General features: G+C 32.0%; 1 pseudogene; it reads left to right on the top strand.

The window, feature by feature from the left end:
• Positions 1–20,839: 20,839 nt before the first annotated feature.
• On the top strand, positions 20,840–27,557 carry LOC149558089 (disease resistance protein Roq1-like; annotated as a pseudogene).
• The last annotated feature ends 44,532 nt before the right edge of the window (positions 27,558–72,089 follow it).

The following is a 72,089-nucleotide window of genomic DNA, read 5'->3' as shown; positions in this document are numbered from 1 at the left end:
AAAATTCTCACTCTTATGCCATTGATCAATTTAAAAGATTCTTTCTCCTCAAGAGATGTATTGACTTAGTCCTCAAGGACACAATAATGATGTCTTATAGTGAGGATTATCTCAACAACTATTAATAGGACCTTCTTCCATGCTCTTTTCTTCATCAAATTTCTCCCACTCCTTTGTTGAAGGTTGATTTAAGTGTGAGATCTCCCTCTTAATATCAATCTCCCTTTTCCTCCATTTTAGCGATAACCATGTGTAGTGTCTTATAAGGGAAATTAGATACATTTAATAATTATTTGCCATTCACAATGACAATTCAAATTTGTCACCCCCCTGGTCAAGTTGGACCTTGATCATACTTGGCACTAGTGATGTTTTTGAATTGAAGGTAGTAAATTGAGAGTGGTACAGTGGGTTGAGTCTGATTTGGACAAAGTACACGCACCAGTATTTCCATACACATGGTTGGAGAGTGAGCAACACATTGAATGAAAACTTCTGTATATACACAACCTTCAATAATTTAATCGCAACATGGCAGATGAATCATTGTGACACTAATCCATATCAATATAATCATTTTCTTATAAAGAGCATCTTATTTCATTATAGGCACGAACACATGGCCTTCTAATTAGAAGTCCAAACAGACTTTGGCCCCTGCCTAATCTTCGCTGTAAGAGTTGATTCATCAGATGTAATATGCTATATCTGCAGTGTTCCTTATCGTGCTTTCCATCTTGACATTTGGGAAGCTGGTGCCACGCCCTTCCTTTAAGTTGTATGCAACTCGTAGAAAGTCATCATATGGGCGGATGAAACACAAACAATCTCCCACAGCAAGGGAGACCAGATAACCTATGTCAAGGCAGCGAGGCATAGAGTTTCATGGCATCCTTGAAAACTCTCTACAATTCCAAAGCAACTCATCATTCTCATCCTGCAACAGCTCCAAGATAACCACATCTTCCCGCAGATTTTTCTTCATTACAATTAGAAGAACGAATAACCCATATGTAGTGATTGAGAATCTATTCACTCTATCGGCTTCAAGAATGTGGCCGCATAATGCAGCTATTTTCAGAGGCCTAAAGGAAGAAGCATCTCGAATGTTGTAGCCCACAATAGTCACCGGTAGTTCTGCCTCAAAGAAAAGAGCGCCATTGCATGCAACCATATTATCAAAATATGTTCAGAACTCTAATCGCTGTGAAAACTGGAACTTAATCTTCCACGAATCTTTAAAATAATGGTAGACTCCAAAGCAAGACTCATAGAAATCACAGGGTTTCAAATTGACTACAACATAGGGCTCATCATCGCTTTCTCCTTGTACCATTTTGATTGGCCACACATTCCAATCGATTTGTATCTTTCCATAAACATTGGTCAGCGGGTTGCAAACACACACTTCTTCTTCATCTTGGTAAAAAGCTACTAACCCTAGCTCCGCACTTGAAAATGCATAAGTACCAAATGCGATTTGAGTTGGAAGAAATGAAAGAGAGATCTTTTTTAATTGTTCCTTAAGAAAACAGTAAGCCATGCAATACCCTTTACAGCACATAAGTAACCACGGATTGTATTTGGGCAACATGGAGATAAAATTATCGGAAGACAAAATGGAGTTCCATTCTTTGTAGACAAGACGAGACACACAGATGGATTGTAGTGGAAGCTTTGCAAAGATGCATTCCTTGAGCTGCCTCTTTAGCTGTAGAGGCAGCTCAGATAGTCGATCCTCTCCTTTTTCTTCTGTGTATGCTCCGCTGATTAATTTTGCCTCCATTATCTTCATATCCAATGTTCGCACCATGACCATAAATAAGAAGGAAGGCTCTCATCGGTTTGTTTATTTCCTCCCTATGACCGAGGTAGAAATGTCTTCCTTCTGTGACTTCCCAACATGATGAAGATCATCATTTCCATTCTCAATGTGACTCGATCACATATCAGTATTTAACATTTTTGTTATCTTTGAAGTATGTTGTGAGACTATATTCAACATAAAATCACCATCACAGTATTCTTCTATTCACCATATAGATATCAAAAGATTCCTAAGATCAAACATGCTCTGATACCATGTTAATGCTCTGATACCATGTTAATGATAGGATCAATTAATCTGTTCTATAACTTGTAGAATTTTTATTTATTTTTTAAGTTATTCTTTGAATGATAAACAAATACCTCTTGAAAAGACACGTCTCTTTAATATATTAACTTACATTAGTTATAGTTATAACACAATTAATATATTCTTAACATATTATAATGGTTATCTATATATATATATATATATATATATATATATATATATCACTCTTAATATAAGTTAATTATAATATTTGTCATCTATTATATCTCATATATAATATAATTTATCTGACAAAATTATGATATTAACATCCATGCATGTGACATTATGTTAGATGTGGGGTCCTAACCATCAAGAGCATTCTCTCAATTCAAACTATTTACTTTCCCACAATCAAAAATTCTTTTAAAGTCTTAAATGGAAAGTTGAAATCCCCAATAATCATGCGCAGGTATGTCAATGAAGAAAAATATAGTAGAAAATAATAGAATAGTAGTGTATGAAAATAGAGTGATAGGACTGGACATAATTTCTAAATAACATTCAAACCACAATCTATATGTATTTTTTGGATATTTTTTTATTTCTTCCCAGATTTTATTTCCCTCTTCTCTAGCATGTTTGTCACACTAGGTGTATGAGGTGTTTGAGGAAAATGCATATGCCAATGCATCACATAGAAACTCAAAAACTAGATAGAAATGTTGTACATTGGACCACTGAGTCCAAAACAATCAAGAAACTTGACAACACATCACTATGTCCAAACTCTTTGAGAGTTTTGATTTCATCAAGTGTTGTCTTTGTGTAATTTTCTTCATTCTCTCTTGCACCTTAATTGCAACATATCTCTACATGTTGAGAACCAATCAAATGAAAGTTGTTAAAGAAAATGGACATTGTAAACATTACTAATGCTAGAAAGACATCAAAATATTTAGAGCATACCACTCACATTATTGAAAAAAACTAAATTTGAAATAATTCCCTTCATATAATTCCAAGAATACTACCTTATTTAATTTAAAGATTGATGTGACAAATAGAGACATCAAAATACATTTTGAAACTAATTTGATTGAGAAGAAACTAGTTGAATTAAAGAAACAAACACTACATTGCAATCGACCCTTCTTTAAAATTCTTGTCTTCAATAATTTGAAAAATAAGATGCTACATAACTTCCCCACTTTACCATTTACTTTCTTTGAAAGAAATTTGCATTGAACAAGATAGTGAGTCATTTTTACTTTTAGTTTTCTTTCTTTAAATTTATAGCTAGATAAAGAAGTATGACCAACTTCTCATAATGTCCTTCCCCAATAACATTCACATCTTTAAATAATTCTGGTAATCTCAAAGTCTCTGAGGTTGTGCCAACAACCCCATACAAGATGTAATAATTCTAGATATAACTAGAAGTAACAGGTGATTTAGTTGATCTAGAAATTTGCCCACTAGCATTAGAACACTAGTCAGATAACATCAACCTATGTCTATCTTCTTTATTATGAATACTACTAAATGGTTTATGCTCAATGCATTGATGGTGATGTTCATGGTCCCTCTCCCCAGTAATCCCTTTTTCATTCATTTCTCCTTCAATTTCCCTCTATATTGGCATTTGTTTGATCTAATAGGGAATTTTTTCAATGGTTCTTCTAAAAGTAGCTATAGTGTATCCCCAAGTCTAACAGGCGATTTTTTCATTGCTTCTTCTGAAAGTAGCTATAGTATATCTCCAAGTCTGTCTATACTTTTGGGTTTGAAGTGTTTACACTTTGTTTGTGTAAAGTGCTTTGTTTTGGTTTCATAATTTATAGGACACAATATGTGGAAACAAATATTTAGTTCATAATTATTTTAAGTATACTCATTGCATAGCATTCTCATACACAAAATGGTGAGTAGAAATATAAAAGAATCAATTCTTTATGTTCATCTTTAAATAGTAGTTCCTCCTGCTTTCCTTAGTGATCATTTACTCCTGATATAAAATTGTGGAATAGAGTGGTGCTATATGTGTGGTTTATTATTGTTATGTTTATTCAAATAGCTAAATTGATATATTTATGCTTGTCTTATTCATGCACTCTTATATCTATAGCTACTCTATTACTGGTTGCGGACATATTTGTTAGAAGGTCATCATGTTGTCAACAAATCAGAATTGGTAAGAGGAGCTGCAATCACTCAGTAGAAAATTCAACAAATAAGTACATCTGATGCTAGTTTAGCTTCAATAAATTCAGTGGAAAGTAATCCTATAACTTCAAACCTGAATGCAAGTATCCTCACTTCAGATGTTGCAATTAGTCAAGTTTTGTAGGGGGCTATTTTGACTGTGCCTCATGATAATACAAATACATAAGCACAAGAATTAGATAAAGCACCAATAATTGATGAGAATTTTACCGTAGGGTCTGAATCTTCATAGTCAAATTTTGCAAATGTGAATAATTCTCAAGCTAGGATAAGGCATAATGCTGGGCTTTTCTAGGAATCTTCAGTAGTTACAACATTTTGATGTTGCAAAGGATGTTATGGAGGCTTTGAGGAGAAAACATACAAATTTAGCGAGTGAGCTTGAGGTGTTTTTCTTACTGAAGAATACCACCATCTTCAATTTATATTTATGTCTCTTTCTATTCAGTTTGCAAACATTTGTTTTGAAGAATAGAAGCATTCTGTTAGTGTCCTTGGTTATCTTTCTAGATTTGGTATAGATGTCTGAAATGATTTGTAATTTTTTGGATTTTTTAACCTATCTTTAACAAATACAAGGAAATTTTTAATGATTTTTTTTTTTTTTTTAAAGAGGTTTTGACTATCTTTTACAAGTACAGAGTTCTTCATGACTGATACCATCTCTTCATATATCCCATCAAACTGACATTATCTGCCATTGAAAATTATTCAGGCACATGATATAAACTTTATTAGTTTTTATTATTTATTTAATTTCTGCACCTTTGCCAAATATCTCTTAGTGTCCTTACAATGTATTTTCAGCCAAAATTGGAATACGTATTCTTATTCACAATTCTGATTTGGTGCACCCAAACAGAAAATTTGAAATTTTAAAAATTTACATATGCCTACTCCACTGATATTCCCGCTGCCTGATCCAACTAAAAACCAGAGGATTTGAAAAAAAGAAAAGAGAATGAGGAATAAACAAATAATAAATAACGAGAAGCGGTGAGAGACCCGCCCCAATATATATGTTTTCGAGCTTATAAATTTTTGATAGCAAAGATGTACTTTCATGAAATCATTTTTGTTTCGCATCTTTATCCGGTGGAACGGCTAATACAGTCCGTTAATTCTGGCCAATTGTATTTATTGGAGATTTACGTCAATTATTATTTTTCAGTTTTATGGCCGCCCCGATCTCACCGACTTCAAACTATGTTGATACGATTGTTCCTGTCCGCATTATTTCCAAAGAAAATTCGGTTCTGTCGATTATTGAACTGGATTTTGTATATAAAACATTGTTTACCATGGCCTTTGCTTATCCATCCTTTCTCCCCTGTACCCCAGTTAAAATTGTATCTTAGAGCTCTTCACACTTGTGTAGACCAAGTCATTGAGATTTTTGTTCGTGATCTTAGAGAGCAGTTTCATCAGTATCAATCTCCCGCCATTAAAATCCCCTTTGATGCCAAGAACAAATCCAATGTGTTTCTCAACTTTCGCGGGAAAGATGTGGGGACAACTTTTGTGGACCATCTGTACGAATCTCTCTCTTAGGAGCAGGGCTCGGGGTTTTTCTGGACAGCGAAGAGCTCGACAAGGGCAATGGAATCGATTCTGGCTTGCAACCAGCTATTCATGAAAGTGACTTATTCATCCCAGTACTGTGAGGAATCAATTTGGTGTCCGAAAGTGTAAACATCACACACTAAGTTTCATTTTAACACTAAAAGTGTTAAATTGTCAAAGTTGACTTGTTTTTTTCAAGCTTAATTTTCTCCTTTAGATGGCCTTCTAAAGAAACCGACCCAAATGTGCAGATGCGGTTTCATCATTATACTGTTTTATGATGTAGAGTCTTATGATGTTCTCTACCCTGAGAGAAAGCGGGGACCATTTGCCGAAGCATTCGAAAAGCATTGGAACCATTTAGAGAGGTAGAATAAAGATACTATTTGTCACAGCCCATTCTTTTCCTCACCACTAATAAAGTGGAAAATTTAGTGACACGTAGATAAACTAATTAAAATGATAGCCTTAATCTTTTATTAATGAAACAATTAGTTAAGATATGAATTGTTATTCATCCTGATCAGACAAGAAAGGCGAAATATAAAAGTATTGTATTTTGAAAATATACAATGCTGTTAGGAACATGGAGTTTGGACTGGAATGGGGAAAGGGTTGCGAAGGGAGGAATGGAGAAGAAGGCAACGCCTGTCACATCCTCCCTTCTTAAATAACTGCTTCTTGAATACTGTGGAAATATTGACCAGTTAAGTCTGAAATTGGTTATGTTGTGTTCTTTTCTTTTCTAGACAAAAGTCTTCCTTCTCAATGCTATAATCACTTGTACATCTGAAGGCAGATTTGATAGTAGTTTTTAAGGCATTATCATCAGAAGTAAATTATCCAGAAAAGATTCAAATATTAAAAAAACTATATATGGCAATCACCTATAGTATTATCACACTTGAGCACGTGGAAATCAAATTGGTGGTCACATTGTTGGTATCGTACCTAAGAAGTTTGAATGCATGAGGGTTGAGTCCAACAAGAATTTCTCCATGAGTTTGGCTTACAAGCTTCCATTCTTGATTGGGTGTCGATGTGAGATTAATTATGACTGGTTTTTTTGCATGGACTTGTGATATGTGTTTGACTACGAATGAATGAACAGTCCTCGATAATTCCCTCAAAATTCTTCCAATATTTTAATTGCTCCATATTTGCAACTGGTAATATTTCCATACTTGGGAAGCCTGTCAGGATACGCGTGCAGAGGTGGTATGGACAATGTCTCCTCAGTTGTGTGGCTATACAGAGAATGCTAGGTTCTAGGACATGTCAAGGGATTCTTCAGTTTAGAGCTAATGAACTAAAAGGTAGATGTATGTGTTGTGTGCAAAATTAAAACCAAAACCTATCGTGATGAACATAAATCATGATTTCAACGCTACGTTGAACTGAATGTTCCTTTTGTAAGGTACGGATGCAGTTACAGAACGGTTTCAAGTTATCCATAAATTTTGTGGCAACAATAGAGATGGAATACGTTATTAAGTCCTCTATTACTAGAATTAATTGGTGTCTAGAGTTACTGTGTGGAGAATAAAAGAGATGAAAATATGAATAGTCCCTTAAAATTGTATATGATGTATTACAGAACTCCTCAATGCTAAGAATTGTAACAACTGTCCCTGCAAAACAAATGCCACATCAGTAGTCTCCGTAATATGCGGAAAAATCAACGAGAGTCAAAGTCTTTTGAATATTGACTAGTCAACATTAGTCGATTCATTATCATTATCTTTACATATATGATCAAATTTAAAAGAAACTGTAAATTCGTTACCAGATTACTAATACCAAATACCAGATACCAAGAAGTATAACCATGGCGACCAAGTTGAAAAGAGCTCCAAAACTTGTCTAAGAACACAAGGGCGAGAATATTGTAGGAGTGCTTTACCACCCTACCATGAAGCTGTTAAACTTCCCCAGAATATTTCCTGAAATGAAAGATACCCAGCCTGGCAACGAGGAAGACTAACCCAGTAAAACCAAGGGAAGTAATGGAATTGTGCAATACATTATTTACAACATTTTCATAAAATCTCCATTCATTCTGCAAGGTAACATAATGCACTCGTGCATCAGAAAAGCAACGAACACATTCTTAGTATGCACTCTCTACACATAGGTATTTCCATAAGTTTCTTTTCAATAAAATATGCATTTTGTAAGAGTTATCATAATACAACATTCATAGAATGTGAAATATTTGAGTTGCACGACAATTTCTAGGTATTATCCCACTATAAATCTCAAGCTTCTCATAAAATTCTAGGACAATAATAAGAAAGATCCATATCACTTTTCCTAGTTTATCAGATGGAATCATACTTTAAATTTCCTAATCACTAGGAACTTTCATCCATTTTGAACAACATTATTCCAAATAAGAACATATGCAACATTTAAGCATAAACCAAAAATATAGTCATAGACAATTACTGTTCATCAACTTAAACTAATTACAATAGGATACAATATGCCCAAAATTAAATTATTAGATAATGCGTCTTTATTCTAATGACACCTCACTAATTTGGTATAGTACATGTCTGAACATTCACAAATAAACAAGTACAGTATTGGTTCAAGAGTACACCACAACAGGTTAACCACTCAAGAAAAACAAAATTTGGAAGAATGATTATTACATTTCAAGACAAAACTAAATTCAGTCCAATCAAGCAGTCAAGAACATCACATGTCCAATAATGTTCATATTTTTATGATAAATCATAGTAATTTTGTCTTGACTCTGTTAATGAGTAAGGAGCAATTTTTAAATAAACAAAAGCTTGACACTCAAAGTTACCAAGGAAATGGTGAAATAACTCCCTATGTTTGCAGTTAAAGGGAGTCAATGATTTCAATGAAATCTAAGTTTCAAGTATTTCCCATCAAGATCTAAGTAATTATGGTAAATGTAAGTTAGTGACTAATACATGGAATAAGACTATTGCTAAAATGTCACCTATAGCATTCACTCACCAATGGAACCATCTTTATCTAGCATAATTGAGACTACAACTGCTCGATGGTCCAATTCTTACATTGTGACAGGTTTTTGCACAAAAGTGTGTTTAAATATCAGAACACATCATCCATCGTAGAGTGGTACCTCTAGTTCGTACGGATCTAAGATACCGCCCTTTCATATCTACTTGCACTTTGTGTAATATGAAATTTAAACCCATGACCTCTTTCCATTACTTAGAAGTGTATAATTACCAGCCTTTTAACCCAAAATGATAATGCTTATCCTGAATATTACCTAAATTCAAAAGTCTAGTGGGCTTTCCAGTGGGGGATTTTATGTTAATACAGATGGATTTGAAATAATATGATGAATCATAGAATGTGATCTAAAATGTTGATGAAAAATTATTACACAATCTACTCGAAAAATTGTCAAACACAAATGGATTCACCTTTTATTAACTCTCCAATCGAGTTCTGTACTGCAACACAGCCTCTACAATAAAATGGGCGCTTAAAGAAATGTGATCCAGATTCAAAACTCTCTCAGTGCAATAAGGTGACTCAAAGCTCCAGAAACAACAATACGGGACTAAAATATAATAATGAATAGGGTAAATGCATAAGGATGACCCTTTACCAACAAACCTTGTATTGGGCCACCTATCACCCCCCCCCCCCCCAAAATAAGTTGAGAAACAGTGCAAGCAGTCACAAAACCCTCTGTACCTAAATGTAAATTCACCATCGTTCACAGGCACAAACAAGTATGTTTTCAATAAAACTCTGCCCCAGTTTTTTTACCATTTTTGCCTTTACTTGTGGATCTATTTTGCCCAGAGCATAATAACAGAAAATTTAATCACTTAAAAGATTTCCATATCAAACCATTGTCACTTGCTCATCAAACTAATCGAGAATTCAGTAAGAATTTGTGGAAAGGAAGTGTTAAAACTCAGAAGTGATCTTGAAAAATGTGGATACTTACCCAAATGCCAGGTGAGCTCATGTGCTCCGTCCACCATTATCGTGTGTAACTGCCCCCCTCTCCCCCATTATATATCGTTTTGTATATCTAGAACTCCTGAGAGGCGCTACCAATCACTGCCCCCTTTTCCTTCCCAGGTTTTTTCAGTAATAAAATGCCTTGAATATTGGGCAATACGCCCCCATTGGCGATTGTTACAGAACCCAACAACTTACTCAACTCTTCATCATTTCTAACTGCCAACTCCATGTGTCTGGGAACGATCCTACTCTTCTTATTCTCCCGTGCAGATTATAACAGTTTCTTTATATAACTTCCATTCGAAAATGCACCCATAATTAATATAATAATTTTATTTTAATTAAGGAATGATTCATTTGTTTTGATCCACGTGGCAGTCTAATAACGAATTTATCGGTATGTGAAGAAGTGGTTGTGACATCCTCCTCCCCTAAGAAAAGGCATCGTCTCGATGCAAATGTTAAAGATTACCAACGTATCCATATAAATTCAAGAATTTCATTCACTAATCTAATTTCTATTAGTCACAATAACACTTGCATCTACAATCAATTCTATCAATAATATAGACATGCATCTACTCAAATAAAGCCAAAATTTTGTTTCCTTAAATGAAACCCACATTGCATTAACATATAGTTCAAGTAATAAATAAAGAGAAAATAACACACATTTGTAGAAGCACATGTATAAGTAATCATTTCAAGAACATTTTTATATGTGAGTGTGTGAATTCCATTACCATTCTATAGTTTTACAAGGTTAGACTACCTCTCTCCGACAATATTCCCCTTTTCTAATGATGTGTCATTCCCTCTGTTTCATTACAAGAACAACACCAATGTCAGTCCATCATATATTATAAATCAAATTGACTTTCCAATGAAATATAAAATCATATTCTTCTTATCTCAGGAAGTCTCAAAATTTGTAACATTTTAACTTAAAATCATATGATATCACACACATACCTATACACTTACCATACCCTAGCATCACTTGTGGATTTTTCCTTGCTAGTAGATACTTCTTATCCACATCCTGCCATACTGATTAGTATCTCACAGAGATCAACTTAAATATTAGTAGTCAAAAATTTTGTTCAACTTTATGATTTCTTAACTCATCTTTTAATCACATTTTGATCGTGAGTAAGATGTGTACCATATGTACTATACATACCATCTAACATGTGCTCGCTAAGTGAGTAATTGTCCATATCAATAGACCAATGTCCACAAAACATAATCAAGTAATGCATCATCATTAGATCATCATGAAACATAATGACATCCACATATAACATCATTAATCTAATCATCAACATTTAATCATCATTATGCATCTAAATGCGTGCATAGTTGACATCCATTTGTATTTATATCTTAATGCGTCATATAGCTCCAATTAACAACATACATTTAACCAATATCATCGATAGTTCAGGGATAGAAAGTCGCACAATTAAATGTGTCAACTAACATCAACCCAAGTTTTATACTAATAGAATAATTAACCAAATCCCAAACACAAAGTCAACCAAAGGGTCTAAGTCTATGTTGAACACCATATTGACTAGGAGTCAAATAGATAACTCAAGTTGACTACATTGTTGATCATTATTCATTGACCAAATTGACTAAATAAAAGGTGTTAACAACTTTCTATAAAGTAAAAGTCACATGCATGGTGGATCATCACATATACATAACACCAATGCAAAAATATTTATTAAATAGATAAAAGAGGAATCTATACATACCCTTCTGCATCCTCATGGGAAGACCATAATTTCATACACTTGCCTCATAGGCCAAAAAGTCAGATCAGGTTAGTCAAAAGTCATCTAAAATTAGTTGAGTCAACAAGTAGATACAATGTCTTCCAATTAAGTTTGCAACTTCATTCTATTTTCCAACATACATGTCGAAATGATAGGTGTAAATAAAGTTACATTTCATAACCAATTATCGACCAAACCAAATTGTCGAACACATCATATCATCACATGCCATAAATGAAAATATCTGAAGAAGTTGACCTACATGTCCAACTTTATTCTATCGTATGTAAAACCATGTCCTGTTAATTATTTACCACATTATTATTTGCAAGAATCACATAAATAAGAAAACTATAGCTTGATGAGTTAACACTTGTTTCACTGCCATAATCAAGGATTGACAATAATTATCCATTTACAAATGTAACACATGACATTATCCAAGGAATCCATCCATCAAAAGCATGATTTACCAAATATATGAAGTATAATGTAAGCATCATACCTCAATGGGCATCATGGAAAATGTTGACCTACACGTCGAACATGGAACAATAAGCACATCATGAAGGTGCAATGTCATCTATCATATGTTCAGCACCATTAAGTATATCATCTAGGTATACTCACCAATCACCTGCAAGGACTAGTAATCCAATTTTTATCAAGTGAGTGACCTTAGGCCCTCACGACCATTTTGTCACCATAGCAAAGAACCAGCTAGACTAACTTTGCCACATAAACTTGAACTGGAAATTGCGAAAGAAACTATTCACAAAAGTGGAAAAGACTCACTATTCATTACAGAAGATAAATAATGCATCATTAAAATTGATCATCATAAATCCTTTACATACATTCATGTCGTGACATACATCATTTCTGTTTAGATCTTCCAGCTTACAACTTTACAACAGTTACATAAAAACTTCAATTTGTTGATCAACATCTCTATTGTTGTTCCTTGACACAGGAAGTGTATGTCTTTCTTGTTTATCTTAGCTTCAAATTATAGCTGAATTTTAATGAGTTACAATGTTATAAATAAGTACATCTCAAATGATGAGCTGGGCAATCAAACTATGATGACTTTCCAAAAAAATAAGTACATCTCAAATGACGAGCTAGGCAATCAAACTGAGATGACTTCCCAAATAAATAAGTACATCTCAAATGACGAGCTGGGCAATCAAACTGAGATGACTTCCCAAATAAATAAGAACATCTCAAATGACGAGCTGGGCAATCAAACTGAGATGACTGTTCAATGAGCTCTCTAGTGGTTCCAGTCTCCAAAAGCTGTAGAACATCTCCCACCTGCTTCCCGAGATAGAAGTGTGGCCCAGGCGCTTTAACCTTGCCAACCACGGAGTGAAGTACTTTCCTTGAAATTCTTCCTAACTCAAAGAATTCCCTGACCCTGACACGAGAAGCCTAGCTTCCCTGAACAAGATGGATCGGATGGATCTGGTGCGATCGTGTAACATTTCTACATTGCAACCATGTGCCTAGTAGTCTAAACACGGAATGTAGCTGGGAAATAAATAACTACATATCTACACATATGTAGTAAAAGAAAAAGAATTCCAAATAGGTATAACCATGTGTCACATATACAGTATTTGGAAAAATTAAAATGGCTTGGCCAAGCACTTTCAAAATCCAGAATTACCTGTAAAAGAAACAAGAACAGACATGTATCCATTCTACAGAACTGGCAGATAGGGAAACTAAACATGAAGATATCCACCTATCTATCCCATAATTTCTACATTACACCCTTCCATGGAGAAAAGTACACAGCATCTAACCTTCCTTATTTGTCCACATTTGGCACCCATAGTGGAAGGTAAGCTTTCCAAAATAATAAAATAGCATAAGATAAATGCAAAAGGAAGAATGGCATGTTCTTCACAATCTACTCCCTTGTACATCCTATCAATGCTCCACAATGAACATCATAGATGAAATCACTTCCAAATTATAGGACTAACAACATCAAAAAAAAAAAAACGCGCTCACACCCTAGCCACCTCAAGATCAAAGAAATCTTAAAAACAAGATTCATAATTCTTAAGTAAAAGTCCAAAAAGGAGATACAACCAAAATAAAAGTGAACAAGAGTCAAGTAAATAGCTCACATAAGAAATTGGTGGCTTGGTGGTCACAAAGAATATAAAATCTCAAGCTAGTCCTTCATCACATCCAAGTACATGAAACCAAACATAATAAAAGGGAAATGACTCTCACTAGTCACCAAAAGAGAGTAGATGTTTAACGAAACCTTGCGTCCAAGGATCGCTAAGAACATAACTAGACCTTTCATGCATCACATGCAATTTATCTTGATAATCACACATTTCTAAATGCATAATGCAACATACCTTACTTTTGCAAATGAAATCCATCTTCTTCCTACTTAGCATTTTAAGTTACTCAATGAATCTCATGAGCCTGGCATAAAATAAAAAATAAATTCTTGCACCGCATGTGCATTGCATGTCATTTACATAATAAAAAGATATTTTGCATTGCTATCACAAGTTGAATCTTTGTTTGGTAGGCTCTCATAGCCTAGTGCAAAAGTCAACCATCCTTTGACTATCTCAATAGTTCAATTTTAATACTCCAATGTGCATATTATACCATCACATGGTTTAAAGTAAATATAATCATAAACATATGAGGTATGCAATTTACCAGTCATTCCATAAACTTTCCATTTTTAACAATCTTTTCAGGAATGCAATTTTAACTCAAAATCATGACATGCATAAGGAAAATCATATCCTTCTATGTCAAAATTAATCATAACTAAGAGACACAACATGCAACTTATGTCATCAACTCATACAACATAAAGTAAACAAGTTGACTTACAGTTGTATGTCTAGCATAGTGAACTGAAGGCCCAAGTGTGGAACCTGGCTCTAGTACCATATTTAACGACTGCCCCTGCAAAACAAATGCCACATCAGTAGTCTCCATAATATGCGGAAAAATCAACGAGAGTCAAAGTCTTTTAAATATTGACAAGTCAACATTAGTCGATTCACTATCATTATCTTTACATAGATGCTCAAATTTAAAAGAAACTGTAAATTTGTTACCAGATTACTAATACCAGATACTAGATACCAGGAAGTATAACCATGGCAACCAAGTTGAAAAGAGCTCCAGAACCTATCTAAGAACACAAGGGTGAGAATATTGTAGGAGTGCTTTACCACCCTACCATGAAGCTGTTAAACTTCCCCAAAATCTTTCCTGAAATGAAAGATACCTAGCCTGGCAACGAGGAAGACTAACTCGGTAAAACCAAGGGAAGTAATGGAATTGTACAATACATTATTTACAAAATTTTCATAAAATCTCCATTCATTCCGCAAGGTAACATAATGCACTCGTGCATCAGAAAAGTAACAAACACATTCTTAATATGCACTATCTACACATAGGTATTTCCATAAGTTTCTTTTCAATAAAATATGCATTTTGTAAGAGTTATCATAATACAACATTCATAGAATGTGAAATATTTGAGTTGCATGACAATTTCTAGGTATTATCCCACTATAAATCTCAAGCTTCTCATAAAATTCTAGGACAATAATAAGAAAGATTCATATCACTTTTCCTAGTTTATCAGATGGAATCATACTTTAAATCTCCTAATCACTAGGAACTTTCATCCATTTTGAACAACATTATTCCAAATAAGAACATATGCAACATTTAAGCATAAACCAAAAATATAGTCATAGACAATTACTGTTCATCAACTTAAACTGATTACAATAGGATACAATATGCCCAAAATTAAGTTATTAGATAATGTGTCTTTATTCTAATGACACCTCACTAATTTGGTATAGTACATGTCTGAACATTCACAAATAAACAAGTACAGTATTGGTTCAAGAGTACACCACAACAGGTTAACCACTCAAGAAAAAAAAATTTGGAAGAATGATTATTACATTTCAAGACAAAATTGAATTCAGTCCAATCAAGGAGTCAAGAACATCACATGTCAATTAATGTTCATATTTTTATGATAAATCATAGTAATTTTGTCTTGACTCTGTTAATGAGTAAGGAGCAATTTTTAAATAAACAAAAGCTTGACACTCAAAGCTACCAAGGAAATGGTGAAATAAATCCCTATGTTTGCAGTTAAAGGGAGTCAATGATTTGAATGAAATCTAAGTTTCAAGTATTTCCCATCAAGATCTAAGTAATTATGGTAAATGTAAGTTAGTGACTAATACATGGAATAAGACTATTGCTAAAATGTCACCTATAGCATTCACTCACCAATGGAACCATCTTTATCTAGCACAACTGAGACTACAACTACTCAATGGTCCAATTCTTACATTGTGACAGGTTTTAGCACAAAAGTTTGTTTAAATATCAGAACACATCATCCATCGTAGAGTGGTACCTCTAGTTCGTACTGATCTAAGATACCGCCCTTTCATATCTACTTGCACTTTGTGTAATATGAAATTTAAACCCGTGACCTTTTTCCATTACTTAGAAGTGTATAATTACTAGCCTTTTAACCCAGAATGATAATGCTTATCCTAAATATTACCTAAATTCAAAAGTCTGGTGGGCTTTCCAGTGGGGGATTTTATGTTAATACAGATGGATTTGAAATAATATGATGAATCATAGAATGTGATCTAAAATGTTGATTCAAAATTATTACATAATCTACTCGAAAATTTCTCAAACACAAATGGATTCACCTTTTATTAACTCTCCAATCGAGTTCTGCACTGCAACACAGCCTCTACAGTAAAATGGGTGCTTAAAGAAATGTGATCCAGATTCAAAACTCTCTCTGTGCAATAAGGTGGCTCGAAGCTCCAAAAACAACAATACGAGACTAAAATATAATAATTAATAGGGTAAATGCATAAGGATGACCCTTTACCAACAAACCCTGTATTGGGCCACCTATCATCCCCCCCCCAAAATAAGTTGAGAAACAGTGCAAGCAGTCACAAAACCCTCTGTACCTAAATGTAAATTCACCATCGTTCACAGGCACAAACAAGTATGTTTTCAATAAAACTCTGCCCCAATTTTTTTTACCATTTTTGCCTTTACTTGTGGATCTGTTTCGCCCAGAGCATAATAACAGAAAATTTAATCACTTAAAAGATTTCCATATCAAACCGTTGTCACTTGCTCATCAAACTAATCAAGAATTCAGTAAGAATTTGTGGAAAGGAAGTGTTAAAACTCAGAAGTGATCTTGAAAAATGTGGATACTTACCCAAATGCCAGGTGAGCTCACGTGCTCCGTCCACCATTATCGTGTGTAACTGCCCCCCTCTCCCCCATTATCTATCGTTGTGTATATCTAGAACTCCTGAGAGGCGCTACCAATCTTTGCCCCCTTTTCCTTCCCAGGTTTTTTCGGTAATAAAATGCCTTGAATATTGGGCAATACGCCCCCATTGGCAATTTTTACAGAACCCAACAACTTACTCAACTCTTCATCATTTCTAATAGCCAACTCCATGTGTCTGGGAATGATCCTGCTCTTCTTATTCTCCCGTGCAGATTATAACGGTTTCTTTATATAACTTCCATTCGAAAATGCACCCATAATTAATATAATGATTTTATTTTAATTAAGGAATGATTCATTTGTTTTGATCCACATGGCAGTCTAATAACAAATTTATTGGTATGTGAAGAAGTGGTTGTGACAAGAATAATGAATTGTAATTCATATTATATATATCTTCTTTAGGGCTTTGATACTTTAGCAAATATTGCACAATTTTTGTAAACGAAAACAGATGATAAATTGTACTACTATGGGAGAGGATCCAACAGTTGAGTGGGGTCAAATAGTCTCACCCTCTTGTGAACATAGAGTCCAATCTTCCACCACATTTTTACTATATATTGTAATTAATTGATCTACTCGAAATATAAAAAAAATCCAAACGTTGATAAAAAATATACTAGTACTTGAACACATGAAAACTTATAAATGTTAGAGAAAATCTAAATATATGAACTCATTAATGAGTGAAATAAATAAATTTTTGGTTCAAATAAAATATCATAGCTATTTCATATATGTGTGTCACTCAAAACATAATAGGCTCAATTAAATAAACATTTATATCTTAGTGTACAAATACTACTCTTATGTGTACAATTATTGGGGTAGTAATGTATATCCATAGAGTAAATCATATCAATATTATGTCCCATCACAAATATAAAAAGTGAATACTAATAAATGCCTTGTATTTTCTTATGAAATGTGTGAGACTATAAAAATCTTTTAGTGTTCAACTAATGGTCCCTTTGTGTTGGTTGTAGGTTGTATTTTATATAACAATGTGTTATCTTTATAACAACAAATAATTTATTTATTTTGAAGTATTTGTCCTTTTGTGTTATATATAGAAGTTATATATAACAAATATTTATGATTAATAATAACTACTTAGCCCTTTTAAGTTACATATATGTTACATTTTATATAGTTATACAATATTCTATTAACAACAAATGATAATTTTAAATTCAATTATTAGATACTTTTAGATTAAGCTTTGGTCGAATGTTTAAAAAGTCATTTTTGGGACACATCTCACTAGGTGCATTATTTTAATGAGTTGTGTGATGAGTTACAGCTTCAAACATTAGTTTTTGGTAGTTCAATGTCCATTTTACATTTCTATTTTTAAAAAATGAAGGTCTTACAATATCCCATGTAGCGGCTACATGTTGATGAAGTTAGCCCTCACGACTATTGGGTCCTCTCCCCTAGTGTATCATGAATGACATGTGTGTTGTAACTATTTTGATAAGACTATATTATAGTATTAATAGACAATAGAGGAGTTGTGCTGCAACATCCTAGTAGATGTTTATTAACAATGTTAATTGAGATATGGGTTTCTTTATCATGATACTAATGAGAAATGTGTGTTGCATTAGTTATTTATAGATGCTTCAATATTATAAATGAGAGGGATCAAACTCCACAAAACTACCTTGGTCAATTTTGTTCAATAGTAGGGTTGAAAGCTCATTATTGACTAATATAAGCCTCAATATATTAGATATAAATTGAAATGCCCCAACCTACTGAAAAGGGAAACTTAAAAAAGTATTCACAACCTATACCTACCTAAGATAGATTAGTTGTTGGAGCTTTGAAAATACACCCATATGTGGAATTTTCTCATTGTATTATTGGATGAACACATAGTTACATTCTAGTAATTTGTATGCTTAAAACCCCGGTTCAACCATATTCTTGATTCTACAAGCATATCTACTTAAATGATAGCAATGAATTTTTGATAAAAGTTGCATTATGGTAATTTTCTCTAAAAGGAATGTATACCTTATTTGGAAACAATGTATGGAATGTCATTTTTTTGAACACATTTTATATATGTGTGTTGATAGAACTAAATTCATTCACTAAATATTTTGCATTTGTTAGCTTGAGTCTTTAAAATGGAACTAGATGTTCAAAATTGTTTTATCAGAAATCTGTGAGTATTGATATCTTCAAGCTAATAGTGCAGAAAAGATATTTCTATTATCTCACCACTTCATATGAACTTATTGAACTTCCCTCCTAAGGGGTGTATTAGACAAAGATTTTTAAATATCTTCAACTAACATTAAATCATTGTATGATTTATGTTGTGTATGATTTATGTTGAATGTAGTTGAGTACATCTCTCAATTATATTGTTATGTTGAATGTAGTTTAGTACATTCTCTAAATTGTATTGTTATGATGAATATAGATGAGTACATTCACTGAACTATATTGCATTATATATGTTTTATTGTCATGTATTCATTTAGATTCCTTATGCTTGGGTGGAATGTGGTTATTTGAGAAGGATGGAAATAGATAGTACAATATGTGTTGTTTCTTCTTACGTGCAAATATGTTGTTATTTCATTTTACTACATATGATTAGATATGCTAGTTATTTTTCATTTTCCCTGTCACATTCCATGATTAGGCTACTTAGACATATACGAAAAGTAGTATATTGCATGGTTGTACTAGATACATTTGCTCCTCTTGTTTCATGTTTCTTGACTTCTTGTGTGAGGGTCAAGATGTTCTTGATGTCAAGAAGGATCCCGGGGGAGCTAAATGCTATGTGGTTGGCATGGTAAAACCATCTAGGCCACACTCTTGTCTTAGATAGTGGATGAACGATGTTTGATGGCTGTGGAGACTAAGACTTGGAGATGGACACATGTTCAAACCAACTTGTTTGAAAAAAAAACTCTTCAAGTGATGTAATGTATAAAATCATGTCATCAATGTAATTAATCATTTAATGCATCCATTGGTACTTTGTACAACCAAACATGTATATTTTTTATTATTATGTCATCGATGTATGATGTGTAAGTCAAGATCATTTAATTGACATTCTAATTACTTAATTAATAAGCAATATTATTTATCTTTGATTTTGATTAAAAACATGGATAACTAATTGATAATCTTGATTATGGTTTAATTACTTGGATGGTTGAATAGTCAACTAGGATTTTCTTATTTTAAATTTCATGTATCTCACACATTTGATGATGTGGCATTTCTTAATAGGACTTGCATCTTACACTATTGATGAATGGAATAATGTTCTTCATCAAAAATCTCTTATTTCTAATTGGTCAAGGGTGGAAGAATTTGGGTAAGCAATTTGAAACTTTTTTTAAAATAACCCAAGGCAAAAATGAAAGGAGAATATCGTTAATATCTTTTATTTTTGATTGGTCAAGGGCGGAAGAATTCAGGTAAGCAATTTGAAACTTTTTAAACAAAAAACCTAGGGCAAAAATGAAAGGAGAATATCATTTTAACAAATTTAAAAATATAGAATCAAAGTAGATGAAGGAAATATTCAACACGCGATGTTTCTCAACAACTTCACACGAAAAATCCACACGTTGTGTTTCTCATCTATTTGAATTGTTTATAGTTGGCAGTTCCTATCCTTGTGTTTTCTAGGAAACTCTCTTCAAGCCCACAAGAAATTTCCACTCTCTATCATTAACCCCATCAGACTGTGTTTATATTCATCCCTATTTAGGTTTGGGATTTTCTCTTTTGTTCCCCACTTGAAATTACATTTCTTGTTAAGCTTACATTTATTGTTCAGAACAAGCAATGGAGATTTCTGTTTGCTCTCAAGCTCCCACCTCTAAAATCATATACAAGCTCAACGAGGAATTCCATCAATATCAATCTCCCCCCAAAAAAAGTCCTCTGCAGTGTCTCCAAAAAATATAATGTGTTCCTTAGCTTTCCGGGAAAAGATGTGAGAACAACTTTTTTCGACCATCTCTACGAAGCTCTCTATGGAGTGGGACTTAAGGTTTTCCTCGACAGCGAAGAGCTAGAGAAGGACAAAGAAATCAAATCCAAAATTGAAATGGCCATTGCCACAAGAGATATATTCATACCCATATTTCAAGGAATTATGCAGAATCAACATGGTTTCTGAAGGAGGCGGCCTAGATGTGAAAATTTAATGGCTTCATCATTCCTCTATTTTATGATGTGGAGCCCTGTGATCTTCGCTATCCTCAAAGAAAAGCAGGTTCATTTGAAGAGGCATTTGAAAAACATTACAACAATTTGGATCGGCAGGATGAGGGAACAATAGAGGAGTGGAAAAATGCACTCTATGAAATCTCTTCTCTTTCTAGTTGGACAAGGGCAGGAGAATTAGGGTAACTAACTTTGCACCAATCATTTCCATTAATGCATGGTGAAAGCCAAATGAGATCCTTTTGTTCAGGGAACTATTTGTTTGCTTGTTTTCTTATTAAGTATTCAGAATTAGCCTGATATTACTATTGAATGGCGAAGGATTTGTCTTGTTTGAGCAAGAAATGTTGAATCTTACAGGGGAAGGATATATACCAAATATTGTCACGACTTATTATTTTGACATGTTTTTTATTAGGACTTAGTATGTTTTTTGACTTTTTGATTAAGACTATGTATGACTTGACTTAAGGTGAATGCCTTTATAATTTTGTTTAGACTTTTAGTTGATGATATTAGATGGATAAACTTTTACTCAATGTAGTCATTTTGTTATATGTTGATCTTATGAGCTTTCAATATGATGGTTAAAGTTATGGTTATTTTTACATGTTTATATTTGATGATGTATGAATAATGTTTAAAAAATTGTATTTAAGATGTTGTTTATTTATCATGATGATGATGTTACTGACTCAATGGATGATGTTGAGTTTGTGAGTGTACAGGTATTGAAGGCGGAAGGGTGGTTGAAGTGGAGGAGTTTAGCTCCTTGGTAGGATTGGCCTAGAATTTTTATGGTGTAGTCACACACACACACACAAATGTATTTTATTTCGAATAAGTTATATGCTTGACTTTTACATCTAATTTAATTATATAGATTTGTACATACGTATAGAGTGATAATGAATTCATAAATTGTCTAATAATTTTGAAGTATTATAATTTAGATTTTAAAATAAGTATTTATATGCTCAATTTATTTCCCTTAGTAATTACAATCATGAATTTGAAATGAAAATTATTAGTGGAGAAATTTAAGAAATTAATTAAATAATCCACAAATTTCATTTATTCTTCCATAATGTCAGTTAGCGGACGGGATGGAAGGAGGGCATTAAAAAGAACTTACTGTTTGGAAAGGGACACATTTTTCTGAAAGGTGGGGAACGTTTTTGAAGGAAGAGAGGAGAAGTCATGCTGAGGAAGTTGGGAAAGTTGGAATTCTTTCAAAAATAAAAATAAAAAAAATACAAGAGTGAGGGGAGACGTGCCTCTAAGAGAGGACAATTTGAGAGAAGGAGAAGGCAGCGGCTGTGGGAGAAGACCCGGATTTTTTTTTGGTGAGGCATCGGTTGTGGGAGAAGATGCCTTAACTACGGGTATGTGTTTGTTTAGAATTCATATTTCTCCTAGAGCTCTATGTAACCTTTATGATAAATTGGAAAATGTTTTACATCTATATATGCACTTGAAAGTTACAAAACATTTTCTATTTCCTTGTCTTATATGTTGTTGAGAACTATTTAACATGGTTTGATTTAATGATAAAAACATATTGCCAGTTGTGCTGAGAAATGGCTCAATAGTGTTATCCATTGCTTATGAGAGATCTTCAATTGTGAAAGGATACAAGCCGTATATGCCATAGTTGTTTTAATTGGAAAGTTAAAAAGGCTCTAATTTTCGAATTTGATTGGGATGGGTTTTCGTACTAGTTTTAACTTAACAATTTGAGAATGAGATGTGATTTTTATTATTAATGATGGCTTTTGGCATGATAAGTTTCTTTCCATATCGTGTTACCCACCTCTGTTTTAAATCTTTCCACAATAGAACATAGTTTCTTTTCCATGCGTGAATACAAGGAAATGTCTTGATTTGTGCTTAGTTCCTTTTGTCCAAAACCAATGTTGAAGTATATTTGGAGGAAAGCTTAGTCAGCAATTTGAAATGTTTCGCAAGTAGAGAGCATAAACTATTAAAATGGGAGATAGATAAAACAATACCCAAGTTCCTTATTTTAATTTATTACTGCGTTCTTCTTTCTACCATGAAATAAAATATGAAATTTGTGAAAGCACAATCACTTTTAGAAAAATACTATCCTGAACATGATAAAGATAGTGCGCCTAATTAAATTTAAAGATGATTAGAAAATTTTATTCAATATTGCTGAAGCAAAGAAACTTATATGGAACTATATAAATAGGAATATCCTTGTTGTGAATCATGTAGACCATTTGTGGAGACTGGAGGTGACTGAAATATGTTTATTTGATTCAGCCGACTATCAAAGTATTCTGGAATAACAAAATTAATATATAAGAAAATAAATTGGTGACTGCTGAGTTGGGGAAGTGTTTAATAAAATATTATAAATCTATAGTAAATCTGATTCTGTTATTATGAGTGCAAATTTTTATATTAGATATATATATGATCAGATTTTATATTAGATTGATTTATAGTAAATCTGATTCTGTTGTTCTGAGTGCAGATATTTGTTATCCATTTCCAATTGTTTGTAATAGCGGCTCAAGTACTTTGATGTTCAAGTAAAACTTTGTGTTTTTAATGACCAATGAAAATAATCTTCTATTTAGATGGAATTGTATATTTTTATATTTAGAAATTGGCTGAAAATTTTGAGATAGGAACTAAGGAAAAAGTACAAAAATGATTTATGTTTTATAAGTTTAAAAATCATCTAAGTTATGATGTATTATCTTGTAGTCCAATTGAGTCAATAATGAGATAGAAATATTTGTTCTGATGGCTTGGAGATGAAATTACATACAGATGAACACTAAGGTTCAATGGCATGCTATTTTTATATGATTATGTTATATATATTTTATGTCATACAATGTGCTGATGTTATAATCATGTTCGAGGTGCAGGATTTATAAAGTCTTGACAAAAAAGATGCCATTTTCACCTGATTCTTTTCCAACACTTATACTTTGATTTGTTTATGGTATCAATATGTGGTCGACCTTGTATTATCTAGTGTATTTAGAGAATTTGGTGTTATGTAATAACAATTGTAATTCTAGTTTATTCTTGACTAATTGTTGATATGTATAGTTTTTTCATCTGGAAATAGATAATGAATTAAATGATTATGTGAATTTAAGTCAACATTTGACTTTTCAATTATATATATCTCTGTATCATGAGGTTGTTTGCATATGTGGTAATGTGTTGTGGATTTTTTTTTCGTTCTTATAGACCCTTAAACATCACACACTAAGGGAAGAATTAAGCTTGGAAAAAAAAAAGTCAACTTTGACTATTTAACACTTTTGGTCTAGGAATTAAACTTAGTGTGTGACGTTTAAGCCATTCCCTTACAGTTATTAGAAGGGATCTTTCGACAAAACATCAGATCGTAGGCTACAAAAGCAGTTATATTTCGTACGAGCTCCACTCAACTGGATGTTCATTGTTACATAGTTGTATCAATATTGTAATTTTCTCCGCATCCACATATTCTGTTTAAGAACTTCTTACAGAATTTTTGTGTAATACTAGATTATTGCCTTGGATCTCTTTCTAGCCCCTAAATCATTTTCACTCCTCAGATCTCTTTACTTTGGTAGAGTTAGCAATTGCCTCTGATTTGTCCAATCGCAGTTTCATTTACTTCACGGTAAGTAATCATATCATTCCTTGGTCCATCTAAGTCAGTGAATTTAATCTTTGTTTGATTATTTGGCTTTCCAATGTTGTATTTTTCACTAAATCTTCTTGATTTTGGATGCAGTTACTGCAACGGTTTAGTGATGTGTCTTCAATCATTTGCACCAAATCTTCTCAATTTTTGTAAGCTGCTCTGCTTTCCAGTCTACCAGTCTAATCTGGTGGCATAAGCACCTTCCTTAACTTGGTTTATAAAATATACGATCATCTATACATTTACATATTTGTCATATGACGCAATGTTTATAAAATATTTCAGGTTGTTCTAATTCAGAATAAGGCATTAATCATTGAATATTAAATATTAGGTCATGAATCTGAAAATTTTCTCAATATCATATGTTACATCTGGAGTTAAGATTTATGTTTAGTTCATAACCTGATTTTATAAACGTTTTTGTCAAACAGTATCATATGTTACATTTGGAATCAAGATTTAGTTTATATTCCTTTACATATTAACATACTCATTGTGTCAGTTAGGACTTCAGAATAATGAGTAATTCTTAGAGTTAATGATCAACATTTAATTAGTGACTAGCAGCACACACCTGTGTAAGTATTTGCAGTATTCCTTCCTCAACAGTTACATCAGCTTAATTGCTTGTTGAATCACTAATGTTTTAAAATAAAAATTCACTCTTCACATGGCATAACTGTCGTTGAAATACATAATAAATCTCTAATTATCATACAAACATTTGTTACTTTAGTGGTCAATGTTCTACTGTAATCATCTCAAAATATTGAAGCTTTTTTCTTTTCTGTTATAAAATATTTTAAACTCTGTAATACCATAATCTGGCTTAAAGTTTGGAATTTAGTGTACCTTATATTTAGTTATAGGTTTGGAATTTAGTGTACCTTATTTTGTAACTTGAATAATAATGTGGAATATAGAAAAGGTGATTTGCAGGTACGAAGGAAGACTAGTAAAAAGAGTTGTGAAAGATTACTCTGCTGGATGTCCCTGAGCATCTAGTTGGACTCCAAACCAATATGTATAACCTAATCGAACGTTTAGATCTAAGTTCTTAGTACAGGACAGTGAAAGTGGGAGTCACTGGTATCAGCAGAGTGGGTAAAACCACCCTGGCCAAAGCTGTTTACAGTACAATTTATTCTGGGTTTGATTCTCATTGTTATGCAAAGAGAAATACTGCCCTTGTAGACTTGCAACGGGAAATTCTAAGAAGTCTGGTAAATTACCAGGGAGAAGTTTCAAGTGGTGATGGGGGTAAAGCTCTGATGAGAAACCGATTGCGAGGAGTTCGTGCCCTTGTCGTACTGGACAATGTGAATGATGGCTGCAACTTGGATGCTGTCAATGGGAATCGGTTTGGGCGTGGTAGCAGAATCATCATTACATCCCGAGACCGACATATACTCAATCTTGCTAAAGTTGATTCAGTTCTTCAAATGAGTGGGCTCGGGGATGATGAAGCACTTGAATTGTTTAGCTGGCACGCTTTCTCAAGGGCCGTCCCAGAGACCCCCTACCAACATCTTTCCCCAGAAATTGCAAGAGCCTGTCGGGGTCATCCTCTTTCATTAAGTTATTGGAGCACATTTATTTGACAAGAAAGGGCGAGATGACATTGAATGTTGGGAAGAAGCTCTCCACAACATTGGGGAAAATCAAGAAATATCCAGTGTCCTTCGAATCAGTTATGATGGACTTAGCCATGTTGAGAAGGAAATATTTCTGGATATTGCTTGTTGCTGTGCTGGTGAAAGGGAAACTGATGCTGTTATCTGCTGGGAAGTTTTACACCCAAATAGAGTTCAAATAGCCCTCAAAAATCTCAAGCTGAAAATGCTTATAGCTATAAAAGAGAGTGGCCCTGAATATGAAGTCCTGGAAATGCATGACATTTGCGGGGAATTGGAAGAGGAATTCAAAGGCAGCTTGGTAACAATAGCAGATTGTGGCTGCCAATGGATCCTTTGAATAGAGCCAGATTAGAGGCTGTGGATATGCTTGTTTTAAAAGGAGAGAGTGGAAGAGGGCCCCTCAGCTTGCATAGCATGCCTTCCCTGCGCTACCTAGTTCTGCAAAATACAAAAGTAGTGGGGCAGCATTGGAAAGTTAGTTCGGAATTTGTTAAGGCTAAACATTAGACATTGTGACTTAAATGATACGTATGCATGGCTGAGATTAAGAAACGGATTCCAGATAGATGGCAGTTGGTCGCAAGTCAGGATCTTATGTGTAGAGCAGTGTGCGAGTCTTACGAGAATCCCAAAAACAGTTGACAGCTTGGTCAATCTCCAATGCTTTTATCTCAAGGACGGCGTAGCTCTCACAACGCTTCCAAACGCACTTGGTAATTTGTCACAATTGCAGAAGTTATCTGTATGGGGCTGTACCAAATTAACAAGCCTTCCTCATTCTTTGGGCAACTTGACGTAGCTGAAAAAGTTGAAGTTGCAATACTGTACAGGTCTAAGAAGCCTTCCGACCAGTATGGGTAATTTAACTCAACTAGAAGATCTAGATTTGCAAGGATGTACAGGGCTAATAAATCTTCCCAATACAGTAGGCAACTTGGTACATCTCCGGCGTTTGACGTTGATCCATTGGTGGATCTACCTAGCACAAACCCTGTTTGTTCTTCCAAAATGAGTTTAGGAAGAAAAGCTTTTAACTTTTAATAGGTTTGCTAAGGCTTTTGACAGGATTTTATAAATCGTGTTACATAATGCTATCAGTCTAAAATCTCTAAGTTTCTCTTAGACAAGTTTTTTGAGTATTGAAGTTAAGAAGGTATGATTAATTTCTATTTAAAAGTGTACCTCCATTTTTCGATGTTTCTACTGTCTTCCATAAGTCCTTTCCTAAATTTTTCCAGTATTTATGAAAAAAAAAAAATGTTTGGAACTCGTCTAGTCCAGGAGATTTATCTAGATTTAAATTAAAGAGTCTTGATCTCATAAGTTGTCTTCTTCTGTGGTTATTTTAGGGATATCTTTTAACCTCTTTTCTTGAGCTAGTATATTTGAAGATTCAAAGTTGTTAAGGATGTTCTCAAAATAATCTACAAACACCTCTGTTATCTTGGTAGGATTTTTGTAATTTTAGTCATTGCTCTATTATGTATAGTACTATTGTGAAAAAATATTGTGTTTTGATCTCCTTGTGCTAACCATTTCTCTCTTGACTTTTGTTTCCAAAAAATTTCCTTAACTAGAATATCTTCTTGTTTTGTTAGTAGTTCTTTTTCTTTAATGTATTTTTCATTGTCCATTCCTTTTTGATAACTTATTGATTTAAATTCTTAAGATCTTCTTCATTTTTCATCTTTTCTTTGAATATAGTGTTAAATTGAGCTTTGTTCTTTAAGCATTTTTAGTTTAGATGCAAAACAATACATTTTTTATCCTTAGACCTATCGTTCTCGCCTCTAGTTCTTAATATTTTCCATGACGTTCTCATATAAGAACCGTAGTTTTCACATTTAAATGAGTTTCTAGTTGGTTTATTAGGTTCTACTAAGTCTATTCTGACTGGATAGTGATCTAAGCCAGCAAGTGGCAAGATTTTTGCCTTTATTTCCAAATCTATATTAAACTTAGTTCTTCTTTAAAGAAGAACCTAACAAGATTTTCAGCTATGAACCTGAAGGCTTTTCTCCTTTCATTCCAAATAAATATTCCATTGTTCATAGGAATATCTATTAATATATTTTTTCTCTACCCATTCTTTGAACTCCAATGTTGCTTGTGAAACTATTTGTGGTCCCCCATATTTCTCTTCTTTTTTTAGAATTGCCTTGAAATCTCCACCAATGATGAAATTTTTGTTTGGGTGATTTCCCACAAACAAACTTATTTCATTCTAGACCTCTTTCTTATTTTTTGTTTGAGTTAGTCCACAGACATTTAATAGGATTATTTGGGGATTATGCCTTAAACTCGTGGCTCTACTTTCCATCCATTTTTTATTTATGATTATTATATTTATATCAATCTTTGGAGGATTCCATATTATACCTATTCCTCCTGAAGCCCCATTTGATTACTTAAGTGTTGTTTTTCAGTGACCCAATATTAACTCTAGCTTATTTCCTTCCTCTTTATTCAATTTAGTCTCTTGGATTATTATAAATTTCGATTAAAATAATGTAAGGTTATGCTTTTGAAAGCATTTCTTGCTAGGGGTATTCACTCCTCTAGCATTCCAAGTTTCTATTCTCATTTATCTATGGGAAGGATCTTCCTCTTCCATGTATTTACAATTTCACTGATCTTTGTTTGTTCCTTCACTTTCCCTACAACCTCTCTTAATTCTTTAAGTGATTTCTTTCTACTTTTCATTTTCTATTTGCCACATTTCAATGTTTGGAATCCTTCCTAATTAAAGGATATGCCTAGATTATCCATGGACATCTGCTCATTATTTGTAATGATTAAGTCTTTTATCTTCTTCCTTGTTCTCTTCTTCTTCTATTAATTCTCTAACAATCTTTTCTTCTAATGTTCTTTCTTCTATGTCTTGTTCTTTACTTTCTTCATAATATTATTTCTTTTCTTTAATCTCTTCTTTCTTCACTTTTTTGAACTCTATCCTCCATCACCCCAAATTCTTCCCAAATCTAGCTATTTTCTAATTAGTTATCATGTTCTTTCCTTTGATTGTATATTTGTCTTTCCTCTAAATTTGACTCTTTGATATATGTTTCTCTTTCCATGGGTATTAATGAATCCTTTATGTTTTCCCTTTCCTCATATGTCTATTGTTCCTCTTCCCCTCTTTCTTCAAATAGATCTTTTCCACTGGCTGACATTTGCCAAAATTTATAACTCCTCTTCTTAGGCCTTTTTTGGATTGATATTCTCCAGTGTTCTAATGATGCAATAGGAATATTAGTTTCTTGTGCTTGACTTTCTCCAATTTTTGTTGTTTTTGTTGCTTCTTGATTCTTTATCTTTGATTTGAGAGATTCTAATTGTACCCTATTGTTGTCATTATTTTCCAAAATTCTAGTTTTGTTTTGATATGTCTTGCTTCCTTGTGATGTTAACCTCTATAATTTTAAAAATATTTTTATTGCTTGTTTTATCCTTTAATAATCCTCCTTCCATTTCTGTAATTCTTGATTCTTTAATTTTTCTAATGTCTAACTCTACCATTTTTTTTCTCATGCTCCTTATGTTTTTGCTCTTCTAATATTATTTTATCTTCTATGCCATTCTGTAAGAGAAAGATCTGATGTGTTAGTCTATTTCAATTTTGCATATTGATTTCCATATTGTCTAGATTGTCCTTCTCTCTTTGACATCCTTTGCATTCTTTGAATTTTTTGAGTTTGGACCGATTTTTCTAAATTTTTTTCAATCCAACTATCAGTTCTTCCCATATCTTCATTTTTTTTTTTCAGTTGGTCTACTTGTGTTGCTAATTTTCCTACTTTTGTATTTATTTTGTATTTTTTTCCTTTCCCTTTTGTTGTTGTTTTCAAATTTTCCCTTTTTCTTTTACTTGCTATTTGGTTCTCTAACCTTCTTCCTGATTTTTCATCTACACTTTTCCTCCATGTACCGATATTTCTAATAATCTCCTTGATATTTGAATTGGTATTTTTCAATATGATTTTTGATCCAATGATTCCCCGAAGCTCTCCTTCATAATTTGTGAAGCTCTATATATATATATATATATATATATATATATATATATATATATATATATATCCGTTTGTAATTTTTTTACATTTGATCTCTGTTTGTCCTAACTTTATATTAACAAAAAATTTGATCATGCTAGGGTTTTAAAATTTGATTCAATTCCTATTAAGATTCCTAAAGAATTTCCTATCTCATTCAAAATTTTAATGTGATTTAATTCAAATGGATAATTTTCACATTCAAACCACTTTGGTTCTTGTAATTTCCTACTATATATTTCATAGAAATTTGGTTCTCGTGCCATAAATTTTACTAGATAGCCTTTATAAAAACAATTAGATATTGAAACTAATTCATCCCTAATCATATTGTTCATATAATGAAGATACAATAAATGCTTAGCATAAGTAGTAATACTTACCTAGGACCTATAGATCTTTGCTAGACATCTTACTAGTTTTGATTTGTGATCTTTTGGACCATTCCAGAATACATATACTCCTAATGTATAACATTCCTGCCACCTATTTTTGTTGAATCTATTACTTATAATTAAAATGTCTTCTTATTGTTTATGGTTTTCTTCTAGGGTTTCTAGTATTGTGTAATTTTTCCTACTAACTCCATCTTTGATAGTATTTATAGGCCATTTTCTATGAGGATAATTGTGTTGTTTTTAAATTTGGCATTACACCAAGTATAATTGGTCTATATTTGCATCTCTATTTGCATACAATTTGATAAAGAATACTATAGGATATGGATATACACTTGTTAATGACATTTTCCTTTTAAGATGACATTAATTTGATTCACTATTAGAGCTACATCAAACATGAAGTTTAAAAATATAAATAGATAAATTCTAGACAAAACCAAAATAATCCATGCGTGTGTGCATGTATTTCTTGGGTGCTCCTACACTAGACATGTCAATTATATGAAATATTCCTTTAGTTGGGAACTCATGAGCATTGAGAGATGCATGAGATAGTAATCATGTTTGTTTCTAATCTACCTTTTCTCCTTGTTTTTTGTGATAATTTCCTCTTTCCCTATTTTTGATGACGGTTACCTATGTTACTTTCAATGTCTATGTTCCTCTTTATTTAACACAAGAAAATTCATTAAGGATCACTAGGTCACCTATATTTGACTCATTTAATTGATATTTCTATAAAGGCTTCTTGTCAAAAACTTGAGGATATGCAACCATTCTCTATTTTTTTATAACCAAAAAGCTTAGTATTGGAAAAACCCTTGTATTGAATTACCAAAACATCCAAATAGCACAATGGAATTTTTTTTAAGACTAATGTATTTTGCAACTTGAATGAATTTATAGAGAAATTTAGAGAGGACCATAAGATGCATTCTCACCACTTGTCTTCATCAATTTGTGGAGATGAAGAGAATTAATAGACATATGTTGAGGTAAATGACACGAATTGGTTATGAATTATAACACTTTTTTTTTGAAAAGTTAGGAACCATTAATTTTATTATAAATGCTGAGTTTTTTTAAATATTAAACAATGAAAATAAAATAATTAAAATAAAACTTACACAAATATGACTAGCTACTACATCAAGACTTGACAAAGAGTGCATCAATTGAATTACATATTTCAGCTTGATTCTTGCATTACTTCAAATTAAAGTCTTAAATGCTACACCTATTGTTTTCAAAACAATCTTAGTGGACTTTAAAAAAGGAGAATAATCACAAGGAATTTTATGAAGTATGCTCAACCAATGAAAAAGAAAAGTGATTACTCTCAAGGTGTGCCTACAATGTAGACTAATCACTAACTTTATTAAATTACCAATATATATATATATATATATATATATATATATATATATATATATATATATATATATATATATATATATATATATATATATATATATATATATATATATATATATATATATATATATATATATATATATATATATATATACTCATTTCCTCCTTCACTTAATTGGTAAGAACTAGCACAACTAGTATCTGTAGAATGCATCATCACAAACTAGTAAAACAATAAAGCTAGAAATATAAAATGACCAACCACTATAGTTATATTATCTTCAAAAACAAAATTTGTATGGCATATAGTTGCTACTATATGTACAAAAATTTCTTGGAGTAAGATTTTAGTTTCTAACAGAGATGGATAGTTAAAAGAAAAAATATTTAAAATAACATTTAGTCACACTTATTTGGCATTACAAATATGGCCCATTCTTAAAAATAACTATGCTAATTAGACACTTATACTCCCTCACAATACCTAATCTAGTGGTTACTTTGATGGTTGCAAGATTTTCACCTTCTAGAGAGTATCTTGTACTTGCTTACAAATTGTTTTACCACATGCTTTATGTCTCAAGATTTTTAAGAAAATTGGTATTCTCTACAAATACCTACAAATTCATATTAAAGTGAAAAAATAAATCTATTTTCTACATTATTTTCCTCCCTAATTCTTGTACACAATATGATCTCCATGTTCTCTATTCTTGTCGATCATTGTACTAGAATTTATTCACATGAAAGAGTATTGTTAGAAATACAACTAGACGTATCTATTTGATATGTCCACCTGTCAGTTGTTGTAGGAAAGTTCCACATGCAAGTGCACTGATAAAGATAACTTAAATAAAAATGAATGTAAACCTTGATAGTAATATCATCTTCAAAGTTTTAACTTCATGTTTAGTTATGACGATTTAATTATCTTGTTTTTATTATTATTTTATCATATTTTTAGTTATAAAAATTTGTTGATTTTTTTTTTTTTAAATGTATTTTCAATAATTTTTAAATATCATAATAGAGGATGGGAAATTAAAAGCACACCTATAAAACTTGCAGATATGTACTACCCAAAACAAAGACAACCTTTTTTTTAAAAAATTCCTATTATTGTGGTTCGACTTATTACATATTTTCACAAATAAAAATATAAATAATAAATAAATGATTTAGATGATTTCAAAAGGAAATTTAATAAAAAAGAAATTAAGAATATATGAAAAGATCATGACAAATCTTCACATTTAATTTTTTCCTATATCTTAATATAAACTTTTTAGGATATATGTGGAAAGAATGCATTTAACTATAATAAATTTGAACATGTAGTATAATAGATATAATGTATAAATAATAAATCATAACAACGATAAAATAAAATTCATTCTATTATATTAACAAATTTTAAACAATTACGTATTTCAGAATAATAGAATGAGTAATAGTTACTAGTCTTTTATATACAAAGAAATTGAATTAGTGAGTCAAAAAAATTCGTCTCTTCAAGCGTCAATCTGAAGATGTTTAACTATTCAAACAAATTTGCTTCACTCCACATGGTTTGCGAGAAAATAATCTAAAAATTCACAAAAAAATCCCACTATGTTTTATTCCCATCCACTTTGAACTGTTCAAAACTCGATAGTTCCCCTCCATATGTTTTCCAAGAAATTCTCTAGGAGTCTACAAGAAACTTCCACTCTCTTTTGTTAATCACATCTGACTTTATTTATATACTCTCGATCAATTTTCAATTTTATATCTATTCAACTTTCTCTTTTGTGCCCCACCTTAAATCATATTTATTGTTAAGCTCTTCAAACTTGTTTAGATTAAGCAATGGATATTTTTGTTGTACACAACAACAAAAACACCTCTTGATTTGGTTTTTTGTTGTACACAAGAACAATCACCCATACATTTACATATTTTTCTTAGGACACAATGTTTATAAAATATTCCATGTAGTTCTAATTTAAATTAGGGCATTAATCCTAGAATATTAAATACTTAAACATGAATCTAATATTTTTCTTAAACAACTATCATATGGTACATTTGGAGCTTAGATTATAGTATACTTCATTACCATGATTTTGTAAACCATTTTATTATCTTTTATTATTGAAAGTGTTGTATTATAATCTTTCATAAGATAAAAATTATTATAAATTCTCATTTATCTGAAAATGCAAAAATGATAATTTCAAGTCTAGTTTAATAATTACCCTAACACCTTCATTGATCATATTTGAAGTTAAGAGAACATATTCCATACTTTTTCAAATTTCAAAGAGATGTTAGATGAGTATAACTATCATTAGTCATTGGACATGATCATTATCATTTAGACATGGTGTATTATTATTATGGCTCATCATCAATAGTTCCTCCATTGCTGGTAGCTCACTCATTTCTAGTACATCACCATATGGACCTCTCCATCGTGATACCATATAAAACCCTCCTAACTTTGTACGCTACCCTCCATCCTTTTGTATGCCCACCTCCTACATTGTATCCCAAACTTTCATACAATCACATGGCTTGATCATTAGTGTGATCCTAATCAAGCCTACCATATAGACTTTTACTATACACACAAATTTCATTCATAGTTTCATTCTTGTACCTTGTTTGGATTGGTACATTATAATGGTATCAAAGCTTATGATCTTTCCAACCTAGTGGGTATTGAGATTAAATCAAGGCACCAGAGTAATGGGTTGGTTGATGTGTTGAGAGATAAGAAGTCAACAATGGCTCCAAAAATGGGCCAAGAAAATACTCAACCTCTTAGCGGGCATAAGACTTTATGCAGAGTGATAGGAATTGAAAACACCCAATTTGGATGACATGCTCAAATAAATCAAGAAAGATTGGGTGATGGGTAAATGGGGGAAGGACATATCTTTGAAGGATTATATAGAACCATGAATGAAGTATTCATCATCTCAGGACAATAAGATCTTTAACAATTGTCTAAGGCAAGAGATTGATAAGTGACTATAGTATGAAGTCATATAGACATAAGAGGATATGAACAAGAAAAGGACTCTAATTGACCCTTTAGATATAGAACAATAAAGGTCTAAGGAAAATTAGAAGATTGAACAAATCATGAGTAATTCAAATAAGGTTGATGATGCAAAATTAGTTGAGGTCATGAAATGAGACAAAATAGTAGATGTAAAATAGGATGGTAATCTCAAGCCAATGTTAAAGTGGAACCTCAGAGTTCTATCAGTGTTTGGAATGGGAGTGTGATTGTAAATTTGAAGGAGTATATAGATAATGATCTCGAGTTACACAAATGCAATCATAAACCTAAAAGTGTAGGCATTACCAACACTCTTTTGCTCAAACAATTGGTATCGTTAGTTGATTTTGAAGTCTATCCTCCTATAGCCATCATGAAGGATTACATCAATGAATTTCAAGACTGGTATGTTTGAGTTCTTGAAGACTAGAAACATGATAATATTTATATCAGAGTGGTGCAATGGAATTTTTTTGACAATGTGACACAATGGAGGACGACTATCATTTCACTCATTCTACCTGTGTGATTGATTTGGGACCTTGGAGCTGATGGCATTTCATTCTATTACAAATTAATTGAGGGAAAGGAATCTTAGGGTGGCAAGGATTTGTGACGTCCCAAATTTTAATGTAATTAATTAATTAACTAATTGGTCCATAATTAAATTAAATAATACAAGACTTTTAATTAATTAATAAACATGGTGCCAAATTAATAAAATAATAAAATAAATAATATTGTCAGTATGTACTTGTAAATCTCTATATGCTTCTTGGAAGCCTTTATAAAGTACTAACTAGGCATATTTATTCATCATTGATTGGATTTTATTTGATTTGTCTTTGTATTTCTAGAAGCTGAAGGTTATGAAAGTTGTGCACAATTTCAAAGATGGAAGACACGCCCTACTGTACTTGTTGCAGTTATGATGGTTGAACATCACCTATTCTGCAGTTGGAGATATCTAGATTAGTTAATCATTGTCATTTGGTTACTGCAATGTATCTATCGGATCTTCTCCATTGGCTATGTAACTTTGTATTATTATTAGATCTTTTAAAGTTATTTATGTTGTAATGTTGATATCGGAATATTGATTGGTGTGAGTTGGAATATCGGAGTATTATTGTGTTTGACACTATATTTCTTCTTTCGCAAAAAATTCTATATCTTGTGTTATATTCATTATATTGGACTCATTCTCAGCACACATATGTTATTCAATGTTTGTTATGACAATCACACATCTATTCATTATTGGCATCTTTCTCCATTGAACGCCTAATCATACCTCTGTCGCTCCATCACATCATTGATGTGGATACTGCCCTGTGCATAATTATGCCTAAAAGACTCACATCTCTCCACCACACCTCATCTCTCCATACTACCCCTGCAATTTGATCCCGACCGTACACTGCACCCATTTTCCTATATGTGGCAGTCACCGTACGGTGATTCCCTACTCCTATCGTACAACCTATTGAAACCATGCACACCCCTCCATCACATTTCTATACACCACACTCCCCCTGCCACTCGTATAACCTTTCTATATGGAAAGTATTTCCTAGTTGTATATCATCAGTTTTCTCCTATGCCATCAAGTTCTTCTATTTATCACCAAACGAGTATCCTTGATTGCCTTCATGGACTGCATGACATGTTTTCTACCATATAACACATATGAACAAAAAACAATGGTTACAAATTTCTATTGGAGATAAAAATTGAGCTATCACACAAAATTCAAGGATACTATAGTGGAACCGGAGCTAGTGATCTTGCCAACCTATTGGGTATTGAGATTGAATCATAGCGTCGAGTAATGGTTTGAGTGAAATATTGAGAGAGTTAAGAAGGTGTCAAGAATGGCTCCATTAATGGACTAAGGAAACACTCAACCTCTTGGTAGGCAAAAGATAGTTGAAGACAACCTTAACTCCTAAAAGTTGAGCATCATGAATTGCAAACACCCACTTTGGTTGAGTCGTTAAAGAAAATCAAGCAAGATTTAGTGTTAGGTGAATGGGAGAAGGACACACCTCTGAAGGATCATATACAACTGAGAATGAAGTCTCCGTCATCTCAACACAATATACTCTTCATCAATGGTCTATAGAGGGATATTGATACATGGATGAAAGCACAAGAGGATATAAACAAGAAAAATACTTTAATTGCTTGTTCAGATGGAGAATAATAAAAACTACAAGATAATGAGAATGTTGAACTTGGAGAATCATCAAAATGATTTAAAAGAGAGCAAAGAGGAACATGACAACATAGAAAGAATCATGAACCTAGAAGTGTAGGCATTACCAAAACTCATGTGCAGTAATAATTGCTATTATTGATTGATTAATTAATAGTTTATACCTCCTTAAGAGGATTAAAATACTTGGTACACACACTTATGAATGTGGCATTCATTCACTTGGGAGTTACTAAATAACTCTTCTCATCTCTATATAAGAGATTACCCTCTCTCATTCTATACTTACTCTATAGTTCTTGTAATGAGCCCCCCTCTCTCTCTCCCCCTCTCCCTACCCCCCCCCCCCCCCCCCCCCCCCCCCCCCCAATTCTTTAGGCATTTGCCTCATTCATATAATTTACATCACATTTTTTCTTGTTTTATTCTCCTTCAAAAATATTTTGCCTCCTTGTGTCTTGATCTTGGAAAGCTTTTCTATAGCTTTGAATTTTATGGTAACTATTTTCATAACAATACTCTTTTGGATCATTTTATTTCATTTTGATCACATTCTTTCATACTAGTATCAGAGTTATCTAATCCTTGTTTGAGTTTGATTGAATATTACCACTTTGGAGACAATATTGTTGTTAAGAAGAATAGGGAAGCTTGAGTTTCATATTTGTAATTATTTGTGTTTCTAGTTTTTATAGTTTTATAAAGATCTCTTATTTCTAATCCTCTTTGGAAGTCTTGCCACCAAAGAATTTGTTTATTAGATCATCTAACCCATTTTTTCCCCTCTTGTTTTGGAAGATTTACCGCCAAAACAAAGATAAAATTTTCTCTTTTCCATTGTTCTAACATTGTTCTTTGCAGGCTAATCCAAATATCTTTATAATTTATTTTGTAGATTTCAAAGCACTAATCTCTACTTATGTTTTTTAATATCTCCATTCAAAACCAATTATCTATTCTATAGTAATTCTATACTAATCTGAGTTCATATATAATCTTTTTTAAATTCTAGATCTAATTAATTTTTTGTTTGATAGTTTGTAAAAATTTGGCACACATATATCTCTATTTACTCTATTTCAAAATTTAATTTAGATCCTTTCTTATACAGACTTCTTCTATTTCTCTACTTGTTTCCAGATTAAAACAAATCCTTTAATTCAGATTCATCTATTATCTGAAAATCAGTTGTATACTGCCATTAGTTTCAGAGTATCCTAAAAGCAGATTTCAACTTTAATTTAGAGTGGGTGAGGGGTTTATTTCAAACTCATATTTAATCACCAGCTTATAGGCAACGTTCAAATAAAATTTCAATAATCATATATATTCGCTCAACATATATTTTAGCGAGGAAATTAATTTAGAGAGTTATTGTAATAGATTAGAGCATCTAAAAGTTGTTTGTTTGATTTGTTATAGTCTCATTGTTGATACCCGTGTGGAAAATTAAGGAAGGCTTTGGAACTTTACCAGACTCTCAATCTTAAGCAGCCATGGTTTTCATTATTGGCTAAGACTTTGGGTGCGTTGTTTAGACTGATCGATATTTTTGCTCATATATTTCCTCTTCCTGCGTTCCCCATACCGTGCCTAGTATACTACATTATCTGGTAGTTGATCAATTTGTTTTCCTTCTAACATCCAAGCCACAACTACAGCCAGCCCGTAAAGATCAGCATAAGCGACAATGAGGAACTATGCCTTAATAGGCTCCAGCAACTTTATGGCAATATCCATGCCACTCTTAGCCCCATGAGACAACTCAGAAGGATACTTAATAATAGTTCCAAAAGGCCCTCCAGTCTTCTTTATATCATAAGTACCAAGAGTGTGTCATGTGAGACGAACCATAATAGGAGCACAGTTCATCTCAGCAATCAAAGTTTGCAACTTGCTCAAGTTTTGTGAAATAGGAATTGCCAAAGATGACCGGATCGAAAATCCTAGCTATTGATTTTCTTCAAATCGATGTTAATCAAATTGGGATGGACATTATCACCAAGGAAGTGAACTTCTGCTAGCCATTCTTTGTGACCTTGCAATCCATTCTTCTAGCACCCTTGTGCAGCGGAGGTAACGTCTCTGCAAAAAAATCTCGAGTATAATTAACTATTATTAACTCTATTAATATAATTAGCAGGCAGTGTCTAATTATATCTGGGTAACGTTTCTATGACACCTAACTCAAGATTTTCATTCTCTCCCAAACAAAAGAGTAACAGTGTAAAGACTGCCCCGCCCCCATAAAAGTGATGCCACATCAGCAACCTCCTTAAAATATGGAAAGTCTATAAGATTCAATTTCATTTGAATAATGACTAGGTAAAATTAGTCAACTTTTATTAAATCAAAAGAAATGCATATGCCAAAACTAGAATACGGAGATGGTTTGAATAGGATGATTAAGTTGAAACAAGCTTCATAACCTTCTCAGGAAACATAAGGGCAAGAATATTGTAGGATTGCTTTACCACCCTACCATGAAGTTGTTAAGCTTCTCCAAAATCTTTCCTGATATGAAAGATACCCAAAGATACCCAACCCGGCATCAAGAAAGTCTAGCCAGGTAATACCAATAGAGGTAATGGAGCTATGTGGTTAAGAAAAAACATGTCCATCTTGTAAAGAAACATAAGCAACATTATTTCATTTTTCTAAAGTGCATTGATAATCATACTACCACCATATTATAGATTGAAGTTCAAGGAACATCCATCATTACTAATTCTCTTTGGAAGACTCCTACCCATAGTAGGTCATTATAGAACATAATCAAACATGATAGTAGATCATATTCCTTGAGTGTACATATCATAATGCAATAAATAATATCCAATTATATCAACAATCCCATCCACTCACATAACAACAAAATCTCATGCTTACTGATAGTGTCATCACCTAATAATTAGATGTAACAATTTCTACACAAAGAATATCAAAACTAAATTGTTCCCCATTCATTTCTATATATCCCTATTCCATGAATGGCACAACCACAAAAAATTAGAAGAATTGAAACAATTGATAAAACAAGCGTGTGCAACATATTTCCTTCTCGTTACCCTATGAAAATTGAATGACTGGCAAACATAATTTATTCATTTGGATACAATTCTAGTTTTAATTCCCTAATCAAAGATCAGAGATCAATGGTCTCTTATGCCATAATCGTTCAAATAAAAGTGTGAAGATTCTGTTCTTTAAAGAAACAAGGTGTTGGTTGTTTTACTCGTTAAGTCCTGTGAGTAAATACTTATGTGATAAGTCTAATAAGAGTAAATCGATCACATACCATTTTATTATTAACACCCAACTACTACACAGATGACATCAAACAAAAACAATTAACCATGGATTTAAGACTGATTGGCATGAAGTAATCCGCAAAACAGTTGGCAGGCGTGCACAACTAGTCCTATCCATGTTACTATGGTAGCATATGGATGGTAGAATCTTTGATAGAATACCAGCATAAAGATAAGGATGACACTTGACATTGTGTTCTTGTCTAAGGGTGGAAAATGCAACCCACAGGGTGCTAGATTAAAACCAACGACAATCTCTAGTTCTACCAATTTGGCAAAATATTTCAAAAGAAACGTTCATAAGCTGGTAAGAAAATAATTGAGTTTTGAAAATATTACCATGGCTTTTATAGCCACAAGACTCGATAATGGGAAGTAGTGTCACTTACATTCAACAATTGTTAAATAAGCACTTTAAGGGACAATGAGCTAGGAGTCGGCTCGCTCGGACTCATGAATTTTAATGAGATATCACGTCTTACATATATGTTAAGAATCCTATCTAACCTTGAGAATATTTACCCAACGCACAGACCTCTAAATGACGCCTACAAGCGTTTCGAAAGACATTAAAGTCTTCAAAGATGAAAACATGAAGACATTTCCAAACTAGGAGAACGCTCATTAATCTTTTCTTTTATAATAATATTTAAAATCTAAATACAACTAGCTTATATATATTTATTTAGATAATATCTATATTAAATAGATCGATATCTTGGCACGACACAAAGATATCAATCAACATATTTAATATAGATATTATGTAAATAAATATATATAAACTAGTAACAAGCACACAGTATGATAACTATAATTTCTATATATAAGATTTTTGACAACATTTTGTTCATTACTAAATAGAAATACATATTAATAGAAATTAATGTATTTAAATAATATTTATCTTTTGTCATTTTTTTGGACATTGGTAAAAAGAAATACATATAAATATAAATAAAATTATTTCAACAATATTATAATTTTGTTATTAATTGAAAACATAGTATATGATAATTATACTAACAAAATGCATATTTAAGTATAATTGAGTTTAACTTTGAAGACATAAATGATAAGTAAAATTATAACATTTTACAATAGTACAATTCAAAATTTTATTTACATTTAAGTTACAATTTGTTTATATATTTTATAATAGAGTATAAATTGGAGGACATATATAAGTTAGTATGAAATATTTTTTCATACTATTATCTGAAATATAAACTAAATCTATAATTCTTGATCATTTAAAAAAAATACTATTAAAGCATTTACACAAATCACATTCATCAATCTAAACCATTACACAAGGATTAGAGTTGAAGCAAAATTAAGTAAAAGGACATATGCAATAGTTCAAAATTAAGCATATGAATTATTTGATTAAAAAATTTGGAATAATTTTACAACCATTACCATATCAATTATAAACCATAACAAATTTCATAGGTTAAACTATGTAGCATATTGATACAATTTAGGAGTTTATAAATAGTTCAAATAACTATTATTTAGAAGTTTGGTGAGATTACAAGTCACAATCATCAATCTAAACCATTACACAAAGCTTGGAGTTTAAGGAAAAGTAATTCTTTAATTCAAAATATTTGAAAAAGCTCTACAACCATTAGCATATAAATTATAGAGCATAACAAATCATAGGTCAAACCTTGTAGTTTATATCACAATTGAAGAGTTTATAAATGGTTCAAATAACTCTTATTTAAAAGTTTTGTGATAAAAAAGTGGAAATTACATAAAGAGCACTTCATTGTAATCATGCAAATACATTACATATTCTTTAGTAATTAGAATGGTATTACAACCTTTATTATGCAAGTGATCATGATATACTTCTTCCATAAAACTTGTGAAGGAAACCACCTTTGTATATGTTTCCATAACCTTGTGTGTAACATCTTTCATCCTCATTATTTCTAGTTCTTCAATGTAATCAATGGATAATGCAGTGTTTTCAATATAATGAAGAATTTTAGAGCAACATTGTAAAATTGATGTTGTGCACTTATCAATAGGTGCTTCATCAGATGGAGTAGAGTTGGCTGAGATGTTTGGACTTGCATCAACAATCTCAAATTCATTGTCTAATAGATCCATAGAGAATAGTGTTACCTAAGAATCAAACAAAATCAAATCAATGTTAGTATATATAATATAAGATAATAAATTTGAACATCAATAGGATAAAACAATTTGTAGTTTTTCATTTTTTTGTACTTATATATATATATGCAAGTTTATATGGATGCAATCATTTTAAAGTCATTATATTTTGAACTTATATAATGGACCAATATATTGTAATTAAAGCAATTTTGAAAATAAAATGAATACCTTAAATTTTATTCTAAACATTTGAGTCTATTTTCTTCAGCTTTTCTTTTGGAAAGTTATATGCCATTTTTTATTTTCTCATAATAGTCATATATGAATGGTGGTGTTATTCTAAGACTTTGTAAAGACTTCACATGAGATATTGTCACAAATGTCAAACATATTCTCTCTCTTGGACCTATATCAATTTTAGCTTTTGAGAGAGTTAGTCCTTGTGATTTATGTATGGTCAATGCCCATGCCAATCTTAAAGGTAGTTGAAGTGTTCTACCCCTTTGTATTGGTATTATTGGGACTATATTTGGTTGATGATCTTGAAAAGGTATTCCAAAGTAGTTATAAAATTTAACCAAAACATATGTTGGTGGCTTTGGCAATTTGCTTTCTGACTTGTAGATAATCTTTCTAATATACCCCAACACTTCATTTACAAGACCTCCCTCTACCCAAAGATTTGTAGTCAACATCACTTTTGAATTGTTGCTGATTAATAATTCAATCTCAAGCTCTCCATTTTAATAATCTTCTATTGCATTCAAACTCCCTACTTTTGTTGCAAGACTTTGTGTAGCAAGATGCTCCAATGAATGGAACATTATCATGTTATGGTTATAAACATTGTCATTTGTGGAGAAAAAATGGACACAATTTTGAAACTTGTCATTTGTTGTAGCATTTGAATTGATAGGACTTCTCATCATAAGTAATTTCTAGTCTTCAATTTTGTGGGTCAGCATCTCTAAGATTTGTTAGAAGTTGACGAAATCTTTTTTGTTCAATGTTTTCCCCCTCTTGTCTAAAAATCTTATCTAAAGTTACCACAAATTTCAATTCCTCCCATAATAATTTTTCTCGTATTTTGCTATCATATGCAGGTATGTCACTCACTGGAGGCAATTGACCCAAATCTCTGACAAAAAACATAGATATACCTAAACAAATTTAAAATAAAAAATTAATAAGTTGTTCAAAATATTTAATGTGTTTAATACTTATATATTGTACTAAATATGGCATAATATGATAACATGTACTAATAGAAGTGAAAATATACATGCAAAGCTTTTGTCTGAAATTTGTGGAAATGCTTGCCTTAATCTTGAATATATGTTTTCCAACATAGTCTAACAAATGAAGCTCATTTCATCAATCAATATGTATTTGATATGTTTCATTTCCTCTTGGAAACTTGTAAGATGTGATCCTTCTAGCTATGAAAAATCTCTTACTAGTATTCTTAGCTTTGAATGAATAGTGAAAGTTCCAATATTAAATAATGCAACTCCTATTGGTGCTAGTAAAAGAAGGGGAGAAGGACCCAAAAAATATGCATATTGAAGGGCTTCATGAATGACACCAATCAAATATGACTTTCCTGTTCCTATTGTTCCTTGAATTATCATGAACAATGGGCCTCTATCTTCATTGGTATGGTAGTGTTTCATAACTGTGTTCATTGCCTTTTATTTTTTATTGCTAAGGGTTACATAATTCAAGCATTGTGGAATATCATCATATATGAGACATCCATTTTCCTTCATATTTTTAATGAAACTGACTATTCCCATTGTATGCTCCTCACCTTGATATTCAATAGATCGATTTGAATTGTTATCAATGCCTCTTCTTCCTAACATATCTATTTTTGATACTTGCATATTTTGACCATTACGAAATCTAGATATGATTTCTCATTCATTCTTTATAATATTACTTGCAATAGCTTCATCTTCTTCAATATATGAACCATTATTATTTTCATTTTCTTCTATAATTGTTTCTCTTTTTACATGCCAAATATTATAACTGAAGGAGTCTCACTTTTCTATTATGGAGTCAATATCCACACCAATATCCCTTTCTGTTATCAAATGGTTTGTATAGTAATAACTCTGTAGAAAAAAATTCTACCCATTTTTGTGAAGAAAATGGAGGAATGGATGTAAATCTTGGAAAAACTCTAACTATAGCTATTTTTCCCCTTGGCTCCCATTTGTTTTCTCTTTTTCTTTTAGAATTGTATATCCATGATTTCGTTGCATCAATTAGTGCGATGCCTTACATAGAAAAAGGCCTTTTTTATATCCATCATTGAAACATTTTGGTTTTTCATAATTGTTCTTGTCATTATTTAGAGTTATAGATTTGAACACTTCATGTGAGACATTTAGATGGACAAATATTCTACTACTCTCCATGAGCGGAAGCTCTAACAACATGTGACATGTTTTTTGAGCTCCAATATCCCTTTTTATCATAGTTTCTGTTAGAAGCCTTCTATATGCATGTGTAGCTAAATCATTAGGGTTTTCCATGTTTGAAAGATGCATCAACATCTGGCGGTATGTTTTAGAGCTCTTCTTAGCTTTTGATGCACACTTTGCTATGTATTTAATGATTGCATGTTTGGACAAAATAGGTTTCCAATCTATATTTTCTCCCCATAATTGCAATATATGATTATGTGAGTTCACTCTATCATCATTTCTTACTAGCTCAATTTGTTTTTACCTATTTCACTGTCTTCATATAACTTAGATCTAGTAAGATTCAATGGCCAAGGAGCATGATATTTGAAAACATTATAAGAAGGTGAATGATTAATTAGTTTATCAAATAAATAATATGTTGTACTATACAAATATTAATAACTATAAAATTTACTTGCAAACCATCTTTCCTTGTTTTTTATGTAGACATGCACCCTCTCTATAAACTATGTTACAGTCAACATAGTTTAGTATTTGTTCATAGTCATTGTCAATATCCATATTAGTAAATTGTGCTGTATTTTTGAGACATGGATGTTGACCAAAATTTTGGAATGCCTACAAGAACATAAAGATATCTGACATATGTTCATTATATACATATAGTTTTGAAACAATGTGTTATATAATAACAAGATATTTTACACAAAAACAATTTGAAAACACCTACATATTTCTTTGATGTGGATCTTCTTTGGGATTCCATGCATGAATAATGCAATAAAAATATTGCTCTTGACTATTCTTTTTTCCTCCTCATTTGACCAATAAATAATGTCCATATTGGGACTACTATTGATCCATAAAAAATCATGCACATGTGGAGAACCTTATTGTTGTCATTCATATCTACACCAAAAATCTTTGACATCCATTCCATTTTCTAGAATTTCTTTTTTGAATATTGTATGTCTTAAATGCATGTAATGTGCAACTATATGAGGATAGTTAATAGCATTTTGTTTTCTCCAATTTGGAGCTCCTCACATATTGGTTGGGCATGTTCTAGGCATGAGAGCATGTAGATTAGGCCATTGTATATCTTTTGCACTTAAGGTGAAAAATATTGTTGGAGTGCTAATTTGGTGAAACATGTTTGTCAATTTTGCACGACATTTGGTCCAGTATGACCATGTTCCCCTTAATATTGTTCTGAATCGCATCAAATTATTAGCTAAATGAGATTGTGGCATTAGTTCCATATGCTCACGTAGCTCATTGATAGTAATGGGCATGTTTTGGATATTTCTTTTCACAAACACTGCAAATAAATTCTATGCTTGGTGTCTCATTTTCATGTTCATCATTAAATATCTAAATCATGGATGTTTACCAAACCTATGATCCATATATCATAATAAATGCTTGAAAAATTCATGTAGATGCACATGCCTCATTCATGGTTCTAACCAATCACATCTTCTATTAGGGAATAGTATTGGAAATGCCATGTCTAGTAAACTTGATGTTAGATACTCATTGGTAAGAGAAGCACTGATATCATGCCAATCAATTAATTTTGTTGGTTTTACATTCAGGTTATTAATCCACAATTGAATTAATTCCATTTTTCTTTGAGCATTTGGTGGTTTTGAAGCCACTGATGTAGTGTGCTCTATTGTATTGCCTTCATCAATCTCCAATATAGGACCAATGTATGTGACTGCATTGGTATCTGTGTCAAATTCCATCTGTGTTGTAGTTAATCTACTAAATATATTTTCTTTTGTATTCCTTGGTATGTCATTGAGAGCATTTTCATCAATAATAACATCTCAATAAAAATTGTCATGCTCTATTTTGCATTTCAATGCTTTGTAGATATGATCTCTATTGATAGTAAAATTATAATATGTGTCATGTCAATTCCTTCTAACAATAATAATGGGTAAATTTTGTATTGTGTGTTGAAATATTTTTGAAACCTAAATTGTATATTTTAAGGAAAACTTATGGTGTGCTCTTTGTATTTATATTAACCACTTATTGCATGGTTCACTTGCAGTATTGGGCTTACACATGCAATCAAAATTTCATCTACTTGTGTCAATTTTGAAAAATCCTCTACTTGTGGCCCAAGATCCATATTATTTGAAGATAAAAATCTATGAATTCCTCTTTCTTGTATACATCTATTGCATATAGGACCTTCAGAACTTTAGGATACTTTGATTCCAATATATGATTCTTGATAGATGTAATACATCTTTGGGGTTCTAAAACTATCCAGTTGAGATCTAAATTGCATTCGGAATCTTTTCAAATGAAATTGAATTGAACCTGTTGGGACTCAAAATTGCCTTCCTAATTTTGAGTGCCATTGAGAAAATTGAGCCCTATAAATGCTTTTTGGTGAGATTGTACTCGACTATACTTTTGAGACCTAAGAGGTGTTTAATGCTACTAGCACCTTCCATTCAGTATGTCTACATGTTCCATGATGTTAAATTGAGATTCTGAGCCTTTCGTGAAGTCCCATTTTGAGCAAATTCCAAATCTACATTTTTCATGTTTTAAACAGTGATAGGAGGCTATGTTTGCATCTGAATATCTTGAACCCAGAAGTGTTTTGTGATTCACCACTTTGTGAGTGTCTAGTGTCCATACATAAGAGCCTATGTTTCAGATTTCAAGTCATTTCAAGTCTGTTTGACAAGGTTTTGAATCCCTTAAAGTTGGCCATTTGTTGTTTGCATGTTGATGCAGATTGCACATAATTCTGGGAAGCCCTGTCTGACATGCTATAATTTTGACCCAATTGACCAAAATGCTAAAATTCTTTCTGCATTACATTGTAGACATCAGAGACTTGTTATGTTTCAAGTTTCAACTCATCACGAATCCGTTTGATTAGTTTTCAAATGTGATTCCAAACACAATTTCTATCTTTTTACTAGTGTCAGCATTTGCAGATTTGTCGGGACCCATGTTTGTGATGTTATAATTCAAAACCCGTGATTGGTGAGATTGAATGGATTGTACCACTATGTTTTACTCTAAAAATACTTAAAGTGTGTCAGCTTTTGAGTCATGATGAATCCATTTGCACACTTTTCCAGGTCAATTCCTTTTACAAAAATCACCTTTCTACCATTGTTTCTAGTCAGCAGTTCTGAATAGCCCACTTTGACCGCTCGCCATTTACGCCCAATTATTTTTCATAAGCCCAAATCGCAGATTCATATTGTCCTCATGACAGAGAATCAATACCCCAATTTTAATCTTCCCAAGTGTTAGTTTACCCAGTGTTTGAAGTCAATTCCGAACCTAGTTTATTGTTTTTTGACATGTTTTCTTGCAGGTAGTTTTGAGAGGTAAACTTTGACAGCGAATATCTTTTGACCGAGAACTTTTCATGAGACGAGATTCAACAGGGTGTAAGTGTGCGGAACAAAGAATCAACGTACCAGTTTTCAGAGCCCGATCAAGTTTTTTAGTTAGTTTTTAAGGCTAGTCAAAGGACCTCTTGGCAAAAAGTTGACTAATTCCATAAAGAGATAAATTAAGTTTCAAATGTTGATTCAGTGGTCAAATCTGATTTGGATTTGTATCAGATGGTGAATAGGTCAATTCAGCATTTCAGTTGTCTGAAAATGAAATTTTTTTTAGTCGGACACATTTTGGGGGCCCGACTAATCTGCAACAGATTTCTAAGAGGGTTGATCTTATTGGCCATGCTAACTACCTTGAAGAAGCTTTAAATATATCATCAACATGGAAATCAAACCCACACTTGTGTGGATTTATTTGTTAGGTGCCTCTAGATGTGGATAAGTGAGGTGATGTTCAAAGGAGGAATAGAAAGTAGAGGATAAGTATTCATAGATAAATAGTGTTATCAATTTCCCCACAGTGTTAATCAAATGAAGATCAATATTTGGGATTTTGAATTCACCATATAAAGGGCTGATTATGTTTTCTAGAGAATCATCTATTGTTTACAGACCTTGAATTTAGAGATTTGGATGATACAAAGCTCAAATCCACATGCACAATGAAGCATTTTTATTATGGACAATTAACTTTAAGGGAATGAGGGTGTGCTATAAGTGTTTTTTTTTAGGGCATCCCTCTTAAAAAAAAAAGTATTCATATTCCTTAGCTTTTTTAGTAAGTGGTTTGAGCAGTAGAGGAGGTATTAGCTCTATCAATTATCAATGAATTTATAGTTCATGTGTCTAATGTCTGAGGCAACTTTTTAATAATGGGTAGGAGAAAAGAAGTGACCACGACTTTCACAAGAAAGGGGAACTTCACATCAAAATTGAGAAACCCACGCCTTTAAAAGAGGAAAGTTAAACCACTGAAATGGAAGACAATCAGCATTAAGAGCCGACTTGTTAGAAGATAGAGGCGTCTATAGTTCACAAGCCACACATTGGAAAAGGTATGCACACACTTTGAGAATGAAAGTCCACGCAAAGTATGAGATGCCCTGTGAACAAAAGAGAGCCATTGCCAAATGAAGCCCCAGTTTTTTGTAGGTGAGCACGGTAAGGGAGTCATCAGTAGTATAAGAAGATCCATGCCAGCATAAAGAACATAGAAAAAGATGCCAAAGTAAGGAAAGAGAATGGGGAGCTCTCTGAAAATGGGAGTTAGCGCATGAAACAAGCTGCAGATCTGGCATTCCACACCAAAAAGAAGAAGCAAACAAAAAGACAAAGGAAGCCGACTAATCATCCCACGCATTCTAGAGGAGTTTTTGCGTAGGGAATATTAAAGGAAAGCGAAGTCAAAGGAGGCCCACATTGCTAGTAAGAGAGCTAAATGCAAGTAGCAACTCAAGAAGGAAATCAAGATCGATTCATTAGGTTCTAAACATTGAATGTTTAGGCTTACCAATATTACCGAGACCCTGTTCTATTCATATGAATTGATCATATGATTTAATCATCTACTATTGTTGAGTTCTAAACTATTAGATGCAAACTATCAAGCAACTCACCTCCTGGAATGAATGGCATCAAAGATTTCAAAAGCCATAGCAAATAAAAGGAGCATAACCGCCCACGCTAGCAAGGATCCAACAGCATATAGTGGTCAATGCCCATTTCAAACAGCTAGAAGCGCCAGTTTGAAGGGAAACTAGTTTGCAAAGGAGTTAAAAGAAAAGGGAATCCACATCCAGGTTTGAAAACAATTAAACCCCACATTGAATTGAAAGGTAGCCCATGTACATCAAGCAAAATCTGCACGAGATAAGTGTGAAGCAGTAGCAGAAACCCATGTATGAACAAAAAAAAGGCAGCTCATGCCTCCAAAGAAAAAGCTACCTAGGAAAAGGGCCATGACATATCAAAGTACCCAGTCAACACATAAAGGAAGGTGTTCCAAGGCAAGGCAGAACCAATGCATTAAAAGACAAGAAGCCACAGTCTTCAGTGCATCTCTAGCAGAAAAAAGGAAAAATGCCATAAGAGTCTTTATCCCACATTCATTGTGGGCAAGACGATTTTAGTCTTTAAATACACTTGCACACATTATGACTTGTGTCTAAAGAAAGACACTTTTTGGAAAGGCTATTGCATGCACGGGGGTCTCATCGATGACGTCGGTCGGGTCGACCAAGAATAAATTTTAAACCAAAATGCGAGCATGATGAGGTGGCATCATAACAGAGCAAATGCTTGGATTGCCAACACATGTCCTAATCGGAGGGCTGGCACTGGTCAAATCTTGGTTGACCCAGATGACTCATTGGGGATAAAAATAAAATATTTTTAAGATTTCCATATTAAAATATTTTATTATTTTCTCAAAGCACCTTCATAATTTTAAATTAAAAAGGGCCTTTTTCTAAAGTTTATACTTTAGAATCATTTAAATATTTAAAAAATTCAGTTGCAGACAAGGTTTTATAGCAGAGGGACTATTTTTTCAAGCTGATATTCTAGGAGTTTTTGAGAGGCTAACATAGTGATATTATATATCACTAGAATCGTGAGAAGATGAACTTTCTAATTTTGAGGTTAGTTTTTTCATAGAATGGCATTGGTTCATGCTATAGAAGGTTTTCTCTCAGAGATTGAATGGCATGTTTTATCAAGTGTTTTGACTCATCAGTTGCAGAATTTAGTGGAAAAACACCTAAAACACATTCAGTGACCTTTCTATTTCATTATTTTTAATATTTGTGGTGTTTTGGCTAAAATTTTGACAAAATGGCACATATCTAGATTTAGTTAGCAGAATTTTGTCTTTTGCCAAGATATTTTGCATTTGAGGAGGCCAAATAGAAAGTATATAATTAGTAGTTGATGGGAGAAGGTAGAGAGAGGTTTTGCAACTATAGGAGATGGAATTCCAAGTGGACACATGTCAGGCATAGATCAGATCCAGGAATTCATTTTTCTTTCCTATATCTTTCTTTCTTTCTTTCATCATAGTTGTTGGCAGTTTTCTCTAGGTAATATCAGTAGGGTTCCAGTGATTTTACTATTGAAACTAGGATTGTAGATGCTTTTGCTTCTTGACTATTGAGTTGAGCTCTAGCAGTGAAGGCCACACATCCACCCTATGCAGATTTTCATTTTAATGTCATGTATTGTTATTTTGATGTACTGGAATTTGATGCTAGATCATGTGAATTGTTTAGAGTTTCATTTTCTGTTACCAGTTTGTGTATTTATTCTTTCCAGGGACAAATATAAAAAGAAATTTACAAGAATTATCTAATTGTCCTTGTTCTATCTCCTAATTCTTCATATGTCATTAACTTTGTGATTAAATGGATAAGGTTCATTTGATTTAAGGCAGCTTGGATGAGTTGTGTATCAGATCTATTGTTGCTTCTAACCCAAGGAGTTAGGTAAATGCTTCAGTGTCCTGATAGGGTTTCTGGGTGTATGAAGGGGATATTGCATAAGAACGAAATTTGAAGATTTTAGTTATCAAACTTGATTGTAATGCACTCTAATTAGGTCATCCTACTGGCAATGACTCTATGGTTCAATGGATAAGGCACTAATCACTAAATTATATGCAAGCTGATATGAATGGTATTTTCACAAATCTTTTATTCAAAATAAATTCAGTATTTTATGTTTTGTAGTGGGCTGAAAAGGATTAACGCTAGATTTTCATTTAGCTACTATAGATCTGTGTCATTTCATTAGTTATCAGGAGATATAAGGGGTTTTCATCTACAATAAATAGGTTCATATTTATGTTTTAAATGCACTAGTACCATATCTCATAACCTCAAGGTTAACCTGCCTAGGTCTTGCAAAGCCTGAAGTGAAGAAGGAGTCATGCCTTATAGTTGGCCCAAGATTGCAGTCAAGTGCATTCATCATAGGAATTTGCTAGCCTTGGATGCATTGGTCTGGTTTCTTGGTCATTTTCAAAATTGTTAAATCAGGAACCAATAGAACCATTAGAATTGTGTACATTGTGGACACTACAATGGACACCTAGATTCACCTGTAATGAATTTCCATGTTGAGATGTTTTTGGAACAAGATCTATTGAAGCTGAGTTTTCATATTCATCATTGAAATGAATATTTCCATTCAAGTAAGGATAGGCATCCTCATTTGGTTCAAAATGATCCTCTTGTCTTTCTTCACCTTGAGAATTAGAGGTTTGTGCAAGTGTCATTTGATGAACATTTCTTTGTAGACTTGTATCCTCACTATTCTCAACTTCCAAATGTTTTACACTTTGATTTGCATTTTTTTGAGCATACCATTCTCTATTAGCTTGATTGTGCTTTCTTTTTTGGTTTTTCTTTTGAGATCTTGTTTATTGCTCTCTCCTTTACCTATGATAGTTTCTATGATACTCTCTTTGGTATTCACTTATATATAGTCTTCGTTGGCCTTTTGATTCAAAATTTTATTTTGGACACCCCATAGCTAATATTGAAAAAATATAATAACAAGAAAAAAAGTATATTTTAATAGAGTTGATAAAAAATGATTAAATATACAATTCTATATAATTCATGACTAAGTAACTCATCTATCTATTTTAATATTGTGTTTGTATTGGTAGAATAGATGCTTACTTATCAAAGATACATTTAGATTTTTATTGATTAAGTAATACTCATACTAAAATAATGAATAAGAATATAAAAGTACATTTACATAGATTTGGTGGGACAAACATTTTCAAAAATTTATTTATTTGTAGTTTTTGTAGGTACATGAATTCAAAGAAGCCTTGGTTACAATATCTACTTGTTTAAGCAATGTAAGAAATCACCACATAAGATTTGAGAGTTGACCAATTTTTTTAGTTGTGGTTTTTGTTACTACATGAACTCAAAGAACCCTATTACAATATCTACTTATTCAAGTGATGTAAGAAACCATCATGTAATATTTGAGAGTTCCCTAAATCATAAAACTTATCATAAAGCATCTCTTTCACAAATACTTTAATGCTTCCTATTATGCAAGTTGTTTTTTGGCTGGACCATGTTATTTCTTTGGATACATTGACATTAGTATCATCAACATCATGTATATGTAGTGTTAGGTTCTCAATATCATTTACCATCTTTGAGAAATTGCCACAAATGTTTTTTGTTACATTTTCAATGGGTTTTTCTATATACCCATTCTAACCTATGGAAATCGTAGGACTTGATGGAGGTGACCCATTTACAGTGTCTTTTGTATCTAATATTTGTATGACACTATTTTTTCATTATAGCACAAGTCCATTGTATATCTAACCTATGAACATAATTTAAATTTATATCATGTATACTATCAACTTCATAATTCAAATCTCTATATAATGACACATAAATAAAATACAATGTAAGAAATTTATTTATTAAAATAATAGGTGAAAATATTATTTAAGAAAGACAATCAATATAAAGTACCTGGATAATGACCTTTAAAGTAGTCAAATACGATGTATGACCATTATATTAGATACCTACAATTTGAAAGAAATAATATACTATTAGTCCTAAGATATTTTGATTTTGTGCATGTGATTTATTTGAATAGAACATTTATATTAAATTAACAAATTTAAAAATTATAAATTTAGTGATTAAATAAGATTATAGTATAATTTATGAAATCCTAAACCATTTACAATAAATTGATACAAAATAAAGCTAAGAATTAGCAAACTAAATATAATATATTAAAAGTCTGTTCTAAAGTAAAAATTAAAAATAATATTAAATTTGATTTGTATGTATATCTTATATGGGTGAAAGTTAATTTTCAATTAATAAATAAATAAATAATTAAAAAGATAATGCCTAATGATTAAAAATTATAGCATTTTTTACACTAATTAAAAACAAAAAAATAGAAAAACCATAAAAACATAAATCTAATATGGAAAAATAAAATTGCATCTAAAGATAGCACTGAAGCTATTTATCTTTAGAAAAAATTAGAGGAAAACAAATCTGAATGAATAATTTTTAAAATAGTATTATTTATGAAATCCTAAACCATTTAAGATAATAGATACAAATTAAAGCTAAGTATAGTAAACTAAATATAATATATTAAAAGTTTTTTGTAAGTTAAAAATTTAAATTAATCTTAAATTTATTTTGTATCTATATCTTATATGAGTGAAAAATACTTTTCAATCAATATATTACAAAAACCTTTGAAAAGATAACACGTAATGATTAAAAAATTATATCATTTTTTACACTAATTAAAAACCAAAAAATAGAAAACCATAAAATTGTAAATCTAACATGGCAAAAAAAATGACATCTAAAGATAGCATTGAAGCTATTTTTTTTAATAAAATTGTTGAAAGAAAATCCAAAACTAAAAATAACACTGGAAGTTTTTTCTTTAAAAAAAAAAATGTTTTTTGGAAAAACATTTCATGCAAGGTTTGTAAACATATAAATATAGTATAGCAATCATTGAGCAATTATCACAATACTTTTCACTTTTGAATGTGTTTAAAATTTGAAAGCTAAAACAACTGCATAAGGAAGGATATAAACTAATTTAAGTGAAGTCAAATAGGTATTTGTTGAGAATGATGGCCAAATTAATTGAAGCACACAATCCATATTCTTAGTAGTTTTGCTTTGAATTTTGTTTGGGAGAAGAATTGCAAATGAATGAGGAGCTTTTAGGTGTTGTTTTAGAAGGGTTTATGGGGAATGTGAGTGGAGAGATTTATGACTCTTTTCAAGCTCATGGTCAAGCCAACAATGGCTGAGCACTGGTTTTGGTGCACACCCATCAACATTCTCATGAATAGCTTCACATATTTTAGAAAGAGTTTCATAATATAATAAATTAGAAAATCAACAAATATGATAAACATTTTAATTTTTTATACATATATAATAGAGCAAAAAAGAAAATATCCAGATGATTTGATTATTGAAGGAAACTAATGTTAAACGATACATTTTAACAAAACTTATTCAGAATAATAAAAAGAAAATACAAATTCACTAACTTGTGAGCTCGATTTTTGTGAGGCTATTGTGTGTGAGGAGTTAATGGTAGATTCACCATTTATAAGATTTTTTCTGTAATGATGTCTCTAATTTTGTGAAAAAATGATGACACATTGCAAGTAGCTAAAGGGTTAAAATGGAGAATTGGAGTTGTTAGACATAAGTATTTAATTTCAAACTATGGTTGTAGTTGAAAAATGATGACAGAGTTCAAGTCTTTGAAGGGTTAAAATAGAGAACTGCAGTTGTTAGACTGAAGTAATTATTATATCAGCAAATATTTATCGCCGTAGATAGATCATTGGAAAGTGTCAAACTGTATTTGGTATTTAATGCAAAAAGATCATTGGAATAGTCAACATGTATTTTTCATCAGCAAGTAGTTAATGCTAAATAATTATTGGAGAGCAAGATTTATCGCTGAATAATTATTGCACAACAAGATCAATAGAAAAGTGTTGTCATCAGCAAGTAGTTATCACTAATCATGGACATGGTATTTTTGATGATTGATATTCCAATCTAGGATGCCTATTGGCATAACAACATAAGAAATGATGGTACAACACAAATAAAAAAAGAGTGGGAACCATGTGTTATGTTGGGTGGAATCATGCCTTTGAGTTACTGAAGCTTTTCGCAAACTTTCCTCCAATCTCTTGTACTATTTCCTCACTATGTGATTCTCCACATCTCTAGCTCCATGTTCACTATTTCTATTTTTGAGTTTCTTGTTTAATGGTTTCCCCATAGTGATTTCAATGTATTTTTTCTCCTACTTCCATCAAGGAGTGGTCTCCCTATTTGAGACCGCATAACTATTTAAAGGTAACTTATTCCCACTAATTTGAGTACTTTTTTTTACATGTGAGTGTGTGAGTTCCATTATCATCCTTCAGTTTTACAAGTTCAGAATTACCTCCCTCCAACAATATTCCCCATTTCTTACAATGTGTCATTTCCTTAGTTACATTACAGGAACAACACCAAAGCATTAGTCCATCATATATCATAAATCAAATCAATTATCTAATGAAATATCAAATCAAATACTTACTTTTCTGAATGACCATCAAAACTAAGTAACATCCTCCTTAGAATTGGATAATATGATGCACATACCTATTCTTACTTACCACACCTTGACATCCTATAGATTTTACCCTGCTAGTAGATACTTCATATCCACTTCCTATCATAGTCATATATATACACTCACAATACCTTTAGCTCATTCAAAATGTCAATGGATCAAGGAGATAACATTTCAATTTAAGTATCAAGGGTCAATATTTTCCTTTAACTCATCTTTGATCACACCTTGATCATTACTAAAAGAAAATAATCAAGCATACATACCATTTGAGATGTAGTGCTCGCTAAATGAGTAAGTGTCCACATCAATAGAGTTGTATGAAGCATATACAATCAAATTTTCATGAAAAAACATAGATACTCAAACTTTTTCTCCCAGCCTAGTCACTATATATTGTTGCTCATCACATTATTCCTACTAGCAGTCCCAAGAGAACAACATAATTCCAAAGTTTAAAATAAACCAAAATTTCTTCTACTAGAATTGCACAATTCCAGAGCATAAAGTAAACCAATATTTCTTCACTTTCCCAACAGATCTGTATTTATCTTGTTATTGATTAGAAACAATAATCGAATTAAGAAGTGTTTTTAGAGGCTATTTAACTAAGCAAGAATTTTTTATCTATCTCCATTAGGAGACATCATCGAATAAATTTCACAATACTTCAGTTTTTAATCGCAATAGTAGTTATTAGATTTGATTGATAAGTTTTATTTTCAAAGCAAGCTTATTCTTGAATCTCATATTGGAAGTTATGTAATATTGTGGCTTGAGTTCACCACTGTTCCAAAGAAGTTAAGAAAAAGGCATGGCCTCAACCCTCTATGTGGATGGCTTACATCGCTGGTTACATTACAGATCATCTCAACCGAATTCAATATGAGTAGGACAGATAATTGGAAAGTTGGACACACATCGCATGCTGCTAATTGAAAGTATTAGAGATACTAATTGATTTCTCTAGTAATTTCTTACGCATCTATATTTCCTCTTTTCTTTTTTCATTTAGTATAAATCTAGATTAAGATACGATGACCTTCGATTTGATTGACAAAAATTTTTCTCAGCTGCACAACCCTTATGTGTTCAATCAAATACTTATTTTGGTATTTAGAGCATAAAAGAAGTATTCTCACAGATAGCGATTCATAGAGCACATGAGAAGTTATACAACATTTGGCCTATATTAACCTCATTCTCAATAATAACATATAGAGACTTATTCAAAGTTAAGTTTTAGGCTCTATGTAAGATATCATGACCCAAAAACATCTCAGACCTTTTCCAACTTGGATAAACATTTCTCCAAGCTATTGGTGGTTCCTGGGATAATGGTTTGTTCAACATTCCTCTTTGTATATCAATATTGCAGAGTTTGGCTACATTGGTCTAGAGTTTTCACGAGCCTGAATCAAATGAGTCAGAGTTTGGCTCCCAAGGAAAGACAAAACACATAGGTCTGATACTAAATTTAGTGCTAAAGCTAGAAATATAGAATGGAATTTGAAATTCTATATCTATGGATATAGAAAAGACGTTTGGTTACCTGCAGTAAGGACACCCTAGGGTTTATTGCTTTTCAAATGGTAATAGAGTGTTAGCATTCATTATTTCTAGTTTATATAAAATAAAGCTCTATATTTAGTGATCATCAAACGCAATCACCGTAACTCATTCAAGAAATAAAAAGCGTTTTCAAGGAAGATTGACGAGTTCTAAAAAACTGAGGCACCTTGTACTTTGCTTTCCAAATCGTTGCCTAATGCTCAAAAACATGTATCATTCACAGTAATCTCCCAAGTTATTTTAGTATTGTCCAATTTCCCTGGTAAATGACTCCCACCAACTATTTCCTCGCAAGATCCTTGAAAGCCAAGTAATTTCTTGAATAAATTGAATGATGTCATTCCTCTAGTTATGCAGTTCAATAATTAAATTTTTTATTCTAATAGTTTCTTATCATTAATTTAACTGTGCTATATTATTTTATCACTGTTATCTTAATTATAATTTATGGAAATGCTTTATTTTTCCATCCACATGGAAATGTGATACTGATTTATTCGGAGAGAAAAAGTGGGTTATGACAAAGAGTAAGTAGTTTATATTGCTGTCTCTCGAATACTTTTTTATTTATTTTCTACAAGTTATTTCGATCCAACTATGTGTGAGATCTTTTTTAACATCAACATTGCACCCTTCATTTCATTGTGTTTCTAATCATGGAAAAGCATAACACTCTTGTCACTTTCCCTATTATATTCTTCTTTCTTGAATGATCACATTAAGTTCATAATTATTTCATTGTGTGAAATATATAGTCCTTTTTCAGCAATAGAATATTTCTATGAGGAAAATGTATTGCTACATAAATTCTTTGGGGCATAAGTCAAATCTGCATTTGAGTAATCTTATAGATTCAAATTAATTTTTTTAGATATGTATTTTTCCTCTTTCAAGATCTTTTTAATTTATAGATTAAAATTAATTGGAATAATTATGACAAAGAATGAGTTGTTATAGCAAGTGGATGACTATGTAATCTTTTATTTTGAATTCTATGATAAATCTTTATTTTACTCACGAACATAGTAATGTTATAATAGAAGTCTCTTATACAATACATCCTTATACGATTGATCTTATTTATTTAGTGGTAACTTAAGAATAGTATTGAGACATCATTAAGGATCTTGAGAATTATTTAGGTGATATTAACAAGTTCTACCCATATTATGATAGGTTATACTTGTAGTTAAGAAATCTTGTTATTAAAGTTGAAAATGAATTTAAAGAATACAAACAGAGTTCGATAAAACCTTAAGCATTATCTATAACTTTATTCACCTAAGATCTACCTCCTATTCTCTGAAATCTACTCACTTTTCCTATTTATCTTTGTTCACATCTCTTTGCCAACATTTTCTTGCTTTCAATGCAAACTAATATGCCTCTTCCACTCATCTCTACTAGACTAATCTCGTCTTGTATAAAAATCATAAAACTATTGAGGGACCTCATAATCTTTTTTCACTTCATCATCAACATGTCAAGATTTGATATTTAGCTTGTAGAATTCTTTAGTATACTCTTTCACAAGCATGTCCTTTTTATTCAAATTTTGCATCTTATTTGACAAATTAACTTTAGAATCACCAAATATAAATTTACATTTCAACTTAACAACCATGTTATACCTAGTCTTAATATTTTCTTTTCCTCTCTTGTGTCTATTAGCTTCTTACCTTCTTATCAATTGATCTACTCCCATTCTCAAAATACATTTCCATTTCAGCAATTCAATCCAATAATTCATCAACACCAACCTTACCATGATAATTAGAAGAATTGATGAAATGTGGTTTTGTATTCAGCCTTTGCAAATCTCTCAAGAATCTTTCATCACCTTGTTAGTGATATGAGGTTTGATATTTGGATCCAAGGTTCATGATTTGGTCTACAAGGAGGAACATCTCATCTCCATTTTTACTTCTAGGGTACCGAGATTGAGATTGCATCTTCATATCTTCATTTTCCTCTTGTTGGACATTAATAAATTTATCTTATCTTATCTTATCTTATCTACTCTACTACATCTTCAACTTCATCTTCACTAATATCCTTGATAGGTCTATCTCTTCTCTAGGATGTCTTACCAACTTAAAGCCTAGCTGCAATTTGTCCTAGCATCTCCATAATAGAAGGATCAAAATTTCATCTTCCATGAACCATTTACAATAGTTCCTTCAAGAATCATAACCCTCTGCAAGTTATAGGTTAGAAACGAAGTCTTACATAGGGTTCTATATGATTCCAAGCCTCCACAATGAATGAAAACTCACTCTAATACTTCAAGACGCAAGTTAGGTAGGGAGAAACCTTGAGGAGGAATGTTGAAACCCACTTACATGAGTAAGCACATGGCACTACAAGACAAAATAGATATGAAATGACTAAGTTCAACTAATTATATACAAGATTTTAATGATATTTGATTACAATTGACCACACATAAAGTGTACCCAATTGCAACCTTCTAATTAAAAAAGAGATAAAATATTTGAGCTTGAGTTCTCAAGAGCTTAATCTCTAGATTTTATCTTGTAAGTGTTATACTTAAAAATATCAACTAGATTAAAATAAATAGGCATCAGGACATATAGGCTAGCTAAGGGATTACAATTTCCAAAATAAGGAAATGCATTACAACGGATAAGTCATATCTCATAAGAGAAAATCATTGACCACACAAATATGCATATAAAGAGTTGCAAACTCAGAAATAAGTTCCCACATGATCCAAGAAGCCGCATGAGAAACCACATGCAGCATGAATTTTGCATAAGCAAATTTCCACATGCTACATGAGGTGCCAATGAAGTACACACCTCGAGGAAGAATGTAAGAGAATAAGCTAGTGATGAAACATTGAGAGTAATTATCAAAGATGTAAGATAATATATAGGTGGAACCCACAAATTAAGGAACTATGTTAGTAGGTGAAACAAAGTATGAACAACAAGAGTATTCTCATGATCAGCAAACTGGAAATAGAAAACAAAGAGATCTTTTTGGATGATGCAAGATTGCCAATGAATCCAATATGCTCCAAATATTTTTTTGAACAATATCAATGTTGGTTGTCTTCAAAAATAATATGTATCCATTACCATGGCCATACTTCTATCTGTGTGTGTAAACATGCAACTATGATTCTTAATGAATGATATCCTAGTATCACGATTTAACTATTCATTGTATCCTACTTCTACCAACATTAACCCTTTCAAAAATATTCAATGTAAGAGACTCTTAATGGGAAAAACTCTATTTGTTTTCAACACTAGTAATAAACATTTATGTGTTTTCTACACCAAATAAACACAACATAACTAAAAGGAAGGTGAAAAATATGTATTTAATATTATAGATAGATACTAAAATTGAAAAAGAGAATTAAAATATTAGTGATGTAATAAAAAATTATAGCTGTAAAACAAAGATTTTTGCACAAGAATCAAGATAAGAACCCAAAATATGTGCATAATATTATCGCTTTGACATTCAAATGAAGAAATAAATGGAGTCTAGTTAGAGAATAACAATTCAATGAAATTAGATCACAAAAGTGATGTGTGTATACATTAGACCCATAAAATGAAAAAATAATGACCAGGTATGCACTAGAATAATACATTACATGCACAAAAACTATAGTTGCAATAGTGCCTATGTTTCTATTAGAAGCAATTCCAGTGGGAGCAACTGAATGATGTGTACAAGAACATAACATGATTTAGAAATGAATTTAGTTGTCTTAGGCCATGCCATTGCCACTATTTAAATGAAATTGGATTGCTAGTGTAAAATCCCATCAATTGTGAAGATATAAAACCTTTTCGATCAACAAGACACCTGCATAATTGACAAAAATCTGGACACAAAAAATATATCATGTAATCACCAATGACCAATGTACCTCCTGCATTAATGCACATGAGCACACTTTCTATGTAAAAACACTACGATGAAGCCGGATGCAAAAAAAAGCATACAATATTTATATTTTCACACAACATCAAGCATAAACATTGTACCGTTTTTTACACCCAAAATAGAAAATAAGTGCACAGTAAATATATATACAATATTTTCTCAAAAAGACAAAATATGTACAATGTTTTCTGCCTACACATACAAATTTTACTTTCAATTCATAAGAATCTCATAACATGAATCTAATAAGTCTAAAAAATTTAAAAATTAATTTAACAAATATACACTATATTCATAACAAAAAAGCATTTTTTACCTTGGCCTCTTGTACAATATACCTTTCCATAATTGCATTATGGGTCATGTCGAGTCGTGTCTTTACGCCGAGAGGCGTTCTATACAATGGCAGCACAAATGCCCAGCACGGGAATATGCCAAGATTCCTTGTCAATAAAAAAGAATTGGGAGCAGTTACAAACTTCCAAATTAAATATTAAAAAAGAATTCCTAAAATAATAGCTGGCCGAAATAATAGGAAGCCAAATGGAGGCCAAAATAATAGGCTCGAAAAAGTAGGGCCCGAAAAAGTAGGACCCAAAAAAATAGGGCCCGAAAAAATAGGGGCGAAATAATTTCAATATGATTTTTTTTTTTGTTAAATATAATTTTGCATGCACATTCATGCTTTTTTTTTGCGGGGAGTGGGGGAATTTGAAACAAATTCGTGGAATGTGAAGAGACGTCTGTTGGGGGATATGAGGAGCCTCTCAGAAGTTATAAAACCAAGGCTCCTCATTTCATTTTCATTTTATGTTTTTGCAGGAAGGAAGAGGTGGAGGTTATTGGAGGATTAGATTGGAGTTTTTGAATAGGAGTAAATTGAAGTTTTGGAGTAACATTTTTGCAGGTGAGATTTCTATTTTTTATTTACATTTTCATTTAGATTTAGATGTAGAAGTAAATTGAAATTCAAAATTAGTTATAATATTCTACTTTGATTTATATTTCAATTTTAATTAATTTCATTTAGATTTAGAATTCTGTTCATATGACCGAAATTGAGGCCACTGGAGGACCTGTGCAGAGTTTTTCGTGGAGATAAGCATGTGGGTACTGAATCAAGGCACATTAGGCCTCTTGGAGATGTAATTGCGGTGACTTCCATGGCTTTTTGAATCGAATAGGGCAATCTAAAAAATTTCAGATCTGAAATTCTTTTTTTCCTTTTCAGCCGAAGACAGAACAAAGATTGCTTGCAAAAAATTTTGCAGAGTTTAAGATTTGATTGCTTATGGCCGACTATTCTTGGTAACTGATATTTCTATTGTATATTCCCATGCCCAGCACGGGAAGTTTTAATCTATACAATTTATTTTGTGCATTTAGTGCACAAACTAAAGAATGCATATGCAATCAATTTTTTTTATCAATCTTTATGATAGCTTTTTTTTTAAAATAGAAAATAGAAATTATTCTTTTATGTATGTAGAAAAAAATGAGAAAGATTTTATGTATGTAAAAAATTAAAAGAATTCTATATACATCTAGATTTATTGAAAAGAATTCTATTTAAATCTAGATATTTTGATTGAAATAACCATAATGTAAAAACAAAATATAAAATAGAAATGTTAATATATGTATGTAGAAAAAATTAGAAAGATTGCATGCATCTAAAAAAATTCTATTTACATCTAGATTTTTTTAGAATGGAAAAAAATGGATAATAGAAATATCAGTTGCATGTTTGTAGAAATAAATTAGAAAAACATGTATCTAGAAATTAAAAAGATTCTATATGTGTCTAATTTTTAGATTTTACTTTATTCTAAACTAATTATTGATGGATATATATTTTAAAAATATTTATGTAGTTTAAAGTTTAGATTTTAATTAATTTGTATGCAAATAATAAAAAGAATAAATATTTTATATATATGTAGATTAATTTCTATTTTTAAAATTTACAAGTAAATGAGTACTTTATTCATTTAAAGTAAACAAGTTTTTAAGTAATATATTTTTATTTTAGAAATATATTAATCATAATGTTCATTTATTATTACTTATTTAATATACTTACTCTCAAATCTAAGACAATAGAAATGATATTTTATTAACTTTGAAACAGGGAAGTGTTAAGCAAGTTCGTTTACAAAAATACCAAAAATATATTTGGTCTTTGATCAAATTGGAGTTAATATTAGAAATATAAATATGATCATTAACAATTAAGCTAAATTCAGTTCAAAACAATAATGTTATTTAAATTTAAATAATTTTTTTTGAAAAGAATTCTATTTACATCTACATATTTCGATTGAAATAACCATAATGTAAAAACAAAATATAAAATAGAAATGTTAATATATGTATGTAGAAAAAATTAGAAAGATTGCATGCATCTAAAAAAATTCTATTTACATCTAGATTTTTTTAGAATGGAAAAAAATGGATAATAGAAATATCAGTTGCATGTTTGTAGAAATAAATTAGAAAAACATGTATATAGAAATTAAAAAGATTCTATATGTGTCTAATTTTTAGATTTTACTTTATTCTAAACTATTTATTGATGGATATATATTTTAAAAATATTTATGTAGTTTAAACTTTAGATTTTAATTAATTTGTATGCAAATAGGAAAAAGAATAAATATTTTATATATATGTAGATTAATTTCTATTTTTAAAATTTACAAGTAAATGATTACTTTATTCATTTAAAGTAAACAAGTTTTTAAGTAATATATTTTTATTTTAGAAATATATTAATCATAATGTTCATTTATTATTACTTATTTAATATACTTACTCTCAAATCTAAGACACTAGAAATGATATTTTATTAACTTTGAAATAGGGAAGTGTTAAGCAAGTTCGTTTACAAAAATACCAAAAATATATTTGGTCTTTGATCGAATTGGAGTTAATATTAGAAATATAAATATGATCATTAACAATTAAGCTAAATTCAATTCAAAACAATAATATTATTTAAATTTAAATAAAATAAGCCATGTTTACTTTGAAACATCAAACAACTAATTAACTAATACAATAATTAAAATAAATGAATCTATTATGACATAGAAAAATATTTTCGAAGTATAATTTCTTTGTTTTTCAATCAATATGAGTTTTTTTTTCTACTTGAAAAGATAAACCATCCTAATTGTCATCCTTAGTTAACCCTAACAACAACCCCTACCTTAGCCCTAGCCCCAATAATGATGTACAATATAACTATAATCCAACATTAAACTATAATTATAGCACTAAAACATATCCCTATTGATATAACGAAAATCTCAGTCCAAACCATAATCTAAACCAAAAACCTACACACTAATATTGGTTATAGTCCTAACCCTAAAATCTAACCCTTAACCATAATGTAAAAAAAAACTCCAAAATATTGGTCAAAATCCTAAACCTACCTATATCGATAACCATGATATTAAACTCTAAATCCAGTCCCAAGGTCCTAACCATGGTGTAAACCTATAACCGAAATCTTAAAAAATTTACTAATCCCTGATCCTAATCACATTCCCAACTTTAAACTTGAACCATAAACCATAGTTGTAACCATAATCATAAACTTAAACAAAACCCTAACCCTAAAGGTACAATCATAAAATTAATCATAGCTTAGACCCTAATCCTAGCACAAACCACAATCATGACCAAATATAAATCTTCACCTTACCCCTAATCATAATTTCAATGTTAACCCTAACATTAGTTTCAATCCTACCATGATATGAACCCTAATATAGACTTCAACTTGATCCTCACCCTAATATTAAGTTTAATTAAACCCTGACTAAAACCTAATCTAAATGATATATCTAACTATAATCCTAACTGTAATTATCATACAACCCAATGCTAACCCTCATGTATATTTAATCCCTAATCTTAACTCTAAATATTCTATAAACTCTAGAATTGACCTTGATTCTAACCATACCCCTAAAATCTAAATTGTAACCATAGCACGAAAGGTGGGGACCCCCGCTACATGGCACAATTCTGGGTCTTGGAGCCTTGCAAAAGCACTACAGAGTGAGGAAATGTCATAAAGGTGGCATGTAGTAGCATGATGCAATTTTGGGCTTTAGAGCATTGCAGAAACAATGCAGCTTAAGGAGGCACTAGAATGGAGACTCATGGAAAGAAGAGGAAAGACATTCATGTCGCTGGTAAAAAACTATGAAAAGAGATAACATGATGTCTTAACCTCCCACAAAAAATACAAGGTTGATCCCAAGGGGGAATTTGGTTTCCCCAAAAATGAATGATGGTCATCGATGAAGGTCTTCCTCTTGAAATAGACGGCATAGATGCATCGTGAATCCTCACCAATGAAGGATTAAGTCGCAACCATCGATGTAGATTCTCCCCTCAAAAAGGATGACAAAGATGCAACGAGGAAACTCCTCCCAATGAAGGATTAAGTCACATTCGTCGATCAAGATTGGCTTTATTTCCAATGGATGACTAAGATGTAGTGAAGAGATTCCTCCCAACAAACGAAGCAGATAGCACAAAAGGTGTGAACCCCCTCCATGTGGCACAATTTTGGGTCTTAAAGACTCATGAAAGCATTGTGGAGTGAGGAAATGTTGGAAAGGCAATGCGTGGTAGCATGATGCAATTTTGGGCTTCAGAGAATTGAAGAAACAATGTAGCATGACGATGCATCAGAATGGAGATGCATGGCAGCATCTTGTGCAATTCTAGGCTTTAGAGTGTTTCAAAAAAACTAGCATATAAAGAAACGTTAGAATGGGAATGCATGGCAACATCTTGCACTTTTGGGAAGATGGGAAGATAGCTCGCGAAGAAATAAGAGTTATCGAATCTCACAGCATGAATCAACCCGACCAAGAAAAAATGATCCAGCGTGGTCAATGAAGAAATCGAGCCAACACAAAATGTTAGCCGCCAACTTTAGCGATGTTAACCCTCTGCAAAGAACCTATCCCATTTAAGGTCTCTCAGATCAAACATCAGTGATGGGTTGAATAGGGGGAAAAAATAGCACACAATGCCCTCCTAAATGAAATTCTAAATGTAATACTAATAACCACAGTCCTACTTCTTTCCCTAACCTTATCCATGAGAGTGGGAATATACACATTATTATATAGGGCACCTTATATAATAATAAATATAATCTAAAATCCCAACCCTTACTCCCCTCCTAACTATAACTGTGACCATAAGAAAACTTCTAAATATAACCCTTCCTCTAACTCTAACCCTAACCCTAACCCTAACTATAATTGTAACCCTATCCCTACCACTAACTGTAACCCTGAATCTAAGTCTACCATAATTGGACTTTAACCCTAACTATAACTATAACCCTAAACCTAACTCTAACCTTAACCGTAACCAAAACCGTAACCCAAAACCTAACCCTAATCGTAGCTAGGATTCTAATACTCTGTCTACCCCTAACTCAGACTATAGCCCTAACTATACCTCAAACTCTAACCGTAACTCATATTCTAACCCTAAACCTAACCCTAACCCTAACCCTAAGCCTAAGCCTAACCCTTTGTCTACCCCTATCTCTAACCCTAACCCTAACCCTAACCCTACCCCTAACTCTAACCCTAAATCTAACTCTTTTTGTAAATCTAACTCTACCATAGTTAGACTCTAACCCTAACCCTAACTTTAATCTTGACTGAAACCCTAACCCTAACCCTAACTCTAACCTTAACCCTGACTCAATCCCCTTACCCTAACCTTAACATTGATATAACTCTCTCTATATATAACCCTAACTCTAAATATAAACCTAACCCTAACCCTAACCCTAACCCTAAATCTAACTCTAACCCTAACTGTAAGCGTAAACCTACCCCTACCCATAACTCTAACTGTAAATCTAACTCTACCATAATTGGATTTTAATTTTAACCCTAACCCTAACTCTAACCCTAACCTTGACTCAAAACTCTAACCCTAACCCTAACTCTAACATTAACCCAACTGTAAAATTAACTCTATTGGTAACTCAAACCCTAAAACTAACCCTAATTCTAACCCTAACTCTAACTCTAGCTCTAGCTCTAACCCTAACTCTAACCATAACTCAAACTCAAACCCTAAACCTAACCCTAATCCTAACCCAAATTATAATGCTCTGTCTACCCCTAACTCAAACTATAACCCTAACCCTAACTCAAACTCTAACCCTAACTCATACTCTAACCCTAAACTTGACCCTAGCCCTAACACCTAACCTAGAACCTTACCCTAACCCTAACCCTAACCCTATCTATAACCCTAATCCTAACCCTAACTCTAATCCTAATCTTAACCCTAATTCTAATCCTAACACTAACCTTAACCCTACCCCTAACTCTAACCATAAATCTAACTCTACCATAATTAGAATCTAACGCTAACCCTAACCTTAACCCTAGCTCAAACCCTTACCCTAATTTTGTCCCTAACCATATATCTACGTATGACTATAACATTTTACATTACAATATCCCAAAAATAAAATATATATTTTTATCTAAATTAAACTCCTTATATTAAATTTAAAATAATATTTGACTCAAACCTTAACCGTAACCCTAACCTTAACCATGAGCATTACTCTAACCCTAACCTTAACCATAAACATAACTCTACACCTAACTCTAACCCTAATTCTAACTCTGCCATAATTGGACTCTAATCCTATCCCTAACCCTAACTATAAGCATAACTCTAACCCTAGCCTTAACCATGAGCATAACTCTAACGTTAGCCTTACTATAACCCTAACACTAACCCTAATCATAACCATAACCATAACTCTAACCCTAACCTTAACCATGACCATAACATTAACCCTAACCTTAACCATAAACATAACTCTAATCTAAACCATAACCATAACTCTAACAATAACCATAACCATAACTCTATCCCTAACCTTAACCATAGCTCAAACCCTAACCCTAACTCCAACCCTAACTCTAATGCTAACCCTAACCCTAATTCTATCCCTAAGGTTAACATTAACTATAATGGTAACTTTGTCCCTAACCATATATCTATGTATGACTATAACATTTTACATTACAATATCCCAAAAATAAAAAATATATTTTTAATCTATATTAAACTCCTTATATTAAATTTTTAAAAATATTTTGAAGCATAATTTTATACTAACTTGATACAACTCTAATTAAAAATTATTAACAATTTTATAGTAACCTTATCAAAATAAAAAATAAAAAGTAAATATTTTTCCTATTGCGCCGCGACTGCCACTAGCTATATATACCTCTATATATATTACGCCGAGAGTAATCGTTCTCGAGGCGCCTATTTTTATTTTCATTAATCCCAACTTCGATTAAAATAACTTTGGGATTAAATAAAAATAGGCGCCTTGAGAACGATTACTCTCGGCGTAATATATATAGAGGTATATATAGCTAGTTTAGACGCAGCTATCCTCCCTACAAAACAGAAATGAGAAACATAACCGCAACGATGACGTGATAAGAAACAAAATTTTAAAAGGTTGTGTAAAAGAGACGTATGTATATATATATATATATATAATTTATTTTTCGTGAAGTAATTCTTAGCTTTATCTTAAACTGCACTCATAAATATCTAGTTCTTTACTTTCAAATATATTAATGCATAATTGCATTAAATAACTAATAGTTAATTAGTCCTCAAGTCCAGATTTACAAAATCTTAAGAACTATTTTTAAAAATGTTTGATTAATTATAGTATATTAACAAAACTAAAACTATTACTTCATGTTAACAACTACTCAAACTGCTACTTCATTAACAAAACTAAAGCTGCACTTTAGTACCCTGCATGTTACATTCCCTTCAAACCCTTTAAAATATATAGATAACTTTTAACTCTTTAAAGCATATTAATAATATATTCAGCTACAAAATTGTTTTTGCACAGCCAGAGAAATGACTGTTGCGTGACAGGAAACCCCTTTACGGCTGTTGAAACGTAAAATGGTTTTTCCGTTACATTTCTGGCAACTAAGCTACGAACTATACAGTAGACCAATTTTCAAAAAATTGAAAACATCATGAATTTTTCTGAAAATTTCAGCATTTGATCTTCATGATCTGCATAGTCTGTAGTTGAAAACAACAAAACAATTGGAAAAAAATTGCTAGGACAAAAAAGTTTGACTTTGTTTTGTTTTTAGTACATTTTGTCTGGAGATTAGCGTGTCCCATGTCCTCTTGCAGTGGTTAAAAAGGTTATATAATTAATCTCCCCATCTCCGAAAATTCTTTGTAATCTGTACTCTGCAACTACAAAACCAAATACAAAATCACTACTCATGAAACATGGGTCATCGAGTTTGACTCAAAATCACACAGTTAAATCCTGATATTCATATCACAATTTGACTAGCTGTGGAAATTATCTCCTACTTATCAATTGATGAGCTTAAGGGGCTTTCTAATGAATGGTTCATAAGGCACAACACTTGGTGAAGGTTTTGCAAATGGGGTTGCAAGCTTTGGGTTTAACTATGGAGGAAACTTCGTAGTTAAGCGCGCTCAGGCTGGAGTAGTACTGGGATGGGTGACCTCCCGGGAAGTCCCGGTGCTTCACCCCTGTGAGCATCACCTAGATCCAATGAGTGCTAAGTGTTCCATTTATTCTCATGAGAGATGGATTCATGTTGAATCACTACTCATGAAACATGGGTCATCGAGTTTGACTCAAAATCACACAGTTAAATCCTGATATTCATATCACAATTTGACTAGCTGTGGAAATTATCTCCTACTTATCAATTGATGAGCTTAAGGGGCTTTCTAATGAATGGTTCATAAGGCACAACACTTGGTGAAGGTTTTGCAAATGGGGTTGCAAGCTTTGGGTTTAACTATGGAGGAAACTTCGTAGTTAAGCGCGCTCAGGCTGGAGTAGTACTGGGATGGGTGACCTCCCGGGAAGTCCCGGTGCTTCACCCCTGTGAGCATCACCTAGATCCAATGAGTGCTAAGTGTTCCATTTATTCTCATGAGAGATGGATTCATGTTGAATCACTACTCATGAAACATGGGTCATCGAGTTTGACTCAAAATCACACAGTTAAATCTTGATATTCATATCACAATTTGACTAGCTGTGGAAATTATCTCCTACTTATCAATTGATGAGCTTAAGGGGCTTTCTAATGAATGGTTCATAAGGCACAACACTTGGTGAAGGTTTTGCAAATGGGGTTGCAAGCTTTGGGTTTAACTATGGAGGAAACTTCGTAGTTAAGCGCGCTCAGGCTGGAGTAGTACTGGGATGGATGACCTCCCGGGAAGTCCCGGTGCTTCACCCCTGTGAGCATCACCTAGATCCAATGAGTGCTAAGTGTTCCATTTATTCTCATGAGAGATGGATTCATGTTGAATCACTACTCATGAAACATGGGTCATCGAGTTTGACTCAAAATCACACAGTTAAATTCTG

This window comes from Cupressus sempervirens, chromosome 5, assembly GCF_028749045.1.
Source record: "Cupressus sempervirens isolate cs-2001-9-10 chromosome 5, ASM2874904v1, whole genome shotgun sequence".
NCBI classification, from domain to species: Eukaryota; Viridiplantae; Streptophyta; class Pinopsida; order Cupressales; family Cupressaceae; genus Cupressus; species Cupressus sempervirens.
Note: the sequence above shows the minus strand (reverse complement) of the source record. Positions and strands in the feature narration are given on the sequence as shown.